At 41.7% G+C, this 72,089-nt stretch overlaps 2 protein-coding genes and 1 long non-coding RNA gene across 20 annotated transcripts in view; all 3 read right to left on the reverse strand.

Moving 5' to 3' along the window:
- The window catches only part of IL22 (interleukin 22), a 2,879-nt gene extending 947 nt beyond the window's left edge, over window positions 1-1,932 (reverse strand). The window contains exons 1-4 of the mRNA XM_009671737.2: window positions 1,594-1,932; window positions 753-818; window positions 512-655; window positions 226-291 (exon numbers count right to left, since the gene is read on the reverse strand). Of these exons, the coding sequence (XP_009670032.1) occupies window positions 226-291; window positions 512-655; window positions 753-818; window positions 1,594-1,797 (480 nt within the window). The 5' untranslated portion in view covers window positions 1,798-1,932. The remainder of the gene's footprint in view (window positions 1-225; window positions 292-511; window positions 656-752; window positions 819-1,593) is intronic.
- An 11,497-nt stretch (window positions 1,933-13,429) lies between these two features.
- MDM1 (Mdm1 nuclear protein) lies at window positions 13,430-37,305 on the reverse strand. 18 transcript variants are annotated; one of them, XM_068935039.1, is made up of 15 exons: window positions 37,195-37,305; window positions 36,582-36,687; window positions 33,862-34,223; window positions 33,261-33,395; window positions 31,375-31,515; window positions 29,250-29,386; window positions 27,068-27,167; window positions 22,729-22,767; window positions 22,185-22,360; window positions 20,574-20,846; window positions 18,675-18,808; window positions 18,435-18,565; window positions 17,273-17,531; window positions 16,099-16,167; window positions 13,430-13,836 (listed from the first exon to the last, which is right to left on the reverse strand). In XM_068935039.1, the coding sequence occupies exons 1-15, from the start codon at window positions 37,210-37,212 to the stop codon at window positions 13,727-13,729; spliced, it is 2,190 nt and encodes a 729-aa protein (XP_068791140.1). In that variant the 5' UTR covers window positions 37,213-37,305; the 3' UTR covers window positions 13,430-13,726. The 18 variants fall into 18 exon arrangements, 16 of the variants coding, with proteins under 16 accessions (XP_068791140.1, XP_068791134.1, XP_068791184.1 ...); XM_068935033.1 differs by having other exon boundaries at window positions 31,363-31,515; XM_068935083.1 differs by having other exon boundaries at window positions 37,107-37,241.
- Window positions 37,306-50,227: 12,922 nt separating this feature from the next.
- LOC138065766 (uncharacterized) lies at window positions 50,228-53,162 on the reverse strand. The gene is made up of 3 exons (XR_011138839.1): window positions 52,941-53,162; window positions 52,572-52,697; window positions 50,228-51,370 (listed from the first exon to the last, which is right to left on the reverse strand). It is a non-coding gene; the product is annotated as an uncharacterized lncRNA (long non-coding RNA).
- Between the last annotated feature and the right edge of the window lie 18,927 nt (window positions 53,163-72,089).

Consider the following 72,089-nt stretch of genomic DNA (forward strand, 5'->3'; position numbering starts at 1 on the left):
AGCCTGATTTCTCGAGGCCAATTTTAAATTACTCTAACCTGTGTGGAGAGTTAATAGGAACAGTGCAGGAGGGCTGGAAGTGGAAATATCTCTAATCCCCTCTTTAATGCCACTACAGGCCCCACCTCTTAAATAATCTCCTGAAGTTCATTTCATAATCTAGTCTTAATCCAACTAAGTGACCGGGGCTTGGAACTGATCTTTTTAAATGTTGAAAAAACATACCTGTTTCATTTTGCTTTTCATTTCTTCCAAATTCTTTTCAATATGTTCTCTGCTTCCTGAGAATTTCTGAAAAAAAGAAAACATCCAGAGGTATTATTGGCAGCTATATGCAACAATATATTTTTTTCTTTTTCGCACTTTTCAATTAACCTCCAGTCAGATATCTTTGATCCGAGGTTTCCTTTCACATCACTGTCTTTTGCCACTTTTGCAGCATTCTGAGATTCAGGAGCAGCACTGAGAGTCACAAACCCACCAACAGGGAAGGAAGCCCAAGACTACTTACGCATCTGCTCAGCTCTGAGGTCATGGACGCCAAGAACTGTGCTACCTCCTCTGTGTAGGGATACTGATCCTTGGCCTCAGACAGGAGGACATCTTTCACGATGATCTCCGCAACTCTCTTCATCATGTAGCAGCGGTTGTTTTCCTATGTATGCAAGTAAGAGGTCATGTTAAATCATGATAAGAGATCAGTGAGTACTGCAGAGAGATGGAGAAGGCAGCCCTATGGGTGTAAAACTTACCTTAATGTTAACATAGAGTTGCTGTCCAATGAGCCTGTTGTCTGTGTCCTCGTCTGAGACCCTGGCCTGAGAGGAAAAAAAAAAGGTCACATGGGGATGGGAACCTTAACTAAAGTCAATAATAAACCCTCAGGTTTTCATCAATAATTGTCCAGAAGAAACAGATGAATGGAGATCATAGAAAGATATCCTGTTACAGGTGGATAAACCAGGGCAATGTGACTGTTTCACCCCTAATTGTGTGAGACGCTGGGTCAGCATCACTGGAAAATAAATATGCAGAAGTCTGAATTCATGTCCCTCTCATAAACGTCAGATATCTTAGTGGTTACGATGACTAAATTAGGTGTCTCTGGTGGCCAGCTTCATTATGGTCCACAGTGGAGGTGCTGCAGCATTCGATGGTTGCACACCAGGATGAGCCACATATGGGTGAGAGCAGGCCAAAGAAACCTAATGAAGTAGATCCCTGCAAAATGTGTGAGGACCGTTCTGGCTGTGGCTGGAGTCACAGCCAAGCCTAGCTTTGAATGGACTGGGGGAAAAGAGAAATTTAAGCTCATGTTTGACAGCTGTCTGCTCAAGAGAAAGGGCTGCGTTCTGCCAGTAGGTTGCCTTTCCCTCGGGGAGGGAGAGGAGGTAAGGCAGCAGCTTCCTCAGCTACACAACTAGCAGGCAGCAGACCAACTCCCTATGTGTAGAGCTCTGCCTCACCACAAATACACACTCTTCTGAAGGTGAGTATGAGGAAAAGAGAGAAATGCTGCAGACAAGAAGCCTGGGCACTAAGAGGAGAGGAAGTTCTCAGATCCTGCCATGAGGGAGAGGTGGGTTACTGTACCATTTTAGCCAAGGTGTAGGTGCGATTCCTGATGTAGGGCTGCAGGAAGTTGATCTTCCTGAGTCTGCAGGCATGATGGGCAGTAACAGCCACTCCTACCCCTTTTGGAGGCAGAGGGCTGGTGAGAAGAAGAGGGAGACAGCAACAGCAGCAGAAGAAGATCCATCCTGCGAAGCACTTGGTCCAGGTCTGCAGGGAGGCCATGGCTCACAACTCAAAGTAGTCAGCACCAGTGGGCTGTGGCTACGGCGTTCAGCGCTGATGAGAGAGAGCAGCGTTAGCACCACAGAGCGTAGGCAAGGCAAAGCAAGAGGCACGTAGACTGCAAGCCTTACCTTTGCTGTGATTCTCGGTGTGCTCTGCAGGAGGTGAGGTGCACCTTATATAGGCCCATCATCATCCCTCTCAGCCTTTTTTTTTTTTTGGGTGCTGGTGATGAATTAAAAATGACATCAGCAAGTCTCTTACTTTCCAGTAGCCTCTTCTGAGAACTACCTAACCACTACAAAACCCACAAATACAACTTCAAGGCCATTGTAATCTGTAGTTTCTTATAAAGTAAACCAAATTTTAATGCAGGGGCAAAGTAGGGGCTTTTACTGGGGTAGGAATCCTGCATTCTTGTTGCTCAAAAGTAATTGGGAAGTTTATGCTTCTGTGCCTTCCACCTTAATTGTAGCATGCTAATTGGATCAGCAATTTGATGGTAGATTTTACAATTTACATTTATTTCTGTTTGTTATCTGTGATATAAGATTGGTGCCTCGCTGGCGCTGACTGATGCACACAAGTGGTCAAAGACTGCACCAGACCCAAAGAACGAGCCTATAATTTTATTCTGCAAATACCCTTCCCACATAGTGGTCTACTGAAGTCACTGGCGGTTTGCCCATCACCGCGCAATTCTCTCTGAGAGATCAGAAACTAAGTAGGATTGCATTTACCACTCCCCTTGTCTCCAAATTCTCATTTTCCAAAAAATCACCCATATTCCAAGCGGTAACCAGAAGTAATGACCAGAATTGTGTTCATGCACTCACTTATCCGGGTAATTTCCACATTTCTGGTCCTGTGTTGCTAACATAAAGGCTTTGCAGCAGAAGAGCTGCACCCTGAGCCCAAAATACTGTGTGTGGTACAAAAGGGAAACTGTACTCTTCAGAGATTAATGTGCAGCCCAGCTGAGATGGTGATGCGTGAACATAGAGCTGGTGCAAATGCAAACTCATGGTCATCCAACACCCACAGTGCAGAAAGGCTCCAGCTCTGCAGCTGAGAGAGAAGGGGGCATCCCTGAGGCTGAGGCTGAGGCTCTCGGCGCAAGCACAGCTCAGCTGCAGCGCTCGCTTGTGCCCTGTTAGGTGCAGAAGGGTAGAGCAGGAGGAGCATTTTTCTGGGGCTTACTTGTAGGTAGAAGCTGGGGAAAAAAGGAAGGGAAGCCCTGGGAAGGAGCAAAATAAGGAGAGGAGAGCTTGGCCCTTACCTGTTATCACACTCAGAGGACCTGGACCTCTTCTGTGAGCTGAAAGGAAGCAGTTAAAAGCCGCTTGGTACCAGGCCTACACTTTGACCTCCCTTGATGCATCCACAGCACGAGGTCATCTCATCTATACATGCCTCAATCACCCTCACATACCTGCAACTGCAGCTCTGTGCAGCTGCATGACCTTGGCCTGGAGCCACTTCCAGCAGAGCTGTCATCACCGTCTTCCTTTCCTTGCCTCTCGCAGGGTATCTCACCTGCTTGCATGCTGCCTGCTGGCCTCCAGTGGCATCCAGACTGCGGCAGGCAGCAGAAAGGGAGACCAAGGCAGAGCCCAGGATGTCAACAACCTTGTTCAGGCTCAGAACGTGCCACGGGGCCATTCAAGAGTAACTCCACAAACTCCTTCCGCGAATTTTTCATTTGCCAGGCTAATAGGCCCACGGGAGAGTAGGTTAATGAGAAGAGAGAGGCTGAGGTATACTTAGCCAAAAGACAGGCATTAAAGACCAAAAAGGGTGAAATGTAGATGGAGGGGCTGTTTTGAAGGATTAGTCTCCCCTGAAACGCGTAAGCCGGAGCTGTGCTCTTCACATCTGCTCAGCTGTCTGCAAGGAGCCGATCCGGTTGCAGGATCCCTGTGCTTCCTGAGCGGTATTTAAATAAGGTCAGGCAGAAGGCTGAAGAATTGCATGCTGAATCTTTCTTTTTACCTCTTTTATTATACAGCGACCACAGGATCTTTTCTATCTGTCTTCCCTAGTACTGCAAACTGCAGAGAGGAACGTACCTGTATTTATAGACATCGTGAGTCTCTCTCCCATTTATATTGTTAGCCATCTCTCTCTGTCATACTATCTTTTGGCTGCGCTGTGATGTCTTTCTGAGGCTTTCTAAAAGGTTTTGTCTCGTTTGTTTAGCTTGCCTCCCTGCCTTTAGTATTCATCTTTTATTTTTCCAGACACTGAAATGCTCTTTGTACATTCATTATTTCATATTTTACAAATTCCCTTTCCAAGACATTTTTAAAGCCTTTGCATTCTTTAATCTTCGAGTTTGTAATTCTGAGTTTTAAAAACCTACCTCCCATCTTTCTGGCTTATTGTGAATATGGCCCAGCTCAAAAATGAATGTTCAAAATCCTACTGACCACTAGTTTCAGCAGCCTGTATGGTTGCCCTTCTCATCAGGCTGCTCAGCCTCTTCCCAGGCACCACCAGCCATCACTGAAGACTGCTAGTTCTGGGTGCACCATTCAGTTACGATATAGTTACAGCTATGGTTACAATTATTCCCTGTAATATGTCAAGAAAATTACGTCGGAAATAGAGATATGCCTCCACAAGGTCTGTCATTTCTTTTATGAGATTACTTTTAACAGGGATGTGACTAGTCACTGTTATCACCTCTTCCGGTCAGCTCATCACACCCTAGGTAAGAGCATTTGGCATTTAATCTTACAGAAAGATGGGGCTAAAAAGCTGTGAAGCCATACCACTGGTCTCGCTCCAGTCCTCAACCCAAGTTCAGAGAGGGAAGGAGGAATAAGAGGCTTTTCTGCTGTAGTTGAGAAATAATTACTCTTTCTTCTTGTTTGAAGAAGCACAATGAGCCTCTAAGAGCTTGAGCCAGGAATGAAGGTGGGCTTAGGGCAGAGGACCTTTTTGCTTATGTAGGACCCCACTTCCTGCACAGGCTGCTCTAAACTGAAGCAGCAGCTTAGTGGAGGAAAGCTGTAAATGCTGTATTTGATTTTAAAATGGGGGACCCTGGCTGGAAACAATGGGCAGAAACTGGTGGGCAGAAAGAATAAAGTGAAAAATCTTCTCTGAAGAAGGTACCCTAAAAAAAAAAAACAGTCTTTCTCACTAATTCTTCCTCAAGTTAACATTTCCAAGTTTTCTAGCAAGTAGTATAGTGGTATGGTAGCTGATATTTTTCTTAGAGCCTGAACTACTGATGTCTTTGGATGTATTGTATATCACAACTTTTCTTTAAAGAATAGTGTTTTCTTAAAAAAAAAAAAAAAAAGAGTTGAACTCCATGTTCACCTTGGAAAAAAAAAAGGTAAAACAAAAAGATTAAAAGTCAGTTTTTATTTTTAATTTTATAATTTTTCTGTAGGTTTACTGTTACTTTTAATGGCTAGTGATACAGTTTAAAATACAAATTTCTTGCAAGAAAACATAGCTGCTATGGTTCTTCTATGATTCAAAACTACCAAAGACATCTGACCTTCTCTAAAGTATTCTCTGCATTGCTTTTTAAATCTGATTACTTTAAAAACTAATTCTGAAATTGTTCACAGATTGTATTTTCTCCCCAGAGACACCCCAAGAGCTAAACGTCTGTCCTATCACTGACCTCACTGATAAACTTTTAAAGTGCAATTACATGGAGTTTCCCTAATTCGTTAAGAAACCATAGTGGTTGAACATTCTCGACAATGACTTCTTGACCCATATTGAAGGCAGAGGATTTTTAAAGGAGGACTGGAACTCTACATCACGTCTGCCTCAAAAACCACAGACGTTTCCTTCTTACTTTGAATGAGGCCACAGGTGAATAACCAACACTGTACTTTGATGTTCACCTGTTATGTATCACTAGCATACTGGCATGCAGAATTTTCTTGAGCTTTGATACATTTTTAATTAGCTAGAACTATACTGCATTATTAGAAACCTCCTCAGGATCAAAACCCAGGCTAGAAACATTGTCATGAGAAAGCATGTGGAAGAAAGAGTCTGTGATTAAAACTCAAAAGTGCTCAAAATCTCTTTGGAGACATCCCCCAGTTTCAGGTCGCTCTCTTCCCCTTCACTTTGCTCCAACTCATCTGTAAGCTAATCCATTGCGTTTTTTCTGAGTTCTTCTATGCTAAGATATTCCCTAGACTTTCAAGCTTGAAAAGATTAAAGCAGACTTTGAAAAATCTTTCAGCTCAAGCTCCGGAAGAGTCTTATTTTGGTCAGGTCTGCCCAGCAATGAAAGCATCAGCAGTGCAAATTGATCCTTCTTTATCCATCTTGAAAAGACAGCTTTTCCATAACAGCCATTCATTATGGAAACTTCCTAATAACCAGGCAAGTTTCTTTTGGGCACGATCATTAGAGAAGGCATAAGCGATTAATTTTCTATGGGGGAAATAATATGAACATAGAGACTGCAAGACCTTCATATTTTTGCCTTTTTCATGATAAATTTGTGGAAGACGCTGAGAAATTTTTGGAAGGAGAAGGATGGTGTTATTAAAACTGCTTAGCCTAAGAGTGTCAAGGGACTTGGGAAAAGACTCCTGTGTCAGGCCTCAGCACAGACAGTGCTGACTCAGGCTTTTTGCAGAGGATGTGCGATTCACCTATTTCCCTTGACAGTAACACTTTTGTTACACTGTCAGTAACACACTTCCTCTGACAGTAACACTTTTGCTTATATATCCGCTATTCCTCCTGAACATCCTTGTTTCTGACCATCACTTGGTACTGTTACATAATTTCGGGGTCTGTGAAGTAAAAGATGCTAAATAAATATAATAAAAGTCATAAAATAGGTATTTCATATCATAAAAAGGCTAAGTAGAAAGGAACTATTAGTTCATTATGGTCTCAATTTTAAATTATATTATGGGACAAACTTTGCTTTAAATAATTTTATTCTTCCCTCAGAAGTCCTGAAGTAGCGGAGCTCCAAGAGAAAGCCACTCAGAGGCAAGCTGAAACAACAATATACAGTTGCTACTGACATTACTGCTCTTACCCCGAGAACACTGATGTGGTGACTTCCATTGCAATGCCAGGAAGATTCAGTGCTTATTTTGAAAACAAAACAAAATAAAACAAACAACAAACCAGCATCAATGGAAGTGCAACAGATGCTAGTCCAGTGTCTGCTTCAGCAGATAATCGCTGTTGACATCAGTAAAATATAAACAAAACTTACAACAGGACATGCTGCAATAGGAGGCATCATTCAACTTACGCAGAAGGGAGAAAAGAAAATTCAAACCATCTCAATGTACACAGCTTCACGCCACCGAAGGTACCACTGATAACCCTTTCATCATATTACTGGCTCTTTTTAATTCAGAAATTAAAATCAAGCCTATATTATGAGACTGTTGCTTCATATAGTGACCTACATATATCCAACTACGTCTTGAGAATAGTCAGATCAGGTGAACTGAAACTTCTGTGCTTCCTGTTAATGTGGTGTGGTTGCAGAGTAGTGACTCAGTGACATGGCAAAGTGGAATTACTGACATATGTTAAAATACACACACACACACACAAAAACAGAATTTTGCAAGCTGGTTTATAATCCAAAGTTCAGTTACATACAACTGCTCAGATTAAGAAATAGCCTAAGCATTACACATGTTGATTTAGCAAGTACAATCAGTTATAACATCTACAAATCCACAGCATCTTCAGTAGTAAATAAAGCATTCTGAAGGAAAACAACGTCATTTAAGGTGAAGTAAATGACAGTATCCAGGCACTGTCCGTATTAAGGGTCAGGAGTGGCTACACACAAGCACTTCCACCACAGGTCTGACTTTGCCATCCTCTGCTGAAGTTAAGCCCATAACTGTTCAGTGATTCTCCATAACAGGGCTGCTGGAGAAGTGGTGCTAGGTTCCGTGCTGTTAATAGGAGTCTTCTAGTGATTATCCTTCTCTAGGAAGTCAAAAGCCCATGCTCCACCCCTTCTCCATCCTGCAGTTACACTCTTGCCCCTCTCCCAGGAGAGACCCTTAGTCAGCAAGTTTCCTGTTGGAGTGGGACTACTGTCAAGAATGTGAGATTTATGGGGTCGAAAAGAGATCGAGCAAAATAGTTAGTCTAGGGATTAGGATGCTGTTTTCCTGGGTTATCTGTTTTTAGCCACGTATTGTATAGCTAAAACACATAAACAGGTTGGAGTCAGCTTCCCCCTGGAAACATAAACAGCACACCAAACACGAGAGCACAGTTCTGGGAAAACACAAACCCAGCTCAGCTTGGGAGGGCACAGAGTCCTGCTGGATTTCCACCTCGTCTCATTACAGCCCTTACGTGAGAGCTAGGCACGCAATTCTCCAGATCAGGGTGCATCCACAGATGCACGTGTGTGTGTTTGTGCTTATCACAGAAACTCAGTGACCAGAAATGGATGCACAAAGTCACACTTCAGAAGTACAGGCTTCTGGATCCTGTCTAGCCATTCCTATTCTACCTCTGGTCTTGAAGGAGGTGCTTTCGAGCCACCACAGTGGCTGTCTACGCTACAAAGGATTTGCTAGCACAAGTGTATCACCAGACTCTCCTTGTAAAGAGATAGCTCTTATCAGCAAACAAGTGCTTTTGCTCTTACGCTTTTACTCCCGTGAACTAAATAAACTAACCCAACACAACACATGTATGCGTTGCTTAAAAACTGTCAGGCCTTGTTCACCTTTAAGTGAAGGTGCCAATCTCTAGGAGAATTTTGTGCCGCTCTCTGCCCTCCATCCTAATAAGACATTGAAGGACCACCAAAAAGCACAGGTCTCCTCAGAGTTTCTCAAGACTTTTCCAACATGCAGCATATCCGGCATGCTGAGCTCAGACCTTAAACATGGGGCTCAGTCCACTCCACAGGATTTTCTACAGCAGATTCCTGCTAACAAACAGAGCTCAACTTACGACACAGAAGCCTCACAAGAATCAGCTCACATATCGCACGGATTAACTGTAGTAAACTGTTTCGGAAACTCATTTACATTTTTAACAGGAAACTCCAGATGTTCTTCTTCAACATATTATTAAACCCAGAACAAAAAGCAACTTGGATTTCTGTGAAATCGGATTTTAATTGGTTAGCTCTGAGCAGCTGACGAACTGAATCTTTAGCTTTTGCCGTAATCAGTGGTATGTGATATTACACTTTCTTAGAGCAAAGCCAGGCTGAGTCTGCACCTAAGAGAATTTACTATGCCCCAAAGCGCTAACCAAAGTTCTGCAGAGTCCTCCCCTCTCTTCCTGAGACTCATATCTGTAAAGGTTTGAATAACTGCTGGATTTAGGACACTAATTTAGGTCAAATGAAATTACTGTTTGAATCATTTTTTTTTTAATTTGCAAAACAATTCAAACTCTAATTTGAAGTTTTCTTTATCACTCATTTGTGTGTATTTGGGTAAGGGAACTATTTTGCTTCAGGCCACTAAAAATTGGTCAACTAGTGCAATAGCAAAACTTTCACTTGCATCAGTTGGTGAAGGACTGGGCTCTTTACGGACAAATTTTACCACACAGTAAAAACTGCCTTGCTGCTAGAACATTTGGTGTCAACTCAGCCTTGAAGTGGGAACAGCCATGTATAATTAAAAAGCAGAATAGCATTACGCAAATAAGTGCACAATAGCATTTTCACAGAAGCTGTGTTTCCTGACCCACCTTCAGTTGTTTTAACTTTGTTCAAGTATGATGGACAGCATCTGAAAAACACTTTCCTCTGCAGCTGTCAGAATACAGTAACACCAGGAGTTGGATAGAGAAAACCTCTGAGCATGTGGACTAGAAAAATTTGTCAATGAAGGAGAAACCCAAAGACTGGTCTTCACTTCTTTTGACCCTTCCTCAATATACACTGTTTTTCAATCAGCCCTTAGGTCCAGAAGGAACTTGGACTACCTGCAAGGCAACAGCAAAGGCAAACCTGTTCTCATGAGGCTGTTATTCACTATACAGGGGTCCATATGAGCCATACATAAGGATTTTTTTAAAACAAAAAGACTCAAAATCCCCATACAACAACATAGTGACTTGTTTACCAGCATTCCCATCACTGGAAAAGTACTGGGCAGCCTTGGGACTTAATCCAGACTGTATGTCCCCAAAATACGCCTTGTTGTCTACACCTTCATCAAAAATAATCTCATCCTGATGGCTAAAGAAACCGACTGCTTATATTTATTTGGAAGGTTAATAGGATGAGTATACTTCACATGTTTCAGAACGCATCTTGATGGGTCATTAGAACTTTAAAGCAACAATAAAATATCCATGCAAAGCTACTGCACTTTAGCAGGATTTGGGGGGGAGGGGGAAGGGAAAGTGGAATTATCCACAATCCCAAATTTTCTCCCAAACTTGCCTGCATGGCTAGAAAGCCCCAACTGATCCTTCCCAAAATGTTAGGCCCAGGTTTGAGTAGTAACTTCAGCACTGTTAAGTACAGAAGGCTGATGCATCAAGACAGACACTGGGAGACTCTGAAAAAAAATGAATGCCCAGAGCCGTAAAATTATGCAAGTGTGTAAATACTACCTTGCTGCTACTGTAAGCACTGAACTAATCTATAAAACTCTTATCATGCACAGAGGTAGACAAACCTCCCTGGAAGAACTGCCTAACTACAGAGAAAGGTGCTTCATCTCTCCTGCTGAAGTCATTCCACTGTGATTTGGCCAGAAAGAGGAGGAGGATGCTAGAGCAAGCACAACTCTCTAGCTTAGAGAGAGAGAATAATTTGAGAACAAGGTGATCTTTGCTCCAATCCCTAGACGAGCAACCATTTTTATATAATGCAGAACAAAGTCAGCAGAAGAAACCGAGAGGCCATTTCTCATTCCCACAGACAGATAACACGCTTATCATCTGGCAAGGTGGGAAGTCTTTGCAAAGTGGACTCTTTGTGGACTTGTTGGGTGAATACTGTATTTGCAGGAATATCAGGTAAAGGAGGGCATTTCCTCTGTCAGTAACATTTTGTGAGGAAAAGTTGGCTTATTTAGTTCTACCGGTGGTTCAGAGCTGTGAATCCCAAGCAGTGAGATTCAATCAGTATGCATTCCCTACTTGGGAACAGGAGCTGAAGACATTCAGTTCCACGCTTCTTATTGATTAGCTCCATCGTTAACATGCTGGCTTTGCAAATCCTGTCCTTAAGTCAACTAGCTCCCCAAACTAGCTTTATTCTTTACATGCATCTCCTATTGGCAACTGCCATCCTCCTTGCTTAACTTACTGGTCTCTCCACTTCAAGGCTTCTAAGATTTCCTTGACAGAAAACAATACACATTCACTGCAAAGCACGCATCTGGAATTATTAATAAAGGATGCACTTCTGAACTTTTTTCCATGTTCAGCTTTCTGCAAAACACAACAGGAAATGTGCTTAAAGGCTGGCCTGAGAAGTTCAGAAAAACAAAGCAAAAAAAAAAAACCCTCTTGAAGAACCAGATAAACAATAATAGCAGAAAGAAGGCATGAAGAATTTTGTGTCTGCCTTGAAGATTATGGAAGAGCATTCTTCACCAGCTTTGCACCAGTGTTACTCAGAAACTTTGCCTGCATTTCCCTTAAATACTTCTGCCCAAAAGGAAATTCAACTAGAATATTTCAGGTAAAGGCTAAAATCTGTTCAGAAGGAAAATACCATCATGATGATGTGTGAGACGCCATGAGCTTCCATTCTCATCCTAAATTCGGTTTGCACTCTCATGCAACAAAAACGTCTTCCTCCTTTACAACTTCTATTGTCTCCTTGGCAGAAATAAATATCCATGTACCATAGAGCACACAGAATAAACTCAACGCTACCCAGATGCACCACACTCACAGTGCAATATAGTATAGCAAATTGGCACATATGCTGTTAAAACATCCATGACTCCCAGGCCTCAATATCAAGCCTATACAGGAACTCTGATAGAGCTGCCAGATAGCCAGGAATCCCAGGCACTCAGGTAAACATAGAAAACCAAAAAGTAATTAAAAAAAAAAGCTTAAAAAAGAGGACATAGTTCATAAAACTCAGATTACAGGTACCACAGAGGAGAAGCAACAGATGACACATGTTCAACTATATGGTTAAACAAGAAAGTGGCCCATAATGAAGCATCTGGACAGAAGACAATCAAATTAACCCTCCCACAATGCACTGCAGCAGTATTTCCATCTTTAGCCATTAAGTTTTCCACTGAAAAGCTGTCATTTTAGAGGAAAAGGGGCACTTTTCACAACAAGTTGTTTCACGCAAAAACCCAGTTTTCCTGTTAGTAAAAATTTTCTGATCAATTACAAAGTTTGAAGTGCATCACAAAGAATAAGCCTGAAAGTCCTTGAGATAAAACGCCCCAATACCTTGATTTGTTCCAGACAACACTATTGGTAGGAAGCTATCGTAATGCAGAACTTCTGGAGGAAGTGGACACTGATTTCTAACACAGTCAGTGCTGGACAGCACTCGCTCTTTAAATCATCTCATTTGAGGGGGGACTGGTCATTTGGGGACTGCAGTCTTTTATCCTATGGAGCACTCAACTAAGCTGGGTGTAGTCAGTCACGATGCCATATATCACCGTATCCAGCTTTAGTAACTTATCCCTTCTAAAGAACAGTTCTAAATGGAAACATCTTGTCTTCCAGAAGTCCACAGAGGTTCCAGCTGAACAGAGAAGTGCCAATGCAACAGACTCTACCAATTTATCTGTTATCATTTGAATAGAAGCAAAGCAGACTTGACCTTTTTTATTTTCAAATGTGTACAAAATTGAAACTGATCTTGTACAAAATTTTAAAACCATGTATTATTAAAACTTGAAACCATGTAAAAAAAAAAACCAAACCGCTGTAAGAACTGGCTGCTACCCGCCTGTTTCTCTGAATTCCTGTTAACTTGTTTGCATCACTTGGAAAGAGAAAACAGGCTTTCAGCAGAAATCACAAACAGTTTTTGCTGTGACAATGATTACTGTATTCCAGTCACCCAAAAACAGGCAATCAGAAGAGGTAACTAAAATGTCAAAGCCAAATAAAACATTCTTCCACGTTTACTTTAAGAGACCAACTACTCCTAAATACCTGAGCTGAAGTAGGGCAGGGGAAGACCAGTGTTTAGGTGTTTGAGATTGCTTTTTCTAGAGAAGTTGAAATTAACACTAAAAATAGGTCTTGCCAACAAAAGACTTATGTCCACATTGATTCTTCTGACAAGCTGTGGTACTGTACACATTGATCTCTCATAGTCAACCTGGCCAAAAAGCTGGGACAATTAACAAAACCCCAGAGCTTAACCTTCTTTTCTCAAACTCTTGTATATTTCCTATTAGCTTTGTTAAGAAACAGTGGGAATTTTTTGGTAGCAGCCTAAAAGCAGTAAGTAGCAAAAGTAACAAAGTTTATTATAGCACTGTGCTATACTCACACTTCAGACAGCAACAAACAAATATACCGCCACAGCTGTCTAATACACCTGGCTAAAATCAAGCAACTGAGAAGTTGGGTGAACGATGCTACTGCCCCCAAATACTGCATGACTGCCGTAGAACACCTTGAAGAGTAACAGACAGGTTGCATTAAAAGTAATTGTTTCAGTTTCAGGAGGGGCCATTGGTTTTTTTTTTTTTTTTTTTTTTTAAAAAAAACAGCTCCTGTAAAATAATGAAAATAATGAATTAGGACTGAATTCTTAGAGATACCAAGGACCTAGATTTCCAGCACTGGTATAAATACTGACATGTCAAAATTGGGCTGACACATTTAAAAAGTTGGGCCTTCTTAGTGATAGGTGAAAGGATACTACATGACACCTACAATCACAGTTTTAAAAAAATATACACAACTACAAACTTTAAAAATAAATCATTTTACAGAACAGTTTCTATAAAACAGGTGGGATAGATTATGTCTTGCCCCAGAAATCCTCCTTCCTCTTCTGGGCTCGTTCCAGCACCTGAGATGCCAGTGAGCTAGAAGCTGCAGAGCGAGCAGAAATCTGAGACAGCCTGTCATCTGTGGGAAAGCAACAAGGAAAAAATAAATACATAGATTAACTACACATTTTTAAACACTGCTAACATTCATAGACTTTGAAAGTGCAAATATTTTTATATCCTCCATCACAGTGGATGTTAAAATAGTACCACAATACACTTAGTGGCTTTCTAGTTAGATTATTTTCTAATGTGTCAGTTACCAAGTAATAGAATCTAAGATACTAGGTAAGTTTAAGAGAATTATATGCCCAGCTCTTGACAAACTCCAGACTGAGATCTCCTACTCTTATTGGGCAATTCTGAAAGCACTACCCATTTCTCCAACTTCTCTACATTTACATTTCATCAGGAGACCTCAGAAATCATTCCTCTGCCGCTGAACTCTGTCTAGACTAGATTCTGATAATAACATATTTACGAAAGCAACCCACCACTTTAAGCAAGACAGACATCCTCAGAATACCACATGACTAAAATATCAGTCTATGTTGCTGAAAGCACCCTTCTGTGCCAAAAACAGTGTGCCACAAATTGTTTAAAAAATATATGTCTTCTGAAGAAAACAGGAAGTTTAACAGAAAGACAACAACAAATATGCTTTAAAAATGTATTTTTAAAAAGGTCTCTTTTGAATACATTTGGATACATTGGATACATTTAATGTCCACTGAGCTTCTAATATTATGCAGCACTGAGGCTGCATCTCTGGGGAAAAAAAAAAAAAAGAAAAAAGCACAATGCTATACTTCTGCAACATCATTACTAAAATGTTGCCACAGCTCTATCGAGATGGACTCTATGGATAAGGAGCTTACATACACCAATCCTCTTGCAAAGGATAAACAAATTCATACCACCACTTTCCAAAAAACCTTTTCCATCCCCTACCCCCCCAAAAAACAACAAAGACTCCATGACTAAATCCTAACAGGATCTATATTTTGTGAGTGTCGCACTCAACTTTTCAACAACATTTCTAAATCTTTGAAATACAGAGATCCAAACAGCCCGTAATAAGCTTACACACAACACATGCAACGATATTCCCATGTATGAGAAAACTGCTAACTGCACGTCTGCAGACAGACATGTGGTTGGAATAACTCCCAGTTTTGTACGTACACGAACAAATATGGGCATATGAAATATCTGTGAGCTGCCACACTGCGCCTGTTTCTGAACGCTCATATGCCATCATTCAGCTCATAGTAAAAAAAGGCAGTTACAGCACTTAATCTGTGTGGCAAGCTTGTGGGAAGCTGCACAGTACTATAGGATCTTGCATGTTTTAAGTAGATACGCAGATGCTTGGCTGAGCCATCTGCACAACCCACACGTTTTCCAGGCAACTGCAATGACTGAAATAGAGAATCAGCCTGAACCTTGGTTAAAACTGAGGAGCAAACAAGCGTAAAAGGGAGAAGAAAAGACTTTTTGGTTGTTCTGAGGTTTATCTATAAATATCCTGCAGTCAGACATAAGCTCGCACTGCCCATACGCTAAACCCATAAGAAAGACAGGTGACTGCGGCTAGCACAGCCCCACAACAAGTTCAACCTCATATGCCATGCTAAAAAATAACATATATTAGCTCAAGCTAATGAGACTACAGTGCCTTTGCTTGCCTCAGACTACAGAGTTTATTTGTGTCTGCCCACAAAAGGGCCAAGAAGATGTATTTGTGGGCAGTGTGCTTGCTGGCTTCTCCCCTGGAGTAACTTTACTGTAAATAGAGAAAAGGGCCAAAATAGCAATTATAAAAATGGGATGCCTAGTACAGTTCGCAGAAAAACAGGCGTAACCAGGGGAATCATTTTATACTAAATATCTAGTGGTGAAATCTCACAAGCAAAAGATTTATCTTAAGATTTTTAGTACCTTTTAAGTTGCATCTAAAATTACTAGAGACGCAACCTGGGCTGTGATCATTTTGCAGTTTGCTTCTGTTGCTGTCAATATAAAGGCTTAAAAAATGTGCAGGGAGAAAACGATTTCAGGTATGGAGTTGAACAAGTCATATTAACCATACTGAACCACATTGGTTTGTTTAATTTTCAGCCACATTTAATGATTTATTCATATTGGAATACACCTTCAGATTACTGGGATGAACGTTTTTGAATTTCGTTTGATGATATGATGGGGTAGTTACTCATGCAGACACATAAACCAGTATTACTACAGTAGTCAGACACCTCCCACTTTAGTGCAAAATAAAAGTTAAAATTAAACTGTGTGATATATACATGGTATTCATTAACACCTTGGGAAGCAATACCTTCATCATTATAGTTTCTTTCCTGAAGTGGTAACTGGAAAGATCTCATTTTGGGACTCACAACGTTCCCTAAGAAAAAAAAGTCAAAGGTACATTTTTGAATCATTTCAAAATATAGGAAGGATAACAGTTCATTTAAAAAAAAAAAAATCTTAAAATGTTACAACATTATTTCCAAAAACATATAATCTTATAAATAACAAACAGGCCAAAACCTCAGTGAGACTCCTCAACTCTGAGATGAGGTAAAATAAACTTGTTCTATTGGATTCTTCTCAAGACATCTATGGTAGATGATTACATAGTGAACTGCACTCCAAATGCAGAGCTAAAATATAGCACATTCTCTGAATTTCACCAGTTCACTTAACCTGACCACTACCTGTTCCATTATAAAAGGAAAATATACCTCAGCTTAGCTGTTCCTTGTAATACAAGGACCAAGAGTACTGGGACCTCAAGAAGTTGTGCAAAGCCTTTCTGGAATGGAGACTTAAGCATATAAACTTTATTTTGACTAAGGGATGAAGGATTCTTTTATTTATCAGATTTATGGCCCCAATGTATATTAACAACTGTTGTTTAAAACTGTTTTGAAATGGTCCAGCACGAATTCCTCCTCAACAAAGAAGAATAGTCTCAAAAAAAAAAAAAAAATCGGAATGGTTTTTCTGACTTCCCAAAGAATGTTTCAAAGATGACTTTTTTTTATCCCCATATCCTGCAGAAATATTTAAGGAGCTTAGTTCTCAGAAATATGCAGCTCCTGCAAACTAATACTATACTATAAAGGTCCCCAGTTAAACATCACTGAGGGTAACTCCCAGCTGGAAAAGTGTCTGAACATCCAGCTGCAGGCTGAAGAAGAAATATAACTGTTGATGCTACACCAAATTTTTCTCCTCATGAGCAACTGCTTATTGAAATTAATACAGCAAAATTAGACAGCAGACCACTAGAATACAATCATATTAACAGAATCTGATACTAAGAGAGTTGTGCACACTTCCCTGGTAAGACTGAACATACAATAGAAAAAACTTTTGTTTACAAACACATTCTCTGTAGTCACTAAAGCAGCAAGCTCAGCAGTCTCTTGCCCCGAACTTTGCAAGGTAGCCATTCCCGCCCTGTGACCCTTTTAAAACACAGCCAGTTAATACACAAAACCTACCATTATGCTGGAATTCTGGGTCCTTGAGAGTCCCTTGAATACGACGAGAGGGACTCCAATAAGGCATAGAGCGGATTTCGGCTGCCTTCAGCATAGGAGGGGTAGAGGAATGCTCTTGATGTTCTGAAGCAAGAGAAACTCGCTCATCACAAACACTATCACCAGGCCACTGATCCTGGCGTAAGGGCAAAGGATCCAAAGTTCCCAGCCCAGCAGGTGGAGAGGTAAGGAGTGAAACAGCTTCCACTTCCACATCAGGCTAAGACACAATGGGGAGGGGGAAAAAGCAGCTCATACACAGCTACAAATATATTCACACCAGCCTTCTTATACACATCCTCACATATGCAGCAAATGTTGGGTGTGACACTTTCCATGAGGGCATCGGGAAAAAAAAGCATTTAAGGCCTCTGAGACAGCTTTAAGAAAAACTACTCCTAATAAAAAGTTCTTAACATGATCTAAAAGTAATCTAGTCAGGTCAAACTGAAAGGTCATTTTCCCACAGCAAAAAACTGTGAACTCAGATTCAAAATCAAAACAATCACTTTTTCATGTAATTGTCTCTGTGTCTGTTATAAACCTTACTATAGACAATATACATGCAGTGAAATTATAGCCATCTTTACAGAACACAGACTAAACACAACTTCACAGCAATGACATGCTTTTAGGAGGAAGGCAGCTAAACATCCCCTAAATGTTTCTTTTTCCTTTTGCTAACTATGTAAACTTAAAACGAAAAAGAAAAGTAAGCTATGAAACTATTATGGCACATTTACACATCCAGCACATGGGTACCCAACCTATCTTTCTTAAACTCCTCTCAAGTGATAGAATCTGAAGCTATACTCAGTGTCAAGAACAAGCTAAAGTAACATTAAGGGGAGAATCAACAGCTCCCGATGGCAGCTTTTTTACTGGACCCTGAAAAAGTCAACATGGGGCTCATCCAATCTCATTCCAATAGTCTCACTTCTTTGCTTGATTAAAAAAAAAAAAAAAGAAACACTTGGACATCAGCATTTTTTCAATCACAGATGCTGAAAATTTTAGAATAGTAAATGACAACTCATAAAAGAGTTATTAGAAAAATTATCCAAAAATGACTTTAAAAGCACATTCCTAGATTTCATGACGGTGAGTCCCTTTTCTGGCTCACCCGGAAGGATCTTCTTTGTGAAGCTTCTCTTGCACCTTGCTTAGCTGGAGAAGGGTCTGTTCCTAAACCTCTTGTTTTCTGCTGTGGAGATGAAGACTTGGACTTGGGAGGAGACACTAAAACCGCACCTCCTAAAGACAGAAAAATGCTTTATTACATTTAAAAAAATTGTTAAATTAATTCATACATGTATTTTTAGTTCTTGAAGTACTGCTCTGCATTTTAAAAATTCTTTTTTACCAACAGCTGGGGTGGTGAGATCATGATGAGTCCTCTGAGCTCCACCAAGTGCTCTCAGCTTCGGAGTAGGAAGCCTGCCACCTGTCCCCGAGGCTACAGAAGAAGCATCTGATGTAGCCACAGAGGCACTCTCACTGCAAAAATGAGAAACGATTATAACATTAGCTAATGACTTTAGAGTCTTGCATTCAAGCTTTTAGTTTCTAATACACTCCTATGAAGCCTAAGGTAAGTCAGACAGGGCCATAAAACACCAAGAGCCTGGAGCTAAAGCATCTGCCTACAGTGGGGAGTTCTAGATTCCAGTCCCTGTCCCCCAGTTCTTGTAACCTTTATATTGAAACATTAACTGCATAAAATACATAAACAGTCTCAGGTTATAAATTCAGGCTCGCTCTGGGCCTTCAATGCTTTGCTGCACTGTGGCATAGACTCAACAGGAGGCCTGGAAAGAGTCCTCACCCACAGTAACTTTGAATCTGGTTGCTGATAAGACACCTCCGAGGTGGGAATGTGGCTTTAACCCTTTTCAATCAGCGTGGTAGAACTGAAACCAAGTATCCCACATTTAGACAACCGCACTAGCCCCCACGTTATTATATAAATCAGCACCACCACTTCTGTCTCCTTCCTTCAGATGCATTTCAAAAGGAGGTGGTGTCAAGTCCACACTGTGCAAAGAACCCAATCCTATCAGTGCACACTAGACATCTCTGAGGACACCTAGGCAAAGAATGCCTTATCTCTGCATCTCAAAAGGCTTAGATAGCAGGCAGGTCCTGAACTGCTCTACCTAGCCAAGCCCAGAGCAAATCTGGCCAGACACACAACCACATTTTTAGACGGCAAAAAAACTTCAGTGATAATCGCAGACACATATATGAACCAGATCATCTCTGGGGTTAAGCAGAAGCTAAACGAGGTTTTCAAGAGAACGGTTTTCAATGCTGAAGCCCACACTTGTCTCTTTTTTGGGTTTAGCTCTCAACCTTTCTTTGCCTGGGTTCGCACACAGAATATCGTCCCTAAATGAGACTATTACAATTCCTTACCTTAGACAGATGTTGCCACACCAAAGATAAAACACCAAAAGGAATATAAAATTATTAGACACTACAGTAATGAGGGTCAAAGTAATTTAGATTTTTTTTTTATATATATGTGCATGTGCGTGCGTGTGTAAATACACAAACATATCTTCCAAAATACTTGGAAAACTTGCATAGTAAAAAGCCCAACTTTGTAACTAGAAAAAATATGGGTTTTTCAATTACCAAATACAGTACTATGTAATACACTATGCACATACTGAATTGAACTCTTGCTATTTCTAAATACCTCTCCACAGTTTTTCCTACCTGGGCTCAGTAACACACACACTGGTGATTAATGGATGCTAATTATTTTCTTCCATCAAGTCCTGTATCTTTGCCTACAAGTTTGCTTGAGAAAAATAGACACTTACGTACAAGATTACAATGTCCTTTCAATCCTATCAGTCCTACACTGCCAGTTTGAAGTAAATTGTGAACTTTAATTTTCAACGTACTTGGCTGCTGTGTAATCAGTCTGTTCCGAGACGCCTACACTGCAAATTTTAATTTTTTAAAACAATTATAAGAACTCTTTACGCTTTTATACACACTACAGATTCTGTCTTGCAAGCTAAAAATCCAGCATTCTTAAAAATGCATCCAACCCCATCAACCAGCTCAACCCCACAAAATTTGTCATTCCTTATTCTGCTACTAAAAACAAAACTAGTGTCATGCCAAAATTACCACAGTCATGTAAGTGCCCTCATAAATAAAGCTGCTTTAAAAAAAATTAGTTATCCTTTAAACTGTTGAGATGTTAGTGGAAAGAAATTATATATGCTACAAGAATGCTCAGTTTTACCTTTTAATTTTTTTATCCTCAGTGGCATCCTTATCTTCTAACTTCTGAGTCACGACTGCAACCTGCTCGTTTTCTTTTTCTTCCTCTTCTGCTGATGGCCGATTGTCCATTTCTTCAGTACCTTCTTGTTCACCCCAAACTAAACGCCTTTTGACTGGAACAGTCAAAGCATCTGACATGCCCTTCTTCTCAGTGCTGTCCTGGTGCATCTCTTCTCTTGAGTCAGGTTGGTGCAGTACTTTGGAGCACGGTAAAGTCTCTTTTTCAGAAACTCTAGGTAACGGAAAGAAAGCAGTGCTTCACACCACTGATTTGAAGGATATGCATGCGTCTACGTAGAGCACACTCATCCAATTCCATCCTTTGCCAAAAGGATAGCTCAGATATTAAAAAGTGGAATAGTAAGTGTAAGGTATAGTTAAATTTCTGTTGAAGTTTTAACTGACATTAAGCACGATCCATTTTCGAGCCAAATTCTATGAAAAGCTCCCTTTGGATCACTATTCCCAAAAATGGGATGTAAAGTTAGGACTCTATTTCCTATTTAAATGGCCATTGGGATTATCAGAAGTGCTCAAAAGATAAGCAGTCCCAAGCATAGGACTACATTTCTCTGATGGTACAAAATTTTGACAGCCTAGCGGATTAGAAGACTGTCCTTTAGGCACCAAGGTTTTGAAAATCTTAACCTCTTAAACGCTCACAGAAACCAGTCATTTACATGCAAGTTAGCGCAGTCCACAAAAATGAGATCCAAAAAAACCAAACCAGCAAACCAAAATGTTTACACTGTACCTGACACCAGATGTTTTACTGTAATACATAATCTTTTAAGCATGATCTCCCTTGCCCTTATTACAGCTCCAGCCATGCAAATAGATAGATCTTTCCTCCTCACACAAGAAAAGCAGAGTACACAGAGCAGAGTAAGTGGACTGTAGACAGCAGGCAGAGGCAGCCAAGGCATTGCTTTTAAATGTCAGATCTCAGAGGAGGAGATACAATTTTTTCCCCCTTTCTTGGGCAATAGATGTCCATACATTTCACTAAAATACTATCTCTGAATTTTCCTAACTGAAGTAAAAGTTTTAGTATCTACCAATTCTTATGGCTTTCAAAGAAAGGAGAAAACGGCTGTACAGCGTTACAGTTCCTAAGTCTTCATCTCAGATGTAAACAGAGTCTAAGACTCCACCAAAAGGTTACTAATTAAATCTGACAGGAACACTGGGAACATTTGAGAAGGCAAAACACATTTCATGGTATTCCAGTGGAGAGAGAATCTTACTCCCACCTGACTCGGTGATAAATTCCCACAGACTTGATGAAACCAAGATTTCCACACTAAAAACACAGTTGTGGACAATTATGAAGGTTTAATTCTTTCTCTTCTATTCTTTCAGAAGACTTGACCACATCTGGCTTTCAGTTTGAACACGTATCAACTTATACACCACGTATCAACCAATATAATAAAGAGGTATAAGCCTTCATAGGCTCTAGTTCAAAAAACACTACAGATGTCACAGCTAAGCTAAGCCCATGATCAGTTTAGTTCAGTTTCAAAGCCACAGAATAACACAGAATAACAAGCAGGAATGATTACCTTACCCGGCAAGATCTAGCGCTCTGATGTTGTTGCTGATGCCTTCTTCTGAACTGGAACTTGAGGACACATCCCAGAGACTGTTATTATCGGACAGAATCTGATTGAGATGGTATCGGGAGAAGTGTGTTCCCTCTATTCGTTGCCTGTAAGCCTTTGCTCTGGCTCGAAGTTCTTTCACCTGCACATCAACGTTTCTTAAGTTTCTGCGTGTCTCTTTAAAATTCACCAACATGCTATTACAAAGTATTTGCATTAGCTAACGGCAGCTAGAGGAGAAGGGCAAGTTATATATAATACAAGACCACCCACAGCACAAATATTGCATGCTGCAGTAAATGCAACAAAAGGAGAGCAAAAATAACAAAAGTTTCTATTTAGTAAGCATGTTTAAGCTATCAAGCCAAAGCAAAATTGCCAATTACTTACTCAATGAGCACAAAAAGCAGCAATTATGAGTAAGTTTAGTGCTGAATTCTAGTTCTTTATTAGTGTTCAGATACAGCACAGTGCTCCAAACATTAAAACAAAAACTTAGATGCAACCAACCTCCATATACCACATGGAATTTAGGGTGTTTTGAGACGCCTAAGGAGAGGAATACAGAATTATTTTAAATTTCTTCACTTTTCTCTCAACGCTGTATGTTAATATCACCACTGTAACTTCACTTCAGTCTGAGTAATTCATTAAATACTAAAAATCTGTCAACATAGCTCTATGCCGCCTCCCAGAGTTTCAGGAAAAAGCTGTAAAACAAACATCTCAACACTTGTACTTCACCAGCTTTTGCCAAGCTTGAGGAAATGAATTTAGATTTCTAAGCCTTACAGTCAAAAATACATTCATACATATGAATTTATGGCCTATGGGCATGCGTAATGCTGAGTTTGTATGCTGTGAACACTGCAACTGTCTCTTGCTATGCAAATCTTAGTTCAGTGAGGACTTGATGACTACATGATGAGATCTCTCGGTGTTCTGTATTTAAGTCACAATTTCTAAATCATTCCCTCCTTCATCAATCGCTGTATGAATGAAATTGAAAAAAAAAAAAAAAAAAAAGGAAGCCAGTTTTAGTCTTAAAAAATAAAAGTGGCAACTCCTCTCTTTAGACATTACACTGCTAATTTTATACTATCACTTCTATTCCTGAAATTATTTCCACACTCAGTCTTGTGTCCTTCATCTAAACACAATGAAAGTGTAAGAAGAAAAAGCAACAAAAAACTTTACTTCTACTTTTAAATGATCAAAAATAACTTTGTGATACTGTTGTATGAATCCTGGCTCACTAAAAAAAGGTTCACAGGAAATAAGTATTTTTATCAAAGAGCAGGAAAGTAACACTGTCACTTCCTTTAGCACATTTTTATAGCTTGTTTTATTTATTCTTCTTTCATGATAGACTTAGCATAGTTCTTCCTGCAAGGAACAGAGATATGCGGGCCAAATTCTGCTAATCCCACAAAAAGCAACTGAATGCAGCAGATGGAAATCTACTTATAGTGCATCAGCTAATATCTCAGAATTTGACCTATTATACCTATTAAACTTCCAAAGAATAGCCCATTAAAATATATACTTATCATTTTAAGAGTACAGTTTGAAGTTTGAGGTGTAAGTGATTTACCGGATTATTCACTTTAAACAGAAGAATGAAAAATTAATTGTAATAGCCACAACAGAAGGAATATAAACCTCGAGCAATAGGACACTGCAGGGGGAGGAAGAATACCATGTCTCCAGTGAATTGTGAAAAAGTACAAAGGACAACCAGCCTCCTTCAGTGACTCAGCAGGCTGCATTATCTCAGCAGGACACAGGCCCCAGAGAGTCCTACTGTGACTATGAATTGCCCGCATTAATTTTTCAAAAGCATAATTCAAAGACACTTTTTTATTCTACTGTTGAAAAGCAACCCTTAATAATACATTGCAGAGTACAGAAGTAATCACTGTGGCTAAGGTTACACTTAGGATTCTATCACAACCTTCGCCTGTTTGGACTCAGAGCTTCAGAAAGTTTATTTTGGACCCAAAGTTATCTGTGTGCAGGCTCAGCGAAGTGGGTAATCAGTCTGGATCAGTCAGAGCTTATCGTCTATTCGCTTATGCTAAGCGACAGAGGTTCCATAGGCATCTTCAGCAGAGGCGAGTCTCAAAGAGCCATCAGAGGTAGCGGTTGTATACATCTTGGCAGAACACTTCTCTTCACGCCAATGCATTAGTACAGGAACAGGTTTCAAAAACAAACGTAGCGGTAGGAAACTGGTAGAGCAGCCTATACTTTACATAGCCACAGCACCTTTGCTGCTTTGCAATAAAGCCGATTAGCTTCACGCTTTTTCAAGTAAGGCAATCTTTCATTAATCTGTAGCAATATATTTCTCAAAGAAATAAATTCTTTCCTCATGTCTCAACAGTGTCTGAAATACTTTATTCAGCCCTACTCTTTAGCCACACTGGATCCCCTCCTGCAGTCCCTACCTCAGATGAGAACATCAGTGAAATTGAAAAAGATAAAAAAAAAAAAAAAGACAAAAAAAAAAAAACGCCTGGCTAAGAATCATGTCCATCGGGATTTTTTATTCTTGCATTAACAGAGTTTTTAAGAATTAATATTGGCTTTCTTCCAGCATTTCCTGAACACTGGAAAATTCCCAGCTTTAAGGTTACTTTTTGCTTTTACTACACCCACATGAAACTTCCTTTTAAGAAGGAATCCTCAACAACTTATATAGAAATATTAATAAGACAACAGCAACAAAAAACCCTCTACTCAGAGATAATTCCACACAGTAACACATTTATAGGAGCTAAATATTGTTCTTTGTCTACAAGCAGAACAAGTTTCATATGCTCACAGACTAAGCGTGATTCAAAGTCTGAGGCAGGAGAAATTTAGATAATCCTAACTAAAAAAGACTTCTGTATGAAATCATACTAGGATATAATGTACATATATTATATACACATGTTCACATATACATAAGCACATTTGTAATCAATAAAACAATGTCTTTGTTATCATAAATTTAAATTGAAGTTGGCTCCTTCAGGTACCCAGCACAATTCCTTTACTTGGAAGGCCCTAAAAACCCTAACATCTTTTTCCTCTTAAGTTCTTCATGCCTAGTCTCAAGTGACTTCTTTCTAGTTTCCTTTGTAATTCCTTTATCAGCAAGAAAATTTCCATGGAAAAGCCAAACACAGCCAAAACACATATCTACAGTGTGGGAACTTGCTGGTTTCCCGCACACTCTAATTAAATGCCACATCTATTTACCTCCTACGTCTCTCAAGCACATCCCAAAAAGAATCTTGCCTGGTAACGCAGAACACTAGTCCTCCACTTGCAGTTTCCTCATGCTTCCCCTACATTATACCGCAGTGTCTCCCTCCAGTTAGCTGTGCAGCAAACAACATTCCAAGGCAAAAACCCTTCTCCTATGCTTGCCTCCCAGGCAGTCACTCTTGAAGCTGAACACTGCCCACTCAGGTTTTGAATCTTACTGACACAACATCTAGGCTCCAGAAAAAGACCCCACAAGCTAGAAAAATGCTGTGATATTCTACAGAAACATTTTGTGTACTAAAAAAAAAAAAAAAAGCAGGCTGCGAGCAATAATATAGATTATTCTATAGCCTTAGTGATGGCAAGACTACACATATGCACACATCAATATACATCAAAAATATAAATATTGCTTGGTTTTAATCTTCTAATGTCCTCACAGAGCCGTTTTCACAGAATGGGTTATCTGATGAACAAATATGAAAAATCTTATTATGAAACATCACAAACTGATATGCTTGAAGTAAGGGGCCTGTTCCTCATTCAGTTTCTTTCATGTATATTCAATATATATATCTTTTTGCCCAAAATAAAAAATGATTTGCTAAATCAAGTTCAGTGAGAAAACAGAAACTGAATACTACCACACTACTCCTGCCTTTTCCAGGCAACGTTATTTGCAAAAGCCCAGAGCCCAATACCCTACAGCGATCAACTCTAGTTCTGCCTTCCTCATCAGCTCGGTCCTGAATGATGAAGCAACTCACATTTGCCAAGCGTTTGCCACATATTTAGCAGTACACGCTGTCTCAGGAAGGCTCCCTCTATCAGCTGAGAGAAGCCAAAGTCTCCTAGGTGAAATCTGCCAGTTGCAGAACTCTCCCTAGCAATTTGTTAGCACACTACTAAAGGTTTTTATTTTCTTGACTAATTCAGGAAACCATACTCAATAATCCTGCTAAAAAGTCCTATGCTCATCAGGCCATACAGCATTTTCAGAGCTGTGTCAAATGAGTTCCTCTAGAATACAGCACTGAATTATGAGCTAGCAGTTACTGAATAAACTGCAGTAAAACAGATCAGCTGAACCTTACCAGAGAAATTCTATGTTCTGTATGTTTGAACTCAGTTGACTACTTTGAATGGATTCGACTCATGAAGCTTGGCTCACAAGGTGACAAACTGCGTCTGACTGACAAGCTGACACAGAATGAGATATTCCCTTGGAACCTCCCATCATCTAATCTACATTTTGAAAGCTTTTACTTGTAAAAAACTAGCTGACCATCAACACTGGGACTATCTGCTCTCTATTCTAGATGACTCTGAATTGTAAGGGGAAAAGTTCCTCCCTCAGTTTCTAGGCCACATTAATACATTCTTTAAAGCACACTGTGCGTTACACTTTCTTACGATACATTTTACTGCCTTGTCTGAGCTTAATCTCCTTTTTATACTGACCTTTGGGAGCTTAGTCATTAGCATTACAATCTCAAAACTGTATTTTATAAGCACCACAATTCTAAGTTTTTTGCATATGAAATCATTATACCAAGCACATCAAGGCATTAAATTTTTCAGGAATACTCACCTGATTTGGAACGCTATTCCTGATACGAGACCAAGCTCCATCTTTGTACAGATACTGAGCTGGAGACAAAAATTTTGATCTATATTCAGTGTTCATCTTCCTAAGACATCATAAAGAGGAGGGGAAAAAAACAAAGAATAAAGTTTGATATATAGAAGGCTCTTAAAGAGCATGTTTAAAGTTATAGCAACAATCACAAGTGTTCTGGCACCTAAATTCCAGGGCTGAGACTCGAAAAAACACATGCTCATCCCTACCAAGACAACTAGAAAAGCTGCAAAAAGCTCATTCGCAGCTGGTGGCTCTTGAAGTATGTACCCATGTTGGCTTCTCTTCATAGCTCTTCGGTCAGAAGCTTTTGCCCTTACAGCCAAATCAGAACATAACACGCACATAAACTCAATTACTTCAATGCAAAGTGGAGCATCTTAGCTGCTGATGAAGGTGCATTTAAGCAAAAATACTTGATTTTGCACTGACGCATTCAAGACAGAGTAAGCTGAACACAGAACTATGAACTCCGCTGTAAAGGCAGTACAGATCTGACATACGGGTGGGAAGGACTGTTGGGGGCCGGATCATCTGAAACTGCTGAATGAAAAAAAGATTGATTCATTTTCCCTTCTGCCACACACATACATACACAGAGAAATTAACCTAAAGCAGGCAATACATACAATATTACCAGTCAGAACTCTTACTTAAGCACTGACCTGTGGATTTATCAACTTAAATCTGAGCAAGTTTTTATTTTTAATCTTGCTTCAGAACTAACTTTATTTTCTCATATTCAACATAAGCTGAAAAAGTCCTCTCTTTCAGTCCTTCTTCAGATACAGACCGTAAAGCCTAAAGTCAGAGAACGAAACAGATCTTGTAAAAAGAAATGTATCAAGGAAAGAAAACCTCTATACTCAGAACTTTCTTTATGTCCTTTTCTTTGAAATCTGACAGAAGTAGCTCAAAACCTGCGCATCAATCCCAGTCACTCTGTCACAAAAACACACTACGCAATGCAAATTGCATAAGAAGTGCAACTCCTGTCTCTGCATATTGAGAATTTGCACATACTCAGTTATTTGCTTCGAGAACTTCTTGTCTTGTACTGCCACACTGATGGTTTAACAGGCAGAAATCTCTGTCCTTAAACAGGAAAAGTCATAACAAACGATTGAGAATTTTTCCTCCAACTCGCTGCAAAATTACGTCCTATCTACTGTGTCTAGGAACTATGAAAACCAAAGAGATTTTAAACCAAAGGTTTTAATTACACTATACTCATTCACTTTCTCAAAAAGTAATCTTATTTTATAGTATTTGAGTGTGTTTGGGTGTTTATTTTTTAATTATCTCCCAATATCCAAAGGTAATCAGATGTGGTTTAAGTCTCCTCTCCTGTCTTTAATCTAATGCCTTAATATTGCCAGAAAACCATGTGAATGAAAGTAAGTATTGGGAGGTACATGAAGCATGAAGATATCGGAGGTGGATTAGATGTATGCATTCTGAACTTGATCCATTCTGGGCTTCTACGTTTCTGATATATCTCAGATGCGTAGAAAATAGAAACATGAGCTCAATCCCTGCAGCGTAGGAATGTGGCAGAAGTAAAAGATACTTAGACACCCCTCAGTAACAGTCTGATTTCATTTTATTTCCATGCTTGTCACATTACCCTAGATGGGACAGACTTATTTATATTTCCCTTTACCTCTTATGGGATAGAAGGTAGTATGGACTAGAAAAAACAGACATCAACCAAGTACTATCTTCACAATTTTGAGATGTGTGCAGCAAGCAGGAGAGCAGTTTGAAAGGTGACTACAACTTCCAAAGCACTCGCTGAAAGTTCAATAGCAGCACTACATGACTTTAATTTAATTTGTGTTAATTTTATTAACGGTCATATCACTGCATTAGGAGGTTCAACTGAGACAATATGGTTACAAAGCTTCCACTTCCACAGCCCAGAGAAGGGGACAGAAATTAACACCAGGTTCAGAAGTACCCACAGGTAGCTCAATCCCAACACTGACGCAGACACCTCTGCAAGTGGGCAGACATTACATGTGCCCTGTGACTGTAGCATACATCACACGGGTAAAGGTAATCTTCCACCATTCTAAATATTAGGGTACTGTACACCTAATCACTAGGCTAGGTTTTCCTGTATTATACATACCCATGACTTGTATGTAAAGAGAGGGGTTTTTGACTGATATGTTGCTTATTTTTTTGTTTAGGATGTTTCTGTTCTGATTTTTTCCCTTGTTTTGATGCATCTTCTGTTGGCTTTTGAAACGGTTCTTTCCTTTTATTCTAAGGCAAAGATAATTTTAAAAATATCACATTAGCTAACAAACTAAAAAATCCTCACATTCCTTTTGACATGAAACTTTCGCATAAAAGTTAACTTTAAAATTTTAACTGTTAGCATATTCAGTACAAGAAAGAATATTACATTCCTTGGTTAATACAAAAACAAAATGGCAAAATGCCAAAGCTAAGATTCCTAGTGCAACATTCATTTAGTTATATGACCCATTTTGTACACTTTACAAAATGAATTTAACATGAAATACAGAAACAAAAGTTTGTGATACCTGTGCGTTCTAACCTGAGTTGCATAACATTTAATCTGCATATTTCTGCAATTATGAAGGGTCAGATTGATGTGAAAACAAAACAAACCAAAGATTTTCCTTTCCTGCTTATTTTATCCTCTTGGAAAAGTCAAGCATTACTTTCAATTCTGCTGGAGCTCTTTTCAGAATTTTTTGATTTTGGCGTGGGTTTTCACTGTTCTTTTAAAAAAAAAAATTATCTTCAATCTATTTATCAGAGAAGATATATGGATGCACCAAAAAATGTTTTAGACGCTTTCACTGGAAATTCCCTGGTCATGCCTTCTGTTCCTTTTCCGACATTTCATTCTACTAATTCTCTTGGGAAAATAAAACCTGATTTCCAGTATTAAAACCAAACAAATGTTTCCTGGAAAACTCATGCCCCTCAGGTTTTCTTCACATCTGCTAAAAGAAGCAAAAGGGGACATGGTACACGCCATTTTGAGATCAGATTTGAAGTACTGGATGGGTCTAGGTTCTAACTGATAGTGTCCAAGCCTACAATCATCTTTACAGACTTCAAAAGTATCAACGGCTTAAACTGAGCCACATGCACTCCATGTTTAGTAAGGGTTTTGTTTAGGTAACAGTCATACTGAACCCATTGACAGACAGTGGCTGTTTCTGCTTTATCCAGGAAGAAAGATGGGCACTGAAGAGACTCATTCATGTTCCTTCTGCCTGAAGGATAGTAAGCTAACCTGCAAGAATTTAGACAATGCTACACTTAGTAGCTTGCTACAAAAGCAGGCATTCATCCTTCCACCTTGCAAAACGGGTTAGCTGTGATGTACTCTACAGCTTTATTTGTTCTCTCCTATTTTTACAAGGTCTCAGCTTGAAATAATTCCATTTTACTAAATGTATTTGCTAAAATGATGATAACCATGTTTCCTCAAATTCACCTGTGTTTGTCCTAGCCAACAGCAAGACAAGGAAATGCAAGGCTTCAAACAGACAAATGGTGCCTATGTTTTACAAAAGACGCTTTAATGGTTTGAATTGAACAGAGCCTACACAGGTTATACAGTGTGCCATTATAGGCCTGTATTTACCTATCAGTTTATTGAGGCAAAGGGAACTGAACTATAGTCCTGCCTCCATGTCCCTTTAAATCACAACTCTCGTCTGAAAATCAGTTCTAACTATGGCATCTTTCATATAGCAGCACTTCTTTGTTTTTAATTCATACTACGTCTGACTTTTGAGCTATAAAATTTTAAATCTAAGTGGTAGTAAAAGCAAGAGCCCTCCCATAGAGGGCTGCATAGTAAGAGAATACATGGGTACCAGCGAGAACATAAACTGGAAGATTTTGATTTCTGAAATTCTATCCCAATGACTAAAAATAAATTTCAATTTAAAAAAAAAGCTACTCTAAAATTCAGAATCAAATTAAGGTGACAGGAAAAAAACATTTAAAGTGTCTCTGTAAACCGAACATATGTATTACAGAAACCACCGAGAGCAAACAGAGCTCTACAGTGTTATTTTCAGTGTTTTAAAGTAGAACTACTCCCAACCCAGTCCAAAGTCATTAACAACAGCCACAAAATGTAACTAAAAATTACAAAAAAATTCCACCCACGTTACAGGGGGAAAAAAAAAAAAAAAAAAATCAAAATTGCAAAAGTATACCAATCCCTTTCTTTCAGGGGAAATATTTACTTGTTCACAAACCGGAAATTCTTTCTCTTCTGAATCGTTTCTCAGTTGTGGACTCTTAACAGGAGAACCTTTGAAGTTTCTCTCATATTCAGCTTCAGAAGTAATTGCAGGAGATTTAAATGGAGGGACAGACTTACTCGTAGTGTGAACAACCTTTGAATAAAAAAAAAAAAAAAAAAAAAAAAGAGTGTCTGGGGATTTGCTTACCTTAAGACTAAATTTTCAAAATCAGTTAACCAATTCATGCAAATATGCTCACATATGAGAAAAGAATCAGCCATGTGTACAAATACAGCATATGCAAACTAACTCACTTCTAGGAAAAATCAAAGAGAAACTTAATTTCAGAAAAATACACTTTTAAGTGTATTTTTCTAAGTTGGACACAGTTAAACCTACACTCAAATGCTGGTTTTATTGAAGTTTGCAAACAGAGGTTTTATTTATTTGGGGAGACAGTGGGGAATTTTGCAGTTCACTTTTAGATTTGTATACAGGATCCTATTTTTTAAGAATATATGCCATAAAACTTCCATGAAAATTTTGTTTGGCTCTGATATAAGCTCTGGCAGAAAAAATTCGCCATTTCAGATTCTACATTCGTTCTTCTGACATAATACAACGTTCGCAAGCATCAATAATGAGAGTATCAAACTGATTTCCACTACAATCAAATGGAACGCTCTACAAAATTTCCATGAAGTGACATGATGGGACCTGCCTCTTTCTGAAACGGTCCTTTAGCTTCTATGCAACTGTCACGCGTTTCAGAGAGTTTTCCTTGGACAGGGGACTGCTGGGAAACAGGTATCTCAAAGTAAGTCAACCTGCTTGGCATCACAAGAGAAAGACAGGAACGGGATTTTTAGTGATTGATGCTAGTTACCAGCATTTATTACCTTTGAAAGCTCTTACTGAACAAATCTGCTACCTATAGACAAAAATGGAGATAGCACCATCTGTAATAATGCCACTAATGTATGTGCCCCTAGTAAAGAAACAGAAGACAAAATTTTAAAAAATTCTTTTAGAAAAGCATAAACAAAATTTAAAATCCAGGATCCTGCACAAGTGCCTATTTTATACTGTATAATGACCAAAGGCAGGAGAGTTTCCCTGTTTCTCCTGGGGACCTTAATCCTGATGCCACAACTAATAAATTGACAACCCAAAGCAGTCCTACAGTCAGAGTCACTCTTCACAGTCTGACTAGAAAGAGCAGCATTTCCAATTCTACAGAGTCCAAAAAGTCATGAGAAATGCCAAAAGACTATCTTGAAATCAGGAGGCTCCACTTCATTTTTCAATATAAGCAGTTCTCGCAAAAGAAAAAACACAACCGAATAACCATGGAGGTGCATTTTAGGGCCTAGACATGTACGTATAAAAAGATGAAACTTAAGAGTAAGAAACTGCAGTTATCTACAAAAGATCATGAGAATAAAGAGTAAAAACTGAATGATTTTAGTGGCAAAACTTGCCAAAGATACTGGAGACAGAACCTGAACGTTCCCATGTTATTTAGTGTAGAGTCAATCAACATGAAAACGAAGGGGTAATACCAAGTAGGAACTTACAGCTCAAAGTAAACTAGTGCAAACAGAAGAAAACGGCCCTGTTAGAAAGAGCTGAACACAATCTGGGAGAATGACCAATGGTGTCTATAGCCTGGGAGAAGATCGAGTAATCGGACTTGACTACAGTCAGGAATCACAGGAAAATAAACCTAATCATACTGCACTTTTGTATATTAGAAAAAGCATATACGTAACATGCCAGCTTGTGCTACAAAAAACCCAGAACCAACCAACCAAACAATAAGGAAACCTTGGAAAGTAAGCAACTTCCTGATACACAAAACAAGTTGTTCACCTGCTTTTTGCATTCTTTAACGTTACCTGTTCAGCTGCAAGTATTGGAGACTTTTCATGAGGACTCTTCCAAACAAACTGGCTTTGATATTCCGAATTTCTGGGAAAAGTATTTAAAGGTGAAATAGTCATGCCTGCTTTCCTCTGAAGGACTCTGTGAAGCTGACAGCACAGAAACAGCAAACAATTTAACACTGGTTGTTCCCTCGTATTTGTCATCCTTATGATGTTTTCAATGCACATGTTCAAATCGGTTTTGTTTTCTGCTTACATTAATTAAATGAACATAAAGTACATTTTCTCATTATAGCTAACAACATTGAGTAATTTTAAAATTATTGAATAAATTCTGGTTTAACTAAAGTGAATAGAAATGTGTTGCGAAGGGCAAAATTCCTATTGATGTCAGAGGAACCATAATCTGGTCTTAAAAGTAATATTCTCCCAACAGAGAAGCTACAATATAGAAAAACATCAAAATACAGAACTAAAGAGAGAGTGAGACAAAAAACAGTGTTAATAACATTAGTCACAGAAGCTAGCATATGTGTGTTACGTTACTATAAATATCAGATTAGTAACTTTTATACTGGTCAGTAAAAGCAGGGGGGGAACAACCTTTCCTTACCCCATTATCCACTTTTTCTAACTCCTTTTTTGGAAATACAAATGCTTCATTCTGATTTGGTGGAGCTGCAGGTGGTGATCTCTTCATGCTGTTTTCTGGAAGAGCAAGAGCTGTTTCAACCCTAGAATCCACAGAACGTGACCGAGCTTTTGGGGGAAGCCTGGGTCCTTCCGGTGTTTCAATCTTTTCCTGATTCATATCGTTGTTATTGTGGTCTCTGTCCAATTCTGCAGTCCTAAGAGCTTCAGTTTCTATTGGGTCATTCAAATCGCAATCTGCTGTCCATTCAAAGGACTTTGAAATCTGTGGGTGATGGCAGGGTACCCTTCTCTTGGAAATGAACTTTGGTTCTCTTGAGATTCCTAGAAAAGACGTATTAGGTTTAAGAAAAAAAATTCTACTGAAGACATAATTGCTCTATTACAAGAGAAAAATGAAAGTGTATCATACAAGTGATTATTGGAAAAGGTTATTTTCACTGTCTTTGAGCAATGACAAGCTACAAATTAGGGACACCACTGAAATTCTGGCTTCTTTCATATGCATGCTGAAGACCTTTCACTTCCACTAAAGAGAGATGGGAACACGGAACTCCAGCTCCATGTTGGATCAAACCTGATAAGCCAAATATAAGCCACAGAACAGTCTTTTGCAATACAGTGTAGTTGATTCTAAGAATGGAACAAAAAGCGAAAATTAAACACAGCCAGTGCAGAGAATGTGGCTAACACAGACACAGAAAAAAACAACCTGCAGTGATAAAATATGCCACGAACACTTCTCAGCACACGTGCATTAGGTACTTTGCTGCATAGGTTCTCACCTATTTTAATAGGTGAATGACAGACCCCTATGCATCTACTACAGTTCTGAACCATGAAAGAAGACATACGTAAACTGACTTTCACTTTTTAAAAATGTTGCAGAATTGACTTAAAACCCCCTCAGATAACTGATGACTTTTTATGGTGCAAGTATGAAAACGCTTCCAAAATTCTAAAAGGACCATGTACAGAACATAGTATTAGCTTCTTTTAAAGAATTGCTAGTCTCTATACTTATATATGAAAATAAAATTATCCTGCAATTTTAAGAGGAGGAACGAATAACTGAACACAGCTAAAGCAGGATATCATAATACAACTGCATAGTCCTAAACAGCAGACTGACAAGTAAGTGAAGGCCCCTAACCGGCTGAAAGGAACAGTTTCTCAGAGAGGTAAATAAGCTCATGAGAAAGCAGTGTGAAAAGAGAGAATACGCTACAGTGCCAGGCACGTAGACTTTCTGGATGTCTGAACACACATGTTTTGGACGAAACAATTCCAGGGGAGAAACACTGAAAGCATAGCAGAAAGGAACTTGGAGCACCAACATCTACCACCTTTTTGTGGTGGTATCCTAAGTCATTCTTAAAACTGTCAACTATGTGTATCAGTGGCAATCTGTAGAGAGAGCAAAGTCCTGTGAAGCGTCAGAGTGACATTCAAAGATGTACATGGTTAAGACGGCTGGAAAAGAGGTGGGAGAGAAAATGAATGCAAAGTTGTAGGAAAAAAAAATCACCAATTACACAAAAACCCCACAGGTACAATGGTAGGATGAGAAACGACTGTATTGCTAACTCAAGATTTTATTGCAATTCTGGTAATATTTGCTGTTTAGTTTAAAGCTTCACTGCCCCACACGTGTGACTGGAAAACTTACCTTACAATTTTAAAAAGAAGTTGATATGTTTGGAAGTTTGGGTGTTCAGGAACTTGTGGAAGTTATTTTCCTAAACTCATACAGAGAGGTACCCATACCTAGAGCTGTGTGCTAGGGAAAGCAAGGTTAAAGAAATATATTGCACTAGCAGAAGAAAGCAGTAAGTGGAAGGCACTTCGGCAAGATTATTTATTAAAATGACTAATATCTGGATTGAAAACAAACTACTCCCAGGAGTTGGTTCTTAATTACCAGGCCACAATTTAAAACACTTACCATATTCTGGAATGAATGTATTGGATTCTAATTGCATAACTACACTAAACTGTACAATTCTGGTAATGTCTTGTGCTCTACAGTAATTCCTATTCTTCCCTGCTACTTTTCAAAGCACTGCAGTTGTCATCACTCTATGATTTCCTCCATATTGGCCTTTCACCTCAAACGCCACCTCCATCATCTTCTACTTTCCAATCCCACAAACGCCTGCCATAAAGTCTGCAAATCCTAACTCCTAGACGACGGCATTGCAAGCTTTTCTAATGCCCATCGGTTTTTTCCAGCTAGCTGCCCCAGTTAAGTTTTCATAACAGTTTCGCTTTGCATCAAACTTTGCCTCAAATCAGACTCATCTTAAATATGGAGTCACGTGTTTTCACACATCACTGCCAACCCCGTGCCTCCTTCGACGCACCCTGCCTGGGTTAATGCCGCATCTACGCTTCTTGTTTGGAATTTAGTTCACGCTGCATGCCAGAAACCGCATATGCTCCAGGTTTTACACAAATAACGCTAGCAACCACAACGACGCTTCCACGTGCAGCCGCAGGACACGTGGTGTGCAAAAACATGCTCTTCCAAACAGTAACTAGGAACGTGCTTTTAATCGTATATAAATTGCAAACACCGTCGGTTCGCTGCAGCACGCGCTCGGCCACAACAAGCGTCTCTAGGGCTGCCACCGCTCAGGTCACCCCCACCAGAGCCGGCTCGGCACCTCGCCAGGGCCTTACCTAGCTGGTCCGACCGCAGTCCTGCCCACAAGGCCTGCTGCTGCCGGGACGGGCTACAAAACTCCGGCTTCCTCCATTTGAAGTTTCTCTTATATTCACTCAGTCCCTACAGCAAAGAGAGAGAAATCTGTCAAGTGACTGACACGTGTCGCGGTCCCCTCAAGCTGCTGGGGAGAGACCTCCAAGAGGTGAAGCGCTAACAGACTCCACTAAGTTGCAGGCTGCCGCTCACCTTCCAAATCCTGCCAAAATGCAAAAACATCACACAACTGCAGTAACGTTGCACGACGCGCAAAAAAAAAAAAAAAGAAAAAAAAAAAACCCGCACCGTCCCACACACGGGAAAGCATGCACTAAGTTACATTTAAACCGAGCTTTAAGTGAAATAAGCTTTATGACTACATACAGCCTTAACTCTCTGCCTCACACACCCCTCAACCCCTCCCGTCGCTACGAGCCGGAGCGCGGATCTCGCTCTCCCGGGGCACCCCAGCCACAGCCGCGTCCCCCGGCCCCGGGGCTCACCGGGCCGCCGGGCCTGACACACCGCTCGCCCGCCCGGCGCTGCGCAGCCCGCGGCACCGAGCTCGCCCGCCCCCCGCCGCCGCCTCACCCTGAAGCGCACGGGCATGGCGGAGCGCGGCCCGCCGGGCCGCGGCCGCCAACACCGCCGTTCCCCAGGCAAAGCCGCCGGCCCCCGCCCCCGGCCTCCCGCCCCGGCGCCTGCGCGGCGCCGCCCAGCGGGGCGGGGAGCGCCCCGGCCCGCGCTCGGCTGCCGCCGGCGGCAACAGCCTGAGCCTCGCCTCACGGCGCTGCGCTTGGGGCTACGTCGTTTCTCTCCGGCCCCGTCTGCCCTCCCCGCGCTGCCCTCAGCGGCCATGTTGGCCGCTCCAGCCCTGTCTGCCCTCCCTGTGCTGCCCTCGGGGGACATGTCGGCTCCCTCTGGCCCTATCTGCCCTCACAGTGCTGCCCTTGGGGGCCATGTTGGTCGCTCTGGCCCCATCTGCCCTCACAGTGCTGCCCTTGGGGGCCATGTTGGTCGCTAGGGCCCCATCTGCCCTCACAGTGCTGTCCTCGGGAGCCATGCTGGTCACTCCAGCCCCATCTCCCTTCACAGCGCTGCCCTCTGGGGCCACATCAGCTCCCTCTGGCCCCATCTGCTCTCCTGGTGCTGCCCTCAGGGGACATGTCAGTTCCCTCTGGCCCCATCTCCCCTCACAGCACTGCCCTTGGGGGCCATGTTGGTCACTCCAGCCCCATCTGCCCTCGCGGTGCTGCCCTCGGGGGCCATGTCGGCTCCCTCTGGCCCCATCTCCCCTCACAGTGCTGCCCTCGGGGGCCATGGTGCCAGGGCCTGGCTGCTGCCTCCCCTAACGTCCCTGCCGGAGGCTGCAGCCAGAGGGCAGGCTGCAGCTCACCACCAGCCCTGCGGGGTGCACCTTACGGAGCCCCCTCACCCCTTGCCTTCTCAGGGCCCCCAGCTCCCTCCTGGCCCCCCTGGCCTCCCTCAGCCAGGCCCTGGCTTTGCTTGCAATGCTGTCCCCTTCCAGGCTGCTCGGCTAGATCCGAAAACCTTAAGTTAGTGCGCCAGGCACTGAACAACCACAGCTTGTTTTTATTACTGCTGTAAAAAAAGTAGCACAGCCGCCAGCATGAGAAAGCTGAATCTGACCCTCAAGAAGTGTGAAGAGGATCCCGTAGGTATACATTGAGGTCGCAATCTTGAAGTACATTTAGCCGTATGAAAAGCCCTTTCCCCAACCCGTGGGGGGATAGCCGTGCTGTACAGTGGATACGGCGTGTTTCTGGAAGAGCGGCAGGCAAAGGTGTGCAGGCACCAGCGTGTCAATCAATAGCACTGGGTACTCGTATACTAATATAGCACAACAGTAAGAGAATATGGGACTCAGTTAAAAAAAAGTCGTCCCCAGTCTGCCAGTACTATCTTGGTACGAAAATAAGCGTTTAGAGGAAGTAAAAGTAGGTTTCCTTGCCCTTCTGGAGCTTGTAAGAGGATGTGTCAGCTGCCGTTCCTTCTTCACCACCTCAGCCGACCTCTCGGTGCGCCAAGCAGACTCAGAAGACCTTAATCCGTCTTCTTTTTCAAATCTTTCCTCAGGGCTCACTTTTTTGACTAACTTCCCACTGCTAATCTCCATCCTGGCACTATCTCTTTGACTATATTGAATTAAAAAGAGAGAGTGAAAAAAGCAGTACATTAGAGATTTTAAACAAAATGGCTAAGGCAATCAGTTTATACTCTTGCTGCCCTTTGCTGTTGACCCTCCCTATCTTCCCTCTTAGTATGGTCTGCTGCTGTTCACTGATTTGTCTAATTTAGACTAAGCTTCTTGAGGAAGGACTTTGTCATCTACATGTCTGCAAAGTGCCCTGCTAGGCGTGGGAAGAATGATTCAATGCAAGTTCAACTGATTTAACTGGAATTTAGATCAGATCAGACCCCTGTACAAAAGGTTATCCACATTTTTTACTGGTAATGGGAGAAAGGAGTAATAAGAAGCTTATGAAAAAATAAAATATTCTTGTGCAATGTAAAGAGTGAAAAACTAAGAGATTCTCTTCTTTGCTACCGTTTTGAAGTTTCACACATCTTTATTAATGAATGTCAACACACTAATTTTGATATATTACACTTTACCAAATGGTTACGCTGGAAACCGTGAGGTCCACCAAATAAAGCAGTTTGCTTTGCTATTCCAGTGGTTTATTTTGTAATGTTCTACCAGGTCCAGTTCAGTACGTTATCTAAAGTAACTCATTAACTTGTTTATAGATTATGAAAAGCTATCTGGCAAACTCCTTGTTCAAAATACAGATCTCCAGGTTTGCCAGGAATCTCTCTTTTCTGATATTTATTGAAATCAGGCCATACATAATTTCAGTATATATTTAGAATGTTTTCCAATTAACCAAACTATAATAATAAACATACAGATTTAGGGTTCTCTGGATTGGGAGGTGGGTTTGATCTCTTTCATGCAAAAACGTAACATGACACCACACCATCTGGAAATGCACGGTGGTATATTTCTTCACAATGTTTTCCCCTGTTCTATAAGCTAAAGCAGAATAAGTTCCTAAAATGGAATACAAATTCCTCTGTATGCATTGGTTGCTTTAAATTGTGCTTTAAATCTACTAATACCTAGGAGGTAGGAATTGCTAACGTGGAGGAAGTACTTCAGTAAATATATCAACCACTGAACTAGGATCTTTCCCTGCTTCTCTTTACCACTCCTGATGCATACTAGCTTCTTCAGGTTCAATGGACAAACATTACTGAACATACAATTATTCAGGTTATTATGATGTAAGAATGCTGAAATGCTCAGAGTGATAAGAATATTTTAATGAGTGCTAAATAAATAATACAATCATAAAAGTAGTTACATGAGTATAAAATATTACAGTGCGCTCACAAACTCATAGTACTGAAAAGAAGGAAAATATGATGTCCTATAGTCTATGAAGATTTTTCTGGAGTAAATAATAAGCTGAGACTGATGTAAATGTATTATTTAATGGATTTCATTGTTTAAAAAAAAATATTGAAAGCTTGTGATGCTACATGACACAAAGCTATTGTTTTGAGCCCAGTTCAAGGCACTTCAGATTTCCTCAAAATTCCTCCTTTCCATCTTCCTCCTTTACTTCCTTTAAAGCAAATATAGGTAAAGCAAATACAGATTCATTTTGCCTATGGATACTTATTCCAGATTTTGATCTTGTTGTTGTCCTTCTTCAAGTGAATCAACACATGCGAGTCCTCTTGCTAAATCACGCATGAAAATTCTTTTAATTATGTGTATAGTTTGAAATGGATAATTTCAGACTCATGAATTTTTCTCCTCACTGTATTTGTTTGCCTGTTAGCTTCGCTACATCTTGCCGCATATCTTGACCCTTGTCTTTGTCCTTCTCTTTCTCTTGACCCCAGCCCTCTTGGCTCCTGACTTGAAGTGCTTGATTAAGTTAGATTTTCCCTGAGCACCTTTCACTTGAACATTACCCTGTGAATAGCTATATGTTCATTACATCTAAGTAAATGGGGACCTCTTTACAACCCGTTGTTCACACTGCTTGTGAACTTCTACACTACAGGTAACCCTTCCTTAAAGAATCAGTAACCTAGATTCTTATTCTTTTCCTTTGCTTTAACATTGATGGTGTCTCCTGCCAAAACTTGAAGCACCATATATCAGCAATCCTCCCTCCAGCCAAAGAAGGCTAGACACAGCTTGCCATAGAGCCTGTCAACTTTGCTGCATGTGTCAGCCTGAGGGGGTAAAATGAAAGCAAAGAAACACGTTTGCTACCTCCAGGATCTGTAGCCTCTGGCCAGCTACTGGTACAGGAGCAGAGGAGGAGCAGTAGCACAGCTGGCCTGGCTCAAGTCCCATAATTTTACACTTTTAATAGCAAATATTTATCCGGCAAACTTGTTCCAGCTTATTTTACCAGTCATTTAGAAACTGTGGCGTTAAAACTACTTTCATTTTACTACCCATTTCAGTTCCTTTTTCAAGTTATGGAGCTGATCCAGCAGTCATTAAAGGGCAGTGTTTTGTTGCTGACCGGAACCTGTCTTTAAAGATATTCTGGCTTCATGCCTCAGTAATGGTTCTTGGGATTTGGGTAATCGTTGACTGTTGTAATCTTAAAATAGTCTGTCTATATGACAGGATTTCATTCTAAGTTTCAGAGAAGCCTGTGTAGTCCATCTTTCTAACTGAAAAAGGGGTCATAAAATGAACATGAAGTGTGGATAGACAGGTCCTACCGTCCACTTTTGTGTACAACGTGATCTATCACTTGGGTCGAATTGTTGTCAAAAGTGACTGCTGTCTTTGAGAGCTTCATTTTTTAGACACCCAAGGCCAAACACATAGTACAGAGCGCTCAGCTTGCTTTCCATAACCAAGGGCTACCTGCCTCCATGGGAATAGTGGGTGATGTTGAAATTCCAAAGTGGCTCAAATCGGGACACTTTTGAAGTCCGCATCCTTAGCCTTTCTGTCATATCTCCTTCTCTAAAATGAGAATAATATGACATTCCTAATCATAGTTTGGTATCTGCTGATCATGAGCTTATTTGGATTATAAAAGCTTAAGACAAACAAAAAGGCAGAATTCAGGTTCAGAAACAGAAGAAAGTATCTCAAATGTGTGTGGCTGCCGCAAGCGTGGCAGTGGCTAATTTCATTTCTTACATTAGAAGAGAGAGGCAAGTAACAGAACATATGTTATTTTGATCTAATTTTAATCTAATGTTTGCCTAGAGAGTACAACGAAACCACAGCTGCTCATACTTTAGGGAAGAAACATACACCCAAATTTTAACTATAAACAAGTGATCCCAGTTTCTACTGGGATTCTTCTATTATTTTGTGATATTCATGCAGGTCATTACTTGACATAGGAGTAGTCATATAATGTCATAGTAAGGTAGTAATAATCTCCTTTTTGTTTTTAAAAGTATGTAAGATTTACACACTTCGGTAGCAAAATTGTGCAGTGCTGGCGTAAATAATGTGTTATGACAACCCCTTAGGGAGTAACTCCTGTTGGCAGTGTAGTCCCTGAATAGTCTGAGGCATTGATAACTGCACTGTAACAATGGAAACCTGAACCTTGCCTCGGGTATCTCACGGCTCGGGTTGGTGGGCTCAGCTGTGTTGGCAAGGTAATGCAGTTGAACTTCACGGGGGAAGGAGAAGTGGCTAATAGTCACTGTAGAGGGCCATCTGCTAGATGACTAAAAATCTTTATGCTATATTAAAAGGTTCTGTAAAAGACATGCTAAACTTCCTGTTTCATGAAACTTTTGTCATTTCTGTTATTTCTCATTCTGCTGTGCATGGTCTATGTAACTACAATGCTCTATTACGCTGTTGGTGTTACACACATACATTAATAGCAAGTTACACTTCTGAGATTCTGACTTTAACTGACAGCATAAACATTTAGAAGGCAAAGCTTATTAAGGGAGTGGAAATTAGCCAAGCTGTATGAAGGAGAGTGCCCTTTACCTCTCTAGAATGTAAATGTGAACAGCTCTCCCTCCTCCCAGGAAGTCCTGGTGATGTCCTTCAGGACATGATAAGACAGGAGTGTATTTCAATGCCCTGTAGGACAAAGAGTGAGAACGCTCAAAACCAATTCAGATTTTGTATGCCTAGGTCACCACAGCGGCAATTTTTTTTCATCTGGCAACACTAACAAAGGAACCTCTAAAAATTGTACTGGCTCTCTTAGGAACGATCTTTAAAGTTGCTACTGTGTCTGTCATCTGTGTTAGTATCTGAATCTTATGTGTTCTCTATAAAAATGGTGATAGTGCAACTGAGGTAATTTTTTGAATAAAACAAGTAAAATTGCTGTCTTTTATAGTACAAATATGGAAATAGACAGTATTAGTAGCTTGAAATACACAGAACCAGTAGTTGTAATGGTATTTAAGAGTACGATTTCCTAGACAAGGAAGGGGACAGTAGGATCAATGGAGAAACAACTTAGGCACCCAGCTGCAGAAAAAGCTATTAACAACATTTGTGTAGGTCATATATTCCCTGGCTCATTAACATGAACTGATTCCCTGTAGGTACCAGGGGTACCTGGCTCCAGACAGATAGCTCTTTCTCCCTTACCAGTGGGATCTGAAGAAGGAGTTGCATTTTCTTCTGTAGTATGCGTCTGGCCTTTGCCTGTTTCTTGGTTCACCACAGCAGTTTGTGGTGACGGTTTCCTGCGATAGAGATGCACTGGATTATTTTCATGGAACGGTAGCAGTTCTCAGATCCTCAGTCCTATCTACTCTACTTTATCTGTTGTTTTATCCATTAAGTCTCTCGGGACTGCAGTGCAAATGTCCTTGTTATTCTTGTTTTCACTTTTTATTAAATGAAATATCAGCAGATGGCAGCCCAACCTTCACTGGTACTGCTTGATAATTTAACTGTGCCAAACACAGAACAGAGTTTGATTCTTCAGCCTTTTTTCAGTGGCTGCTTCTTCTTCCTGACTTCTACCAGCCTGTAGTTTTAAGAATAATGCTCCAGCAGTTACACATCCAAGCGTTTATCTACAAACTACAGAAAATAGTAGATATTACTGTGCCAGCTAACTTACGTCCAGCAAAACGAGATTTGATGCGCACAATTACTTGATTAGCTCCAGTATCTTCTGATAAGCTTATTTCAAGGCCCTGATTATAATAGCTTAGTTCCCAAAACTAAGTTCCCAAACTGTGTTCATGCATTTCCCCCCAGTACGCACACTTTGCAGCCCAGTTTAGGATGTGCTGTCACTAGCAATGGTAATGGCCACATCACTGCTGCTGACAGTGTTCCCTGTCACCAGTGTCCCTGCCAGTGACCATACCCTGGTTTAAAAGAAGTTTATGAAAGCCAGATTGACAACTTTTTTCCTCTCAAGCAGTGCCAGTAGATATAGTAATCATGACATCTAAATGAACTGTACTCTAGATGCCTTCAGTAGATAGCCCAGCCTCAACTCTGCAAGTAGCCAGGATCTCATAGCTGTGGACTTTGGCCAGTCTAAATAGCTTTTTGTTCTCCTGGCTTTTGTCTGCACTAGGTATGCACAGCAGGTGGTATAAATACGTCTGCCAGCTGTATTTAGTTTTTGCAAGGAATCTGCTTTACTCTATGTCTGATTCTGATGGGCTGTACACAAGGACAAGAACTCTGAACATTATAGCTAAGCTTTTGCTTACTGCAGCTCAGCTTTCAAACTCATATTACAAGCAGAAACAATTATTTCCATCACAGATTCTACCAAATTCTTTATTTTTCTAGCAGTAACCTGCAGAAAAATGTGCAAAAGGCACCGTTCCAGGCTAGCCGGACACTCTATCAGAGTTATTCTGGGGAGAAAAGCGGGCTCACTTTCCCTCGGTTGGGATTACGTTAGGCAATAGTTATGCAGCACAAGAACGTTTTAGGGCATTTGGTACTGCACCAAAACACTGCAGCCTTCGTGCAAAGTGCTGCAGGCACGTGATTTGAATGTGCTAAAAAAATTCTGATTGGGGTAGCTTTCCTGCTTTATGTTGGTTTGAGTATATTCCATCCATGCCATTCCGTTTTTATGCCAGACTAGATAGTGCCAGTTCTGCCAGCTAGCATAAATACCATATTGTGTACTCTGGATAACTCACCAGAAGTCCAGTCATGTGCTCGTGCCCAATCCAATTGGACTGCTAGGTGATCCAATACCACACGAATCAAATCGTAATGGTCTTGTCAGTATGTCCTTACTAAAACTGAGATTTTTTAATTGTCTCAGCCTCTCTTTTGTCTGGCATACATACACAAAGAAATCTAATATTTACCAGCGCAGCTGTTTCCTACCTCCTTCCCTGTCTGTATCCATCCCCCCGCCCCCCACGGGACACCATTCTAATAGTTTTGTGTAAACAGCAGTTGGCAAAAATCCTGAAGTCCCTTCTAAGGCAAATATGACATCACTGTGACACATGTAGCTCAAATTTCTGAGAAAAATTGTTTCCTCAGAACAATGCCCACCAGAGAAATTGAACAAATTGAGGGAGTGCATGGAGGGCCTTATCTGTCTCTGACGGAAGATAACATTAGTTTTTCAGTGGGCTTCAGGAGAAGCATGAAGTTATACTGACAGCCTTACCCCACCCCTCGCAGCCTTGGAAAGAGGCCAGGTGGTCACTGTTGCTCTACTTGGACCTGTTAAGTTGAATTCAGTGAATGTAAGACTTATGCAGTTGATCGTGACTCCCTTCTTTCCCAGTTAAAAGAAACCTACCTGTAGAGCTGTGGCCTCTCTCCTGCCGTGGTCTTGTATACCACAGCGGTCATACAACATAGGAAGCATCTCATATGAGGGGCCATGCATGACAGAGAAGTCTTGTTGCTGCAGTGCAGCTGGGCTCATGGCATTAATAGCATCTTGTTATGACAAGATCTGACTCAACAGATGCGTATGTCAAGTCTGTCTCAAATGTCTGGAAAGAAATGACCTGAGACTGCACTAACACCAGACAAGAACAAAGGAGCCAATGCCTGTGGGTTCATGGCCAATTTGTTCTCATATCCTTCAGAAGCAGTGGCTAGACTAAGACAGCTGGTATTGGTGTGGCATTGCACCCTGTCCTACCAGCACCCCGTTTCCTTCCAGGCCAGCCAACACAGGACAGGGCAATTGTCATTATAGGAAGAAGAAGGTCCCACTGCTGGCTGCCTTGTCCAGCAGTCTGTGCTGGGCAAAGTTTTCTCTGAGAGCAGCTGCTCTTAGAGGAGGCCTGATGTGAACAGGGCTTTCCATAGCACATGAGGCCTCTGCTAGCGCTGGATGGTTTTCCTAAAGAAAGGGCAAGATGCTATTTCCTGAGGTTAGTAGTACTCTTCAGGTGGTTTTAGTTTGCGGTGAAATGTGTCAGGGGCCGGCAGCCAGTAGTGGTGGGGGCTCCCAGTGCTCGCAGGGCAGGATCTCACAGCCAGGGCCCGTCCCACCACCCCACGAGGGAGCAGGGCAGGCTCCCTCCTAGTCCATAGCATCAAGTCAGGTCTGAGGTCAAGCCAGGAATGTTAGTTAGCAAGTTGGGGTCCGGATCAGGCCTGGTGAGGGTAACCGGGGTCAGATACAGCCCAACGATGGCTAGGCCGGGCTGTGGCACTGGGCTGAGGCCAGGCTGTGCAGCTGGCCCATGAGTCAGGTCCAGGCTCACCAGGTCTGTGGCCGGGCGCAGGTGCAACACCACCAGGGCTGTAGCTCAGGCAGGGCCCAAGCACGAGAGCCTCAGCTGAAAGCAGCTGCCTGCGGCCTCTGCACAGCACTGCCGGGGGACTCTCCCCAAAGGGAAAGGGGTCACCTGGGGCTGCATCAGCTCTGCGCTGGCCCTGAGCCCAGGCAGCCAGACCTCCTGGAGCAGGGATGCTCATAGGGCCTTGCCATGTTTACAGCTAATCTACACAAGCACGGTGCTTTCTAGTGTTTCCTTTGTATCTGCAGCAAAATCTAAAGTTCTCATTTACTGTTAGGAATGAAAATGCCGCCCAACCAGCAATCTGGTCCTTATCACAGCTGCTTAGTCTCTCAGTGCCCAAAAGTCAAGTTTTAATTAATTTAATTTTGGATGCCTTTTCAATTTCAGATAAACTAGAGTCTTCAGCACTTCACAGCTTTGAGAAAATATATGTAATTAAATATGATACACTGGATTCATTTCAAAATACCTGACTTGCAGTGGTACATTTTCAAAGCTAATCTCATTAGTGCGTTTTTTTTTCCCATGACAATACATGGAACCAAATCCTGCAACTTCCTTCCCATAACTGGAAGCTGAAATCAATGGAGAGCTCTCACAGGTACAGTCTGCAGAAATTCTCTCTTCTTTCCACAGACCAGATCAGCTGCTTTGTATGCCAGATCTAGCCATAAGAGCAATAGTTGATCATCTTTGCTAAGAGATCTAAAAAGGATTTTATATTATAACCTTTTGTCTTCTAGTCACTGGCTTGAACTTGGCCCATGAGAGCAGAGGCTTGGTGTCATTCACAGGAGCAATCTGCAGCAGCGAGAATTTTGGCAACACTTTTCCTGAAATAAATAGGAGTATCTCTGGCAAAATTTGGACAAATGTTATGATTTTTTAAATGTGAAATCTGGAATGTGAGCACAAGGTTTTGTGAACAAAACAAAGATCTCCCCACCTGCAAATGAGCTCCCCAGTCAGTGAGCTTTCAAAATCCAGCCCCCCTGAATACAGTATCCAGTGAAGAGAGAAAGTTATAACTACTTTATCCAGAAAAAGCACCATCCACTCCCACTGAAATAAAGAACAACATTCTTGCTGACCTCTGGAGGAAGAACAGCCCTAACATAAAGAGATATTCCAAAGAAAAATATGCTGAAAGCATCAATGTAAGGAGCAGTAGCACAGTGAATTAAAACAAACAGTGGCATTTTTAAGACTGTTTTTAAAGGCTGGTTCAGGCAGATGTTCCAGCACTCCTGGCAGTCGAGCCAAGTGGAAATGCTCACAACAGAACAAAGCAGTTTTTCATCTCAACAGGGATGTGGAAGTTGCTGGAAAGAAGCCATGTGAACAGTAGGTAATTTTTTAAATATCCATTTAAAAAAACAAATGCATAGGAAAACCTCATTCCATTGGTAGTCTTATGCTGGAAGTTTCTACTTGACTTTGGTTTTGCACATCCAAAAAAATAGGGTCAACATTTTCAGGATGTTCTCTTCACCCTCAGTTTTTTCATGTGTGAATATCTCCCGACCTGCACATTTTCCAGTGTAGCAGCATGGTAGAGACAGGCTAATAGTGACTAATTAACACCCATTTGTAAAACTTTCAGGGTTAGGGCCACCAAGCCAAGCTGAAAACCATTTCCTGCCTCATATTTGGAGAAAAGTGTCCAGGGCAAACCATTGCTGAACAGCAGTAAAATCCTCAGCTGTGGACAAATCCACATTTATCCTCCAGTGTAGCATTAACCTCCCAAGAAGTATTTTGTCTGGTAGGTACAATACTATGTGGAAATGACTGGAAGTTAAATATTTCACATGCAATTACCTGATTTAAACAAAAAACCAAAATTTTCCAATAAAAAAGCTTGAGGTTTTCCCAAAACTTTAATCTTTGTTGGAGAAAAAAAATAAACAGACAGGAGAGTCTCAGCCTGGTCTGATCTTAGCAGAAATTAGGCTCGGTAGAGATAATATCAGGGAACAGTTTGAGAATCATTTGACATGATAATTGAACAGTAACAACAGGATCTAAGAAGGCAATCCAGCTTGATTCCATTATCACAGCTGGTGTATTGGTCTAGCTTGAGGAAATGGGTATTTTTGATTTCCTCTCCACTTTGGGTCTCTCCTTCAAGCATGGGTCACACTGAGAGCCTCTTGTTGCCTTGTTAGGTTTAGCAAAATTATTTGAGGGTTAATGTTTGGGGTTTTTTTCCCACTCACAGCGTTCTTTCCCTCCTAAAAACCTCCTAAAAGTTCATCAGCATGGTATTAAGATAGCTTAAAGAAGGCACACATTTCTCAGTCCTTCTGTCTATACATTATTTAATTCTCAACAAATGGTGCTTTTTTAACCCATTTTTTACATTGATTGAGAGCTCATCTCTCAGACATGCTTCTTGTTGTGTTTTGAATTGGATTATTTAAGAAACAGTGATAAAATACCGAAAAACTTCTGTTTGCATGGTGTCACTTCCACTAGACTCAGAAGTTGTATTTGCTTCCTGGTCACTTTGGCTAATCGCAATGGCAGAAAGACTTCCTGGAAGAAGGACACATGACAGAAAAGGTGCGCAGAGCCCATACATCATCATGCAGGAACAAATATTGAGGTGTTGGGATAAAGACCTTTTATCAGCAGCTTCTGACAGAAGAACTCATAGGGGATCCCAGTGTTAATTTAAAGCTCTTCTCCCAACAATTTCCGAGAGTCGCAGAAGCACCATGTTTTTCTGTTCCCCTGGGGAGTGACTTCTAAAGCAGGCCAGGGTTTCAGATTGCTTCTTATCTCCTCACCGGGGCAAATCACATCTGTATTGTTAGAATGTGAGCAATGCAGATTTTACGGCACCTCAGTTTCTCTGAGGAGTCGAGTGCTGACTTTCTTTTCAATGTTGGCCTGAATCCATTAAGCTGTACATGAATATACAATACCAGAAATTTTCCACTGCAATCTATTCATTAATACTGCAGTCTGTTCAGTGACTTGTTCAGCGCAGAAAGGTTGAAGTCAACAATTTATTCTGCTGTGTTTTGATCAATAAATATATTGGTCCAGTTTCATTCTGGTGTAATTGCAATGCTGCAGTGTGGATAGATGTTTTTTTCTTTCTCTATCCCTGAATTAAATTGTACAACTAAAGTGATAGTGAGTCTTCAAAAATACTTTGCTTAAGCTAGGCTGGAAGTGTCATAGAACAAAGGCAAATGGAGGAATTTTAATTTAAAATTTATTGAAGGTTTGCTGACAACTGGTTGTTAAGCAGGTCTGTTTAGAGTTCAGTTTCAACAGTAATCATGAATCATATCGAAACACAACGTCAGTGAAATAAAGCTATTTAGAAACATTTATTTTCTAAGATGTTCCTTTCAGGGTTTCAAAACAATGTATGGACTGCTGAAAACTGTATTGTGACTCGGGCAAGTGAAGAAAGCTGGAGAAGTGGCAATGAGTGAGTGCGGCATGAGTTAAGCGCTTCTCTATTTTTCTGGTTTTTTACTGCATTGCCGCTGGCTGCAAGAGCCTGGCAGAGGCCAGCTGTAGTGAGCAGGCAAATTTTCAGATGTTAACGCTTGCCTTTGGTTTTCTCTTTCACTAAGGGCTATGGTGCAACTTGGAGGTGAAAGGCAAAACTTCCCTCAACACACAGGGTATGGATTAATATAACCTGGGACGTTGTGCTTTAGCGTTTGAAAGTACACTTCTTTTTAGGAAGGGATTTATAGTCCACCATCTGTATTATTATTAGGACATGGCATAATGGCGCTATCGCCGCTAGGTGGCACGAACCTGATACAGCCGAAACCACTTTGCGTCTCATTGCTGAAGCATTTAGTGCTCAGCTGAACCCCTGACACGCCGTAAGTGAAAAGAATATCATCACCACAAAAGTTATCCACACAGGACGCGTCTAGAAAGCCCACTTTATTTTCATGTACAAAACCACTCCTCTAGATAAGAGGGGAAGGAGGAAAGTATTTGGAATAGAACCGTTGTGTTGCCTCCTCTCCCCAAACAGAACAAAAAGCCATTGCTGGTAATAAGTTTTTTCTGTATTTCTGCAGCCAAGTCTTTAAAATGTACAGTTTTTTTCCTGCCTGGTGTTACAGTAATGTGGACGGCTAGGGCTGCACCATAAAAATTAGGCTACCGTTGCTCTCTTCTGTCCCCTCCGGCCATGCCCCCAGGCCTCCTTTGCTACAACCTTGCTTTTCGGCCGCAAGGTTGCAGGTTTAGGTCTCATGCCCCCACTTTGCCTCCAAGGCAGGGCTGACGCCGCGTTGCGGTGCTGGAGAGAGCCGCTCTCACAGGGCAAGCGTCCGTCCTCTGGGCTAGGTGTCAGTCTGGCAATCTTCGATGGCTGGTCAAACAGGTATTAGAGATCCCAAGACACTTTCTATTTAGAGCAAGCGATCCTCAGGATTTCTTTAGGGATACGCATTGTAATATCTTATGCAGCTGATTTTTTATTCAGATTTGCTGATATCTAATCCGTTACTTCAAAAGGCATTTTAGATAATTGCGGTGATCAATCTCTTTTAAAATACAGGAAAGCTGGCCTAGCTGTTTACAGCACAGGAGACTGAGAGTCACAGAAATATGTTCTGCTTAAGCTTAACAGCTGCTGGCTAAGTTTTTGTAACAAAATTTTATTTCCACAACATAGATGTGGAAAGCACTTTAAAGACAAAGAAAATGGCAGATCCTTGTTTTAAAATAACCGTGCTTTAAATGTAGTATCATACATGCAGAAGGCACTTGAAAGAGAGAAAATGGAAGGTCCTTGTACTAGAGCACCTACACTTTATATGAGATTAAGCGCAGGATAAGATGACAATAAACAAAGGGCTAGATGAAAGGCTGGCAATGGTGAGCAGTCAGACTTAATAATATGACCGTGTCTTATTTCCTCTTTAGTTTTTTTTTTTTAATACAGTAAATTTATTGTAATAGGATTTCTGGACGGCATCCACTTTGAAAGCCTGTGTAGAGGTTAGCAATAGCAGATTGGCTGGAAAAAAAAATTGAGTCATGTCAAAGGATTTAAGGGAGTCTGAGGTTGCAGGGAGCAAAAGATCAGAGAGGAGTTCTTTAAAAACACTTTTAACAATGACCATTCTTTATACAGACAGCATATTTTAATATATGACTCTTATGTAAGTTCCTGCGTCATTTATGTCAAATGTGAACTTGGTCTGATTTCCTGGAAGTGTGAAGCTACATTCAGATGCTGCAGTGACGAACGTTATATACACGAAGCTAGTCAGAAATTGCATGCAGGGGTAAGAAAGATTTTCCTCCCAGGAAACTTGATTTTTTTTTTGACAGAAATCTGAAAATGTTCTCAATTTTGACCAATAAGTTAAAAAAGGGGAAATGTTCTTTTTGACATATCATAGAGGAAAGCAAACTCTTTCGGAGAAAATCTTCCTATAGCCAAAAACTGATTTTTCATCAGCATAAATTTCAGTCAACAATTCTCAAATGTTTCTAAAATATGTATGAGAATTGTCATACTGTATGTCCTTTACCTTAGAAGGACTGTAATTTACTTGTATGTGTCAATGATATGTAATTTAAGCAAAGATTTGCTGTGACCAGCCTTTGAAAACACATGATAATAGCCAGAGAGGCCTTGAAGTTTGCAAGGGAGGGGGAAAGCCTGCCTGAGGGCCTTTGCTCTGAGCAGGTTTTTCTGCACAGACGGAGCCACTTCACCATCCATTTCCCCCATTCGGTGGCTGCACGGGCTGGGTTTGTAAGACGTGCGCCTGCAGCTCCGACTCGACTCAATGTCCAGCAAAGGAAACAGCCTCTCCAGAGCTGCTAACGGCAGCTTGTCCCGTCCCGCACGACCCGATGGCAGCCAGCACTTGGGCTCACCGCACTTCCCTTTTCGCCGTGCAAGGCACCGGCTCCCCACGTCCCCCACGGCAGGCGCGAATGTGCAGTTACAGGTTGGAGGGGACCAGCCCAGGGAGCAAACTTTGAAACACAACCTACAAACCTACTGGAACTGAGTGAATTTGCCGGGTCCAAAAATTCCGCGTACCAGCTCACATGAGGGATGTCTAATCAAAACTCCTCGAACTCCAAACATGCAGTACTCATGCTCTCCCTTTCTGGAGGGAGGCTGGGATCTGTGCTATTTCACACGCTATTGGTGTGAGCTATTTCAGAGCATTGGCAGAAATTCAGGGAGAGGCACTCACCAGTGGAGCCAGGGTCCAGTCCTAGGCTTCCTCGTAAACACCTGCTTTGCCCCGTCCAGTTCCAACCCTTTGCTTGCTTCCACCCAACCGGCAAAAAGACACAGCATTTCTTTTCCGCGTAGCCTTCTGGAGCAAAACAGTGCATTTGCTATTTGATGGGCCTGTTACATTTGGATCTATGTTATAATCATAGGAACTAATTTTGATCAAATCTGTCCTGGGAGAATCTCCTTGCTTGTTAGACCTTACTTGACTCTCATTTCTGTTCCTTCTAAAAATACATACAGATCAGCAACTGAAAAGCTGTTGTCCTAGTAGCAGGAGTTGTATAATTAGTATTTTTTTTCCTTAAGGAAAGTATTTTCTTACCTCAAAACATTTCATGATAGTGCTGTCTGAGGTGCTACAAGCAACATCGATACTTATTGTTTCCATTAACTGCCAAGGTGCCGGATCAATATTCAAACGCAGTCATTTGTTCCGTGTGATACCGCCAAGCATCTAAAAACTCTCTCTGAAAACTGGGTAGTTAATGTGAACCAGGCATTTTTAAATAGATCAGCCAGCCCACCCATGACTGTAAGCCTGAACATAAGGGAGCATGCTTTACAAGGTCAGTTCCAATTAAAGCTCCTCTCCCAACCCAAATATCTGTAATCTCTGAAGACTGCTTGTATGCATCGTTTCACTTACGTAAGTCTGTTTTGTGATTACTTCCAATTACTTCCCTGCCCATGTCGCTTTCTCATCCACCACGGCTACAAATGCACACGTAAAGCTGCAGCTGGCCCTAGCTTACTACAGCTGACTTTCCCCAGAGGCTTTTTTGTAGGGCAGCGCTCTCTCAAGGATTTAATGCTTTGGAACAGCCAAGTGAGCGGGGGAAGGAGAGACAACTACTCAAACGATGATACTTAGCGTATCGCGTTCCTGCTATTTTCGCTGCTAGTTCTGCTTTTTACTCTAAGGTTTATACACAAGCATAAAGTTGAAAAGACACGGAAAGGAACATAGGGAGGTTTTTTGATAGCAGAAACAGAATGAAATTCCAGTTTTCAGATTAAACGTGGATGAGAGGCAAAACTCCTGATCTCAACTGGAGGCAGGTTCGAATGTCAAGGGCAGATTTGGATCTCGTTTGTCTGTGTGCAAGCCTGCAGTAGCTCTACACTTTGTCCAAATGTACTGTCAGAGACCTCACTGAGAATACAGTTTGAATCAAAGTGTGTGTATTTGATCTTCAGTGTTTGGATTAGAGTTGCGAAAGAGACCCACATAGTGAACTCTGGTGCAATCCAGGACCAGGAAGTGAAATTTGTTCTAACCCGTTTTAATTAAAAAATATATTTTAGAACGCTAAAACAGAATGAAAAGGTATTTGTCTACAAACCTTACCAAAACGTCCTGATTTTTTATTGCTTTTCAATAGACTTAAGAAACGATGGGCTTCTTAACTCTTTTTATGCAAGGAAAGGGGAGTGATTCTGTCTGATTCAACGGTGCCCGTTTGCTTTCCTGCTTTGCATCACCCTGGTGGCACAAAGGGAGGTGGAAAGGCGGCCGGTCCCCTGAGCCCGCAGCCCTCCCTCTGCGGCGGCTCCCGGCGGCGGCTGCGCACCTCTCGGCGGCGCGCGGGAAGCGGAAAGGCAGGCAGGGAGGTGGCCCGGCACGTTGTGCTCCCATCCCAGCTGCCGGCCGGTCCGGCAAGACACTCGCTCCTTGCAAGGCTACAGAGCAGCCTTCAGGCTTTTCCCATAGAGCTCTTCCCAGCTGGGGCGCGCCAGAAAAGCAGGCCCGGCGGAGTTACCCCAGTGTGCGTGAGAGCAAGTGAGGGCCCTGGCTCTTTAGTTTCATTGTTTCGGTTTGGTGATGCAATATGACTAATTTGCTGGGAATAATAGAACTGCAGTCAAATATGTCCCTCTCGGAAAGTACTTCCCCACAGTCTAATTAAGAATAACCTTTTTAAAAAACCAATGCATTTGCATCAGTTCCTGAAAGCAGAATGGCTCTTTAAAAGTCACGTATACTCATGTGTTATACCACCCCTTTCAACTAAGCCGTCTTGCTGATGTATTATACAAATGTATTAGATGGCACCATGCTTTGTTTGGATGGTGCTTTTGGACAGGCAGTTTCTCTATCCTCACAAGAAAAAACTTCTGAAAACATATTTTTTAAGGGAAATTACCTTCTTTCTACCATACATTCACTCCAGTACCAACACGTGGTATTTGCTGGCTAGGGACTCTCAGCACACAGCATGTTTGTAGCACCAAGACCTTTCATCTGAATTAAAGAAAGCAGATGTTTAATTGAAAGGAGAACCCACACGTGTACAGAACATTTCTAACCGAAGTCCATAAACACAACTAATGCTAAAGGAATTTGAATTGCCTTTGAATTGATTGTTCCAATCAGATTTCTTTTTAACTGGGTTCAGATGTAAATAGTTTTTACAAAGCAAGTAATATTGTATAGAAGCAATTGATTTTTATGTACTGCCAGTTGGGATCAATGGTGAATTTGGACATTCTGCTTATCACTGAAGATTATGTCTTAAGTATATACATTTCTAGTGTATTTTTCTTTCTTTGAAGTAGGAAGGTAAGACTATCTGGATGAGCAGACCTGACCCAAAACATAAGGCCATGAAGGCCTTACATACCAGTGTCGCCTTACATACCAGTGTCCTACAGGATCAGTCTCAATAATCTCAGCAGTTCCGGCAAATCTAGCCCCAAGTTTTAATTCTGGGTTTCCTAGGAAAGATAGCGACTGGACGAACATGAATAAAAACAGGATAAGTCGGCTAATGTTCTGATACAATGTCAGCTTCAAGATAAAAGGAATTCTTTTGAACATGGAAATGTTTTGGGAATGCCTGAGGAATTTTCCACTGCCCTCATACCACTTAATCTGTAATCTCTGTCTCACTGCTTCCCGCCATATTTCAATTTGAAAGATTTATAAAGTCAGACTAAAAGACAAAAAGTACTAGGAAAGATGCTATATTGAATTGATGTATTTATTACATATACCGACACAATGAGTTTAGGGTTTGAGAAAAAGAACCAGCGTATACGTTTGAACAAACCAATACAGTGCAAGTTTATCAGCAAAGTTTACTGCATTTAGCATACATATATACTTCTTACAGAAAATCTCCCAAGACTGATCTATGGCAGAATTTGCTAACATAAGTGGATTAGCAAGCAAACTGTACTTGAAATGTAATTCCCAATAATTACACTTGATTGGACACTATGTCTGTGCTTACTTTCTGCAGGAGTTGCCCGTGTTTTGAGAAGTCAGGAATTATACCAGTCTGACTAAGCTAGACCGTGTGAGCAGATGTTGTATCGATTTCTAGACACACATCGCTGTAGAATCCAAGTCACCTTAGGCAGCATATTTCAGACTTACATATAAAGAATATTGATTTTTGGACTCCTATTTCTAAACACAGCAAATGCAACATCTGCGTCTTTCTTCTCCCTGAATTTGCACCTGGTATTTTCATTCCGTTCTGTGAAGACTGATTGTAAAACACTTTCTTAGGTCATTCCCTCTGCATTCGGCCTGCATGTTTCTAATACCTCATCTCAGTGAAGTCAACAGCAGCCATCCTCATTTGGACAAGATCAAACCTTGAAGATATAAATTAAGTCAACATGAAGAAAAGAGATCTGCACAACTTCTGCTTCACAGTTTCACACTGCAAGCCCCATTGCAAAACTAAATTGTATATTTAAGTGCTTTGTCTAGCTAAAAATTCTCTGGGAGAAGCGTCCTTGCAAAAGATTGGACAGCAAACTTCTCTACCACACTCTTTACCCCTACCAGTTTGTTCTGAACTGATTGCCAGATTAGGAAGTGGGGAATCAGCACAGAACAGCAGAACACAATGAAACAGAATAATGACCCTGCGAGAAGAAAGGAGAAGGAGGAGGCCTGGGCCCTTAGACCCAAAAGTAGAAGCAAAGGGTTACTTTATAATTGTCATCTCTGTGACCTTGCCACCAATACTCAAGAGGGCCTGCCTGACATTTATTTTGTTCACATATTTGTGTAGGTACAACTTGCAAGTGCAAGCACAACTTGCAAGCGCAAGCAAAAACATGACCACAGTATAAGCTTAAGTTTAAATTAGTGATAATAGCTTTTGCGGAGTGGAGTCCAGTTGTTAGCTCGCGGCTGCTCAGTGGCTATTGTGGATTTAAGACGGCGCCCACAGGCAGCAAACATTGCACATGGCAGCGTGTAAGACACTGTGCACTGGCTCTCTGAGCACTGTAGGCATGGCCATCTCTATACGGGCAGACACAGGTCCAAAGAGTGGGCCCAGCTCACCTCTGGGAGGCACATGACATGTTTAAATTTATGTCTCAAACTTTTACCCTGTTTTAGGAACTCTAGACAAACTGCTCTTGTAACTAACACTGATAGAGTACAGGGGACTTGCATTAAAATATTGACCTGGTTGACAAATATAGGCTATTTAAAAAGTCTAGCATTAGTACCACTGGAACTAGATGATGTATGACTGAGGTGATTATGGAGAAAGAGAGTCTTTACGTTAATTGATTGGTTATCTTCTCTGTTAATGTAGGGAGCTTATCCCCTGTGTTTTAGCTAGATGTAGGGAAGGTTTTAAAAGCGCCTTTGGCTTTGGGATCTAGTATGAAATATACTGCAACATTAAGTTTCCTCAGAAAATCTAGCCCTGTTTACTATACTGAGGTTAGGAAGTCAGTAAGGACTATTTTTATGAGTAAAAGGCGCAGAATTTGGCCCAACTTTTGACACCCTGCCAGAATGGTTATATGTGATTGCTGCTGCATTTATTTTTGTTTGTAACTAAAAGTAAGCTGCTTCTATAGGAATTTGAATTATGCTCTGTGTATTATTTACATGTGTTGAAAGAAGCATTGATGTACAATAGAAGCCAGTATGAGACTGTAGCAAGGGAAAGCTATTAAAACATATACATGCTGAACTCATTAGCTAAATTTATCTAGCATTATTTTTAGTAAAGGTCCAGATGACTGTGTATGCCCATTATATCCCCCAGGTTTATAAAACATCTATTTGTTAAAAAAAAGAAAAGAAAAGAAAAGAAAAGCTTAATGCAAATTTATCAAATTACCTTTCTTCCAAAGATAATTTTGATCCATTGATCTGACAGAGCACTGAGGGGCTATGAAAGGCTGCCTCTGCAGCTCAGTGGCTGAGGCAGTAACAGACCTAAATCAAATCCCACTTTCAGCCTGCATGTCTCGCCTCCCCAGCTGAGTGCCCCTAATTAATACACAGTTATTCTGTGTGCAAAGGAGCTTCTGCAATAGAAGATGCTGAAAAAGCCCATGCAGTAAAATAACTTGCAACCTGGTGTCTTGCTAGTTTCCAGAAGAGGAGGGGTGGGTAAAGCATCCTTGGGCAGTGGACGGTGCTGAGCCTGCATTCTCCACATCTCAGGCACGTGCCTCTCCAGGCAGAGAAAGGGCAGCAGAGAGCATGCAGCAAGAAATCCTGAGCAGAGACGTTTGCACCACAGAGTGCTGTAGGAGGACAAACTCCCCAGTCACAGCGGTTTTTACAGGTCCCCAGCCAGGCACCTTATTCTGCCCTAGCTTCGTGCAGCACCATGGCTCAGAGTTGTGGGTCTAGCAGGTGGCAGCTGATAATTTACAGGATATTTCATCCTGGCCTGCAGCAGGGATTTTTCCATACCACAGGGAAAAGCAAAACTCAGTTCTAATGGGGAGCTCCATTATTTTCTGCCCAGACCTCCCAGCAGAACAAAACCCTCTTCACCAGCACCAGCTCCACTCTGGCATTGCACTTCCCTGCTTGTCTTCCCCACTGACCACTCAAGCGTGAAGTACCCCCAGGATGTCAACGAGCCATCGTCTTCCTCCAGCACCCTTTCCTTTTTTCCATGAGCCGTTGTCTGTGTGTCATTCAAAACCAAACTAGCAGACTGTGAGATCGCCCCAGCTAATTATGCTCTACCCCTAGTGGCTCTTGACATCTCTACTGTTGGCAAACAGTGAGATGCTGAGTATGGCTGGGGGGACAGGAGGGGCTGGGGGAATTATACAGCAATTATATCTATTCCAGAATAATTCAGGCACACTTCACTACTCTTGGTGTGCCATTGATTTTCCTGCAATTAAATCCTAGAGGTTTCTGACCTGGCTGAAATGTCAAACATCAATTAAAGAAAAGCTCAAAACATTCAGAAAATGGACACCTTCTGGACATGTTTTTAGTGACACTTTGCCTCATGCCTATTATCACCAGCTCCAATCACCTTCAAACAGGAATTTTCCTCTGATAGTGTCAAAATACTGGCCAAAATGGCTGGGACTCATCAATACGTCAACCTTACCAGTTAAATTCATACATCTTAGCCAAGGAGAGGGGTGCACCCAGGTGTCAATGCAGGCTCAAGGACAACATGGAACCAAGAACAGTGGGGCCATCACTTGTGAACCACTGCAAGGCAAAATTAAAAGACATCGCGAAAGATCTTGCACAGGACTGAGGCAAGTTTTGACAGAGAGAAACACATAACCCAGCGAAAGTGATGCACTGCTGTCCCTCCTAACTACAGCTGGAGCCGTGAAGGGCCCTGCGTGAGCTCTGCTCCTGGTTACAGGACTGGCTGTGCTCTGGTTGAACGGGGCTTGCCTGCAAACCTAGCGCAAAAAGCCATGGCAGCTGGTGCTAAGGCCTAGCTCTGGGCTGGAGGTTCCCTGTTTCCAGCCTCTGACTTTCCTGTGTGGGGTGGGCATGTCACTCAGCCCCTTCCCTGAGCATCAGATCAGTTTATCTTGTTTATTTACCCAAGAATGGCTTATTAAACCAATACCTTTAACATGTTCACACTGGAGAATTTGCATGTTTCCAATGTACAAATATTATACATTGTATTGTGTCTTGCCCACTTCCCAGGAACAGCTTCTTTTCCTTCTGCTCCTACAGTGGAGAAGGGGAGAGAGAAACAGCATTTTCATAAAGGACGTGATACACATCACTGATGAAAATCTAAGCAGAGCTTGAGAGATCTAGAGGGTGGAAGTTTAAAATACAATGTTCATTTTGTTAGACACTGATTGAAACTATTATTTCTGCACCAGGATTAATGGAAGCAAGTAGCTTACTACTTGTGTTTATTGTTTTCTCGTTTAATTAGGGACTTAGCTCTATGTTCCAGTGTCAACAGAGCCAGCAAACATTTAAATGAGATTGGGATACTCATTTCTTCACTGCTTTGCTATTAGGGGAGCTCTGTCTCTCTTTCTAGTATTTTATTATGAAGCAACAAATTGAAGTCTTTTCCGTCATCCACATGTGTGTGTTGGAAAGGGGCAGGCAGAACACAAAGCACCACTACCTGGGAGGCTAAAACGCCTTGTCTCTGCATTAGGTGGGAACATAGCTGGATTATGGCAAACGGATGCCCTAGGCAAAAAATGGCGCAGAGCCCCTCATGCTTCCTCTGCTCCACCAAGGATGTGCTGTGACTCTCCCACTTATGCGGAGTAGCCGTGACAGGGAAATTTGCTTCTTCACAGAGGCAGCAACTTCCTTTCTAGCTGCTTCTGGCACCGTGCTAAAAGCCAGGGTGATGTCCAGCAGCATTTCCCAGCGCTTAGGTGGGGAGGCCTGATGTGTCACGCTCCTCCTGCAACACCTTCCAGCTGGGATGCGGTCGCTCTTGGCTTTTGGTGTTTGCACTCTAGTCACGTGCCTCAGCCCTGTGCTCCAGCTGCCGGCAGGCTCAGACATCACTGCATTCGTTATGTGCTCTTCGCCCTTCAGAGATTTTCCTCCTGACCAGGAGATCTAGAAATCTTTATAAGCTTAGATTGAGATGCAATCACAAGACTCCAGGAAACAGAGACAAAGGCTTAGACTAAAAGTACAGCTGCTAGTACCACATCTAGGACAGGAGGAGAATTTGCTGTGGACCCATTTCACAGAGAATGAGAAGTATCTCAGCCATCAACAGAAAGTACAGAAAGCGGCGCTGGCAGAGCATTGCAAAGTTGAGCTTTTTTCACTCATGCCAGCAGTGTTCCCCTGGCACAGTGAAAGGCTGGGAGTGGAAGACTGCTTCAAATGTAAAGGTAGCATCCATTTGTATTTAAGAGCTAATATTGATTTCCAATTTCATATCTGCTGAACAGTAGCCACCAGCCACATTAAAATTCATCATCTTTGCTGCCCCTCTCAATTCAGACTCTATCATCACCCTTAATGAATCAATCCATGTCAACATACAATGCATATGTTTTTAAACTGTTCCTAGTGACATTATGAAGTGAATTCAGCTGGACTCTGAACAGTCTGATCTGACTTCATGGAGCTGCAAGAAAGTTAAATATAAACCATTGAAGCAGTTAGAATAATACGTTCAGTCATTACTGAACACAGAATAGTATGTTGAATCGTTATTGAAGAACTAAGTATTGGACTACTCTCTGTCCTTAAAACAGATGTTTAATGCAAGATAATACTGTTTACCCATCACGATGAAGCTTTACTGCTCTTTGAAGCATGATGGGAAACACCGAATCAGCCATGTTTTTCGCTGCCAGTATTGAAATACACTTCTCTGTGTGGTTCACCCTCTGCGTACCCTATGCACACACCGGCAAAATCTTCCTGGGGCTTGGGGTTTTTTTGGAAAGAGATCTCATGTTGTGTTTTTTAATCAAGAAAGGGAAGCAAATATTAAGTTTTGTGGCTCTGTCGCTTTGCAGACAGCCGCAGGATTTGTTCCTTTGTGAGACAGCTGCAAAACCTGTTATCGGGTGGCCTGCTGGTAACGCTAGCGGGCACCCAGGGAGCGTCAGTCGCGCACAGAGGGAAGACCTGAGGCTTTTCCTGCCTGCAGGCGGAGAGGTGCCATCCACAGCCCAGGGAGCGGTGCAGGCTGCCGCTTGCTTTGTTTCAAATGACCCGGAGCCACCCGACTTTTTTCACCTTATTATAGGAGAGCAGTGACGCGCGCATCAGTGCGTGGTCTCCTCAAAGGCGTGTGCAGCTCTGTGCAAGGAAACGGCCCAAATCTTTAGCGGAAAGGCTTGTGAAACACTCTGACAGCTGACAGCTGCAAACTCACACGACTGCTCCGAGCCACGTTCAAAGGGGATTTTTTTTGCTTGGGGAAGGGCAGCTCTGCTGCCGGCACGTTCTCCTTCACAAGATCAGTTCCCCCTACACCTAATGTTAGCACAGCCCGTCCAGAGACATTACTCATCAATTAAAAATTCAGTAAAAATAAGCTGTAATTATCACAATCTTTCTTACTGGGAAATGTGGAGTTAAAAGCTTTACCGTTCTGGCCTCAGACAAAAGCCCTGAAGACTGCTGGTTGTGGTGTTAATTGATTGGTGTCACCTATAAGTAATCAAACAATATTGAATAATTTATTTACTAGGGAGATACGCTGAAAATATACAGCTGCACAGACATGTGCACAGCTTTGGAAGAACTGGTGCTAAGCAGAGGATAAGGCAAAGATTAAGATTCAAGGATCTCTTTAGGAACACGTGCTTGTGCGCTTTGCTATTCGGTGCTTTTATGGCAGCAGAAGTATATAGCTCTGACAATAGCAGCCTATAGATCTGAATGGTCAGGACATACAGAACTCAATATTCCCTCTCGTAGCAGATTGCCTAGAATGAATTTTAAAAGTGCAGAATGTGGGTGCCCGGCAGGAAACGCGCAATGTCGAGTAGAGCCTTGCAGACCTGCAATAAAAATTGACCACAATGTTTCTACAATGAGGATGCTGATGATGGGAAAAAGTCTAACGATTTAATCTCTGTCTAACCAAAATGGAATAAAAATTCTTGCCTTTCAGTGACTGTGGAGTAGGTTTTCCAGGGGTCACCTAGTGGGGAGTGACTCTCATTAATCTACATTGTTTTTACAACTGCATGAATAGCCTCAGCTCATATGCTTTGAAATCTAGAGAAATCACCCCAGAGAGCAAGAAAGATTGAAGAGGCTGGCAGTCGAAGCAAAATCTCTTCCCTTACAAATGAAATGTTCCTGTTAGCTCTAATTCATTCAGGCAAAACTCCCACTGAAGTCAATGGTTACAACCTGGGCCCGTTTCAAGTCCACGTCACACGGCCGAGGGCCGAGTCCCCCACTCGGGGTAAATTCCACCCCCGCAGGCCAAACCTTGCTCTTTTTTGGTACTCTGAAGTGCAGAATGATTTTCCGTAAGTTCCTTTTTATTGGAAAGATTAACTGCATTGCTTGGAATTGCTTTGAAGAATGCTCAAGTGCGCTGTAACTGAAAAGTCTAGTCCCGCTCAAGTTTGTAAAAGAACGTGGAAATTAACCCCCAAACAAGCATGATTAAAGGATGGTCTCCTCGCTGCAAAACTTCTGTGCTGTCGTATAAAATTTAAAAAGTAGTGAATTATATTTTGGGGATCTAATTCATATGATTGGCTTAAAATTGCATTTCTACGGCATATTCGTATTTTAACAAGTGTGGCAGGGTGGGGTATTTCGTTCAGAACATTAGTTTTTGAGGTCAAGAGATTATGTGGAAATCGTAACCTTCAGTTCACAAAGTTTTTAGTTCTTCAGTCTATTCCTGGAACAGAGCCTAAAAATACAGTTAAATGCCTCAGAAACAAGAATCTTAGAAAAAGTATGCACAGCTCTTTTTAAAAATCTCTTTCTTCCCCTCCCTTTCAGATGTGACTTTGTTTCGAGGCCTGGAGCATGATCCTTCTAAAAGTGAGTTTGATGAGCTTTGCATTCTCCGTGGGTCTTTTCTAACTGCCTGGCGTTTCCAGGGCTGTGCGCGTTTGAGGGCAAGGCTGCCTGCGGACAGCAGATCCAGTCTTGCTCCAAAGAAGCCAACAGCAGAGCTCTCACTGACTTCAGTCAATGCTGGAGAGGATCCAAAGAGAGCAAGGGCAGGAGGGGATATACATGTTTTCATTACTCATGTTCGTTGTGTAAACACCACGCGCTTCTGACTGAGAAATAATGGGACTTTATTCCTATCGTTTTAAGAAAAAGCATTTAGCAAGAAAATAATCATTACTGTTCTCTGATTGCTCAGTTTTTTCCACTGCTACGCACGTCAGAGCATGCATTGGTACAAATACAACTGATCTGGTTAAGTGTGTTAATACGCAGCGGAGTAAATTGTTTGGGATGAAAGAAATTCATTATCCACAGTTTGCAGGGCTGAAAGTCTGACTGTTTTAATGTTACTACAGAGCAAAAAAATTAGAAGTGCATGCTGCGACAAGCTGAAATATGCTTTTAGATGCTATTATACTACAAATAGCATATTAATTAGATTATTGAGCATTCTTGCAGTAATGCTGAACCCCAGCATGGCTAGTAGGATAACTAAAGGCAATCAGCCAAAAATAGCCAATTTCCCTTGATGCTTTTCTCATTAATTTAATTCACAAAGGGAAAACTCCTGTTCCTCTCTGAGAGAGGGTCAGGGAAAGCCCTACGTGGTAAAAAGAGACTACCTTGAGAGGTCACTCATGAATCCAAGAGACTACCTTGAGAGGTCACTCATGAATCCAAGAGATAATCTGTCTGTGCAGGGAGGCAGGAGAATATATCAGGCTACGAACTACAGCAATGACTGTGCTCCTACTCCAGGCTATATAGATTAGATTCTCTCCTCCCACTGCAAACAGATCTCCTATACACGGCAAATATATCCAGGCCTTACACAGAGCGCCACTATTTGGACAAGAGATTGTACGCTAAAATTAAACATTAAAGGACCTCCTCATCCAGGCTTTTGCAACAGCTTTTTCCTGCAGGATCTTTATTTTTGTCCACAGTGCCTTCCAGCTGCTGCATGACGGAGGACGTATTTATTTACTTACTTATTTGTTTATACTTCGCCTCCAGTTTGGCAGGGAAGAGCCAGGCCACTTCTGCCTCATGACCCATGAAAGTTCACCTTGTGCTGCCTGAAGCTCTTCCTCTTCGTGTGCACTAACGGAGTAATGTCTCTGGAAATGGAGCAGTTCCCACCTGGGCTTTCGTATGGGGCTGCTGCAGGATCCCCCTTTTGGCCCTGAGGTTGAGACATTAGAGGGAAGTCATCACCAGTTCATTGAAAAACTTTGCAGAGCGGGATGGCCCAAGGTTCAGCACAGAGTTCTCTTTGGAAAGTTAGGCTTGCAAGCACTTAAAAGAAATAACCTTCTAGGCTTTGTCCTTTTAAATAATCCCGGTCTATTTTTTAGAAAATATAGCTAGATTATATGGCTATAAAGCAGCAGCAGCACTCTGCACAACATGCACAAGAGACAAGGTATGTATGCTTGTACGAGATTTTTCACTGCCTTAGAAAAACCGTACCCCCATCAGAGAGGGCCTGGACAGTTAGTACCCCCGTCTTGCTCTCTGCCAAAATTTGCCACCACTGTAACAGAAGCAGTCAGGAGCAGACGCCTGCTCCTCGCTGAGCCAGCCCTGTCCCTGCGTCACAGCAGAGCTCTGCTGGGAATGATCAGCCCAGCAGCAGAAGGTACCTTGGCAAAGGTGCTACAAACCACAAGGACCTGCGGTTACTACATATCCAAGGTGTTTCGTTGTGCTGCTTCAGAGCTACGGCCGGTGTCTCTGCCTGGCCCAGCGCTGGGCTGTGTATTCATGGGAGAGCACTCAGACCTTGGGAGTGGGACAGAGGCAGTGGGTAGAAAATGTGGGTCTTGTTTGGCATTTGAGCCTCACACCTCGTTATTGCTCCCGTTCTGACTCAAGGAACTGTTTGATACTTGCACAGAAAATTCTAATAAATGATTTCACCAACAGACTGAGAAGTCACTAGCTTGGATCACGTCTCAGTTTTTGAGTGCCTCAGCAGAGACACTGAACTGTGCCTGATAATCACGGCTGTGAGCAGCTGCTCTTCCAGTGAGCATCATTGGAACAGCAGCTCCTTGCAAACCTTACCTGGAAAAAAAGGCAAATTATTCAAATTGAGAATTGAAAATCATTGGAGACTGCAAACCTGAAGGAGGTTGTGTCTGCTGAGAGCTGCACTGATCCTAACCCCAGCACTTTGTGATACGCTGAAGGTTACAGAGCCAACAACTGCTGGTTCTGGGGTACTAATTTTCAGTTTGGGGCTCTTGGTTATATTTAACTGGGAAGCCTAAAAATCAAGAGGTGAAAAAATGCTTCACATATATACCTTGGAGGTATGTATGCCTGACTGATGCCCAACCTGAGAAACTGGATTGGGACCAGCAAGGGCAAGGGAGGAAGGATCTGTGCTGCTCCAGCAGATTCTCTGAATCTCATTTCCCAGCCCGGCTCTCATCTGGGTATTCAAAAGATCTGCAGAGCTTCTGTAATTCTGCTGTCCTGGCCTGAGACCTCAGCAGTTTCATCTCCACACCCCTGCCCCGATGGTGAAGGGGGACTTTGGCATCTGCTAGTGCCAAAGGGGAGCTGCCACAGCTGGACTGTCACAGCCCTGCCTCCTCCTGCGGGTGCCTGCAGCTAGAGGGAAGGGGGCAGGATTTATTTCTTCATCAAGCAAAAACTAATCAATGTCTGAAATGCAGTGCCCGGTTGCTGTCAGGGTGCCGCAGTGCAGGCATGACCCCGAGATTATCCTGTTTCACATTGCAGAGCCACACGGCCCTGCTTCAGCCAGTAGCTGGAGCCGTGGCTGTTATCAAGTATTGACTATCTAGGAGGACAGTACCACAAGGAATTTTGTTTGCTCGAGTAATGACAGATCTTATTATAGAGCAACTGTGCCATACCAAACATGTTTAATAATTAAGCAATGAGATATGACAAGTGGCAAATTCCAGCACAATTTTTGCATGCCTCAGATTGCATTATAAGGCCAAAGGCCAAGGAAATTTCACCAGAGGATCAAACTATTTTGCATTTGAATCACCTATTCTGTCAATTTTTCTGCACTCTGTAGCACAACAGTGATATTCTGTCATAAATATCATAAGCATAAAATTGCTCATGGCCCGAGACCTTGGGATCTATTATCCCAAATGATATATGCGTGTTACTGGCATACAGAGTGGTGGAATACACCCCTTTACCCATGATTAGGTCTGGAATTGATTTTCAGACTTCAGTTAACATGTCTGAAAAACAGGTTTGCTGATGGAATTGCTGACAGATTAACTACGTCAATGCAAGGGGCATCACCTCCGTGCCCCGGTTGTTAACACTCAAATATTTCTCCTTATGCCTTAAAGAGAAGAGAAGAACTTGAGATTTCAAGACAATACTTGGTTTTATATGCTATAAATTCGGGATCTGAGTTCTGACCACTTACTTCATACTTCTCTCTCTCTTAGAATATGCGTACAGTATTATGAAACGCAATATTTTCCATAGAAATGTCACACTAATGCAGCATCAATTCTGAGACTTTAATCCTACAAAAATCAGGTAAAGCCGGAATGAGGATTCCCACAACAAATCTACAGCAACCCCTTTGTGGTATGTTTTGCAAGAAGGACTTTCTTTGCACTGAGAACACAATGCCAAGCAATGTGACGCACTGTACAGCAAATATTTATTTTTGAGATAAGCACGGCGGCTTGAAAGGTCTAATGAGCTAATTGAAATAAATAAGGCTCTGCTGGAATCCAGGGCCGGATGCATGCAGTGGTGAGGGGGAAATTGCCCAGCTGCTGTGCCACTCCTTGTCTCAAGGCTTGTAATGTGTGTGCCAAGCTGCCCAGCGCTAGCGGGCAAGTGATCAGGCTGCTGACCCCTCTCTGCCTCTGCTCTGGCTAAGTCCATATCTGCAGGAATGTTATAAGCCATTCCTGGCGTTAATAGGCATGACATACTAATATTTAAGGGAGTGCATACTTGGTCAGGCCAATTAAAATTAGCATCCTGCTGTTAGTAATGGCTAGAACATGTTGTTCAGTGGAAAAAGAGCGAAAACAAAAACTAAGTGTTGAATATTCTGTAATGTAATCAGATGCATCTGTAATATTTATTCATTAGAGATACCAAAGAGAGTACTAGTGATTCCTGCCCTTAAAAGTTTCCAATTCAATATACGACCAAGCATGGCTGCGTCTTTGCTTTACCTTACCTGGCTAGTCCTGGAAGCAGCCTGAAGTTCAGGATGTGCTGGAGAATGAGCTCGCAGTCGTAACAGCAGCCTCCTCTCAAGGAGGAACGCAGGGCCATCAAGTCTGGACCAACAGTGGCCGTGGGGTAAGCTGGTTGGAGAGAGCAGGCCAAGCAGGTAAATGCGGGGTGGTCAGCAGATATTGTCACAGAGCTGCTCTTAAAATGTAGCACAAATGTAGATAATTTGATTACAATACAAAGAGGCAAGAGTGAGGATCGAAAGCACCAATAAAGATGTAATCATCTGGCCGCATGGTTAGGTATTGGCACATCTTGCTATGTGCTAAGCCAGCTGTGCATGTGTAACATCTGGAATTAGGAGGGAGGGTACAGCTGGGACACAGTTCTTTCCTGCTTCCTGCAGATAATCATTTCTTGCCCTGAAGCACTATACTTTGCTAACCACCTTCTTCAAATCCAATTTTAAATGAACTGCAAGATCATATTATAACACTGGCCGACCGGTACAGAGCATAATGAACAAACTCAAGGTATGACCTGCGTGTTACAACGCATTTCAGACACTGGGAAAGTACAGCAGGAAATCTGTTATATTAGAAAAGACAACAGCATTCTTCCTACATGGCTATTCTTTTTATTAGATCAGATATCTAGATTTTTGCCATTTGCTTGGAGAAGTGAAGGCTGTTTCACAGAAGCTTCAGGGAAATGGCTGCATTTTAATACAGTCTAATTGACTTTTATGGTTATCTCTGAGGAGTCCTGGTCATAAAAGCTAATTAAATTATACTGATCTACATATTCAAGAACCATTCTATTTCTCACCCTTGAAAAAAAAAAAGGAAAAAACTAGAGGATCATACTCGTGATTAGGACACGTTACAATCTCCTGACATCCCTCTTTGTGCAGTTTGCTTTGCTCAGCGTTGCAGGGTAAAATTAACCTCTCTGAGCAAGTGACCATCCTTACCATTTTTAAGAATGTCGGCTATGTTATTTCAGCTATCTCATTCTACAAATGTGTAGAAAGAGCTATATACTCAATTTACAATTCTACATTCATTTAATAATTCTGTAGAGAAAAGGTTAAAAAAAGAAGCTAAAAGTAAATCGTCTCAATTTACGTGATGAGGGCTTTAAAAAGTAGACCTTCTGCATTTTCTTGAGTGTCTTTTTTTATTTTAGGTGGCCATTTTTTGTTTCTCCTTTTTAGTTCCATGCACTTTGTGAGAGATTCTGACTTTGCTGTAATAACAGTTTAACAGCCAATCTTGATACTGTAAAAACCAATGCCACTGTTTTTTAATGTGAACTCTCATTGTTTTCATGTCTTTATTACCCACACAGCACCAGATTTCCAAGATATTTAAGTGCCAAACAAATTAAACATGTGCCAAGAATGATTTTATGAAGCAGACAAAATTTCTGAAGATCTTAGTAGTGGTCTGTCTCTGTCTTTCAGCACCTAAAAACCTATGAAAATCTGGCTGAAGGCAGTAGGCAGAATTCCCACCGAGAATCATGGCCATTTGGCCTGAACAAATATTGCAGAAACCAGTTCCTCCAGAGTCAGTATCAGTTCCCCTGGAAATTTCAGCCAATTTTTAAAAAAACCTTCTGACACTGCACCATGCAAAGTGTCCAAATGCCTTAATAAAGCTAAGGTATTGCCCACTAAATAAATACCATGAATCGCTCAGCCAGTGGCTCAGAGCCCTGCAGGCTCCCATGCGTTCGTACCCACTGTGCCCATGGAACGCTCCAGACAGCAGCAGTGAAGCGATGCTAATGTTCCCTTTTGCTCTGATATGAGTGACCAACTGAACAGCTTTGACCAGCTCTTTCATTCCTTCCTAGCCCATCCCTCCTGCTCTTAACTTTTCCTTCTCCAGCTGCAAGTGTCGGGGACCACTACATCTGCTGCTTCTAGCCTGCATCTCAGAATTGCACAGCAATAGCATGGACAAGCGTTGTGATTTCCACTGCTCCTCCCTACTACTGATCCCCTCGTTTTCCCAGCTCCGAACAGTTTTTTTAAAAACTGAAGCCCATAGCTTCATTTAGAAGAAGTACGTTTACTAAGCTAAAGTGGTAGGGGAAGACCAGCCTGGGACCAGCCTTTTTACTCTCGAATAATGAATAATTCACCTCTGGTGAATCCTATTGAAAGAAATAAATATATATTTAAGACTTCATTCAAGAAGAAACAAGGATTTTTTCTTCAGGGGGCTGCCGGCAGGGCAGGGCCAGATCTGGCCACCAGGCCCGTCCCCCAGCCCCAGGGGGACATTAGGCACAACCATGGGGCCGGGGCTGGGGCTGGGGCTGGGACTGAGGGGAGCCCATGGTGGGTAGGAGCCAGGCCATGGCGGGGCTGGAGCTGGCATTGTTGCAGCATGGGGCATCAACTGATGGTCCCAGGCTGGGCCAAGGTGGGACTGGGGCTGGACAGGGGAGACCACGAGGGACCGGCCTCAAGCGTGGCCACTGCCTAGGGTTCATAGACCATACTGAGCAACAGGCCCTACTTCATTTTGTCAAGAGCTGTTAAATTAGCCATTTAAGGTGGAAGAGTTGGGGTTTTCGTTTGTTAGCGGCAGAGGGATTGATAAGAAAGCTTCGTTGCTCTGGCCCAGCCGATGCTTAGCCACCCTGTGCTGTGCAGGTGCCGTGCCGTGCCATGTCGGAGGGTTCAATGCAAAGCTACTAGCTAAGGATTGGATTGCGAGAGAGGAAAAAGCCCTCTGGAGAGAGAGGCGTTATGAGACAAAGACTGGAGGGGGTCCCATCAAAAAGGGCACCTCTCACATTCCCGTCAACGTAAGCGTGCGGCACCTCGGTGAAATCTGCCTTTACACACCCTGTGTAGCTTCTCTGACTCAGAATTAGATAAAATTCAGGGTCTTGTGCATGCTCTGACAGAACGAGATGTCCATGGGTACAAAGACTCCTGCCCAGCCCTGTTCCCCCGAGCGCACCCCCGAGGGGCCTCTCTAGTTGCATCTCTGTTGGTTTCTTAGGTGAACTGGTTGTTGTTTTTAGGTTTATCCTGAATAGAAAGCAGCTGATATGCCCACAAGGTTTAACCCAATCCAGAAAAATGTTAACGATGCCCAGGCAGTCTCAGGTACTGTCTTGTTTCTGTTTGCACTACACCAAGCTCCTCAGGTACTAATAAAAAAGTAAACATTTCAAGGGTCAAGTTTCAGTGGTGAATTTATGCACAAAAAAAGTAAGATGAAATTAGTTCTGCAAGTGGCCTGGTAATCTGGAACATGTTTGTTTTTACCTGGGAAATCTGACCCATCAGTTCTGCACCTGGCATGGCTTGACTGCAGGTGCTCCTTGTGGCCTAAGCAGTGCGTGCAGTGCCTCTAACATGATTCTCAGCAACCTGATCGGGCAGGTCAGTAAATATGGCTGATATATTTTAATTGAAGTAGTTTCACAGATCGGTTATGTCCTTGTCGGTAGATGGATTGCTAGGGTAGAGATTCACAACTTCTCTCATTAAAAACGTCTGAAGCTGTTCCCTGCCACAGCTATAATTCAGAAGGAAACTGCTCCAGGTGGACCTTTTTCTTTTTACCAAAGACACTCATCTGTGTGTGTTTGATCTAAGGATGGTTATATTATGTAAGTGTGCAATATATGATAAGCAATGCGGACAATAAGATTAGAGCCTGTGGTGTTGACAGAAGCACTGTCCCTCAACCAAAACTTGCTCTGTTTTCACAGTACTTGGTGAGGTCTTAGTCCTTTCCCCAATGATCACATCCTGCTCCTATCTCCCAACCACCCTCACCCAAAGTTTTGTTTCACTGTTGTCTTCCTCCAACAAAGTGTCACAGCTTCTGCAGCTATTGTAAAGCCTTGAAAGTGAAGATAAGTATGCCAGATGTGACAAAGAAGCAGGAGCCATGGAGGGATGCAAAAATAGTAGTCAAAGTGACTGGTTAGGCTAATAATTGTTGTAGCAATGCTCTGGATAGATTTGAGTTGGATGGGATCGTACACATCAAGGTCAGTCAGAAAATGGTTGCAGCAACAGAGACATGAGATGATGAGAGTGTGGACAAGCATTTTGACTGTGAGAAGGGCCAGGGAGGGCAATAATCTGCAGCTGCTGCGTGAGAGAATATGCAGAATTTAGATATGAGTACAAAATGTATAGAGAAATCCAAGCTGAAGATGATGACACCTGGGTTAGAAGTTTAAGTGGGAGTCAGGCCAGTTGTGTTGTCCCTAACAATGAATCAAGCGCAGAAGGGCTTTGGGATGGATTACGAACGCTGCATCAGGCATCTTGCGACTGAATTAACAGCTAGACTTCCATATACATCCCTTGGTAGATGACATTGAGCTTGCCTAGAGAAAATGTGTATGGGGAAAAAGGAG

The sequence above is a fragment of the Struthio camelus genome, chromosome 1 (assembly GCF_040807025.1).
Source record: "Struthio camelus isolate bStrCam1 chromosome 1, bStrCam1.hap1, whole genome shotgun sequence".
Classification (NCBI taxonomy): Eukaryota; Metazoa; Chordata; class Aves; order Struthioniformes; family Struthionidae; genus Struthio; species Struthio camelus.

Bases quoted from the DNA above. Each gene is read 5' to 3' on its own strand.
- MDM1 (XM_068935033.1), bottom strand. The intron at 29,387-31,362 runs GTAAATATTTCC...TCTTTGCCTTAG, and splicing joins AATTTCCGGTTTGTGAACAA to AATAAAAGGAAAGAACCGTT. The intron at 20,847-22,184 runs GTAAGGTAATCA...TCCGTTACCTAG, and splicing joins AGAGCGCTAGATCTTGCCGG to AGTTTCTGAAAAAGAGACTT.